General features: G+C 33.4%; 1 protein-coding gene across 2 annotated transcripts; it reads left to right on the top strand.

The window, feature by feature from the left end:
* The first annotated feature begins 16,796 nt into the window (after positions 1-16,796).
* Positions 16,797-66,341, top strand: LOC129218544 (uncharacterized). Of its 2 annotated transcripts, none has more exons than XM_054852843.1 (9): positions 16,797-17,068; positions 19,334-19,524; positions 24,824-24,936; positions 30,618-30,660; positions 33,415-33,518; positions 34,601-34,640; positions 38,785-38,921; positions 63,421-63,574; positions 66,017-66,341. In XM_054852843.1, exons 1-9 carry the CDS (start codon positions 17,016-17,018, stop codon positions 66,196-66,198), a joined length of 1,017 nt encoding a protein of 338 aa, XP_054708818.1. In that variant the 5' UTR covers positions 16,797-17,015; the 3' UTR covers positions 66,199-66,341. The 2 variants fall into 2 exon arrangements, with proteins under 2 accessions (XP_054708818.1, XP_054708819.1); XM_054852844.1 differs by having other exon boundaries at positions 16,800-17,068; positions 24,824-24,921.
* The last annotated feature ends 5,748 nt before the right edge of the window (positions 66,342-72,089 follow it).

Genomic DNA, 72,089 nt, shown 5'->3' with positions numbered 1-72,089 from the left:
AATGGGGCCCCGCGCCAGCAGGGGCCCCGCTCTAAAAAAATATTTTTTTTCCTCACAAAAGAAAATAAAGGAAATAAAAAAAAATTAATTTGAATTCTGAAATTTTGAGTTCAAATTATGTTTTTCGCAATCACGAACTGAGACAGGACCCTACTCATTGGAGTTATTGTTTCTAGAAACGGCTCCTGTCCCCCCCAATCCTGCCTCTCCTCCTGGGCGGTTACGTGTGCATAGTTGTGTGTGTGCGTAGACCTGTGTGAAATCGTGTGTGTGTGTATGTGTGTGAATGTGCGTGTGTGTAGGACATGGACGCCTCCGATCAGGAAAAGCAGATAGCTCAAAACCGGAGCTGTCGCGCCGCGCCGCCAGCAGAGGACGGTGGGCGGTGGCGCTACAGAAGCGTCTGGTCCAAGTTGAAAAAGGCACGGACACCAAAAACGGTCAAATGAGAACAATAAGCAATCGTGATTGCTCAATAAGGTTCAAATGAACTTAACTGATATTAATCATAATATGCTTAACTGATATTTAATCTGGCGGGTATAGAGTTACTTTCAGTGCAATTGAGGTAGTATAGGGGGAATTTCCTGAGGCTTTTAGCATCCCTATTAAGTCCAAAACTACTAGTCTCAAATAAATTTCCTGAAGAAAAAAATAAAACATACAGCCAGCTAAAAATTTTTAAATCCATATCTAAGGCGATACCTGCTGTATCCTATAACTTCCGATCAAGAGAAAGGAACTAGGTAGTGGGGAACCAAAGTACAAATTTTTAATGATTATTAGCAGTCCGCAATAACGTAAGGATCAAGGACCCCTATCCCAGGATCTACTCGTATTACATGGGCAATGCGGAAATTTACATGAAACTCCGAAATTTCAGGAATTTCCAGCGCTATCTTTTTAATTTCATTTATATATTTACTTTTATTATTTTTTTTACTTTCTTTATTAGTATTGATAAAAAAATCTTAAAACTTAGCAGCAATGCCAATTTTTTTACTACACAATTAACACCAACGTAAGTGCAATTCTGAAAAATAAATAAATAAATGATAAACTTCAAATACTGCGTATTTAATATGCGGAAAACATCTCCGTAACAATTCTAAAGAAAGCAAATTACCATTCTTCTTCTAACGTTTATACATATAGAATGGAATTTGGTTTTTAAATCTTCAAGGTCAAAAAATTACTTGGAGCCAACCAAACCCTGACATCTCTCTTAACGTGACTGAAGATGCGTGTTTAAGACCTTTATTTCAAAATGTTCAGGTGAAGGCTACTCAAACGCTCACCCTTACCTCAACGTTATCACAAAAAACTGACTAAAATTACATCATTCAGTTTTCAATTTTAAAGGATTTCCAAGGAAGGAAGAGATTTATAAATTTCCTTCTTCTCTTCTATCGTCTCTAAAGGTAGCCTAAAATAGTGTTTTTAAGATTCAAATTTCGAAATATTTCATGAGGAAGGTCTCTGAAACATTTTTACTATCTAATGACCCCTTTCTTTAGCATCAGCACAATAGCTTAAAATTTCCCTTTTAGAAAATACTACCACAAGAAAACACTCGAACCCTTCCTTCAAATGGATAGCATAAAATTCATTTCAGTATCGAAAAAAATTCCGGGAAAAAACTCCTCCCGTTTCCCCTATCGTTACCAAGCAGGGTATAAAACTGAGTTTTTTTTTGCGCCATAAAACCCTCTATTTTGAAAGTTTTCCGTAGGAGATCACTAAATTCCTTTCTACTCCATTTTCATCAAACATCATCTAATGGGGACAAAAATTTCTGAGAAGAGCCCCCAATTCCCTATCGTTACCAAAATTAATCTAAACTTATCTTAAATTTTAAAATAAAATTTGGTTGGCGGGGAACCTCCGCCTCTCTCCCTTTCCCTTTAGTTTACATAAAATTGTCCAAAGTGGCGATTTTAGACGTCAGCTTTGAAGACTCTTCCAGGGACCGTGGGTGTTTTATCTGACCTCTAACGTCCCTCTTCTCTCCCTCCTCCCCTCAAAACTCATCTCCGTACCAAAACTGCCTTTTTAAACTTCAATTTCGAAAAATTTCCAAGGAGAGCTCCCCCGTTCCCTGCAATTCCGTTCCACTTCTGACACCCCAAAGACGTCTGGTCTTTTGCTTGTGGTCAAAAATTACTTTTTTTAGGACCGATACATTTTGGTGCATTTTCCTTTTCTGTCCTAAGTTATAAATTGCGCTAGCCGCTTACACTGAAGTGACAAAAGTCATGGGATACGTCTTAATATCGTGTAGGTCCTCCTTTCGCCCGGCGAAGTGCAGCAACTCGACGTGGCATGAACTCAACAAGTTGTTGGAAGTCTTCTGCAGGAATATTGAGCCATGCTGTCTCTATAGACGTCCATAATTGAGAAAGTGTTGATGGAGCAGGATTTTGGGCACGAACAGACCTCTCGATGATGTCCCATAAATGCTCGATGGGATTCATGTAGGGCGATCTAGGTGGCCAGATCATTCGCTGGAATTGTCCAGAATGTTCTTCAAACCAATCGCGAACAGTTGTGGACCGGTGACATGGTGCATTGTCATCCATAAAAATCCCATCGTTGTTGGGGTACATGAAGTCCATGAATGGCTGCAAGTGATCTCCAAGTAGCTGAACATAAGCATTTCCAGTCACTGTTTGGTTCAGTCGCACCAGAGGACCAAGTCCATGCCATGTAAAAACAGCCCACACCATTATGCTGCCACCACCAGCTTGAACAGTGCCTTGTTGACAATTTGGGTCCATGGCTTCGTGGGGTCTGCGCCACACTCGAACCCTACCATCAGCTCTTAGCAACTGAAATCGTGACTCATCGGACCAGGCCACGGTTTTCCATTCATCTAGGGACCAACCGGCGATGTCGTGCTGTCAGTAAAGGCACTCGAGTCGGTCTTCTGCTGGCATAGCCCAAGGAAGACAAATGGACCTTATTCACGGTTTGCCAACGGTACCATCAGCTGTCCGTCTGCGGGTATTTTGACCAACTACGCAGTGTTAGTAGTGCTAAAAAAACTCGTTTTATTTAAGGATAACTGGACTTCATGCACATCCTGAACATGCTTAGGGCTTATACAGACTTATGACCGCATGAAAAATGCCGAGAAAAGGGAAAAGTATAACAAGAATTCGAGTTTTAACCATGTTTCTGATGAGGAACCAAAGAGGCTTAAACCCATGAAAATACGATAATAAAGAGAGTATTTCGTATTAAATGAATCGTTCATCATTCTTTTACAAAGTTTCTTAGTTAAAAACTTAAAAAAACCTCTCATTTTTAAATAGAAAGAAGAGTTTATAAGCCGTATAAATACAAGTGTTATTATACGCTGTAGTACCGGATTTTCGTCTGCTACAGTTCCCACAATGCACTGCAGTGCCAGTTTTGACACGCAGTGACGTCAGATGAATACTGTCCATTTCGCCGCACAGTCCTACCAGACACGTCCCTCGTACGTCCCACGTTGATTTCTGCGGTTATTCGACGCAGTGTTGCTTGTCTGTTAGCATTCACAACTCTACGCAGACGTCGCCGGTCTCGGTCGTTAAGTGCACTCGGTTGACCACTGCGCTGTCCATGCTGGGATGTTATGCCTGAAATTCGATACTCTCGGCACACTCTTGACACAGTGGACCTGGGAATGTTGAATTCCCTAACGATATCCGAAATGGCATGACCCATGCGTCTAGCTCCAACTAACATTCCGCGTTCAAAATCTGTTAATTTCCGTCGTGCGGTCATAATCACGTCAAAATCTCTTCACATGAACAACTTGAACACAAATGAAAGCTCTGCGAAAGCACTGCGCATTTATACCTGTTCTACGCGATGCTACTGCCATCTGTATATTTGCATATTGCTATCCCATGAATTTTGTCACTTCAGTGTAATTCCAACGGTGTAGGGGTTCTCACTTCTCCAAGTTGCACAATAATGATCGATAGAAAAATGATTTTTTACTGGGTGGGTTGATTTATTCCATGAAAATAAAAATTAAAAACTCCAACTGTATGGACTTTTACCAAGTTATTTCACAATAAGCGAACTAAGAATTGGAAGAGAGAAGTCTACGGCGACCATCCGTCCCGGTTTTGGAGACAATATTCCACATTTTTTGGAGGTTATTTAATCAGTCATGTTAAATTCCCATAATATCGTCCAATTTTACAAAAAAAAGGAAGAAAAAATCAGCATCTGAGAAGTTATTCCCTCAGTCCCACACTTCTTTTGACACACCAATTTTCTCGTGCACCAACCGCATGTGATTGGGCATAAAGATTCTTAGAGCTACTTTTCTTACGTTTTTAAAATGTACACTTATTTTTGTGGCCACTCATTCACTCGTTTCTTAAGAAATAAAAATATAAAAATCGAACGTGATATAGAAATTTGAAAGAAGACGGATAATTGCGGAATTTTCGAATCCTTGCCTGAATTTAAAAAAAAAATCGGTCAGCACTTCTCGAATTTGTACGATCAGTCTGTAAGGGGCCCCGCCAGCTTTCTCTAATTGGGCCCCGCATGTGCTAAGGCCGGCTCTGGTAATGGACATGGAAATTTGCTGGGATTTCGATATATAAAGGTTTGACTGTATTAGGGAGATTGATGAAAAATTCAGGGAAATAGCCATTTTTCAGGAAACTCTGGTTTTACGACATTAAAATTTAATAAAAACACAGGATACAAATATAAGAAATGCAAGATAAAAAAAAAAATTCTATACAGGTTTAACTTGCACCATAACAAACAATCAGAAGCTTTAATCAGTCAATTTGTGCAGTGGACTTAAATGAAACATGATAAAATTTGAACTAACTAGGAGCATTTTTATAAAAATTCCTAAATGGATTCGTATTAACAATAAAAAACTAAAAGAGAAATGCAGAAAAAGAGAGCGCTAAATAAGCTCAACTGTACAAATAATTGCTAATCACATTACTTTTAGAATAAATAATACTTAGTTTGGATCTACAATCTGTGTTATTTTCATAGAATATGCAGATCTCAGTTATAAGCGTTTGTATTATACAAAAGGAAAGGCACTAATAATAAAAACTTAGCAATCTACCTGCATGTATTACTTAAAACTACACACTTAGTATAAATTACTTAATTTTAATTATTTTAATCAGATAGACTACACATCTATGCGGAACGAAATAAAATCATTCCCTGAAAAAGTTTAAATCTGGAACAGTATTGAACGATTTATGAAGTCACATATAAAATCTTGCAAACAAATTAAATGTCAGCAAATAATTATCTTGCAAACAAATTCATTGAACATATTACTTACTAATCATGTTATCACAAATTAACAGCTAAAATCCAAAATTTTACTTACACGGCGTAAATATCTCACGGCATCCCACCTCAATGTGATGAAATTTTTCGAAGAAAACTCAAAAAACATATTAAACAACATAATTCATACAAGAAATTTAACTATTAAAAACTTAAAACTATAATCCTGTTTAATTATTCACAAAAGCAACTGCAAAATTCCACTCTTCGTGTCTTTGTCAACATCCAATCCAAATAGGCCTAACCTATCGATATAATCCACTATATCAATAACACGTGCAAACTTGGCGAAAAAGTTAACATTGGCCTCTTCCTTTTTCCGTTAGCTAAAGGTTGCTAGAGCGCTCAGATAACGAGCAGGGGGGGGGGTGTAGGAACGGGGGAAAGAACGGCAGTCCCTCAGGCATTCCTTCAATCGGCAAAAACCCAAGTGAGCATATGAGAAGGAATAATACTTATCGTGATGTATTTTGCAGTTAGTTCTTTAAGGTATTTTGCTATTTTTCAATATGTTTCCTAATCCAATTTATTTTTTATAAGTCAAGGGTTGTAAGAATGCCTCTAAAATTTATTTTTTAAAAATTTCTTATAAATAACTAGTAAAAAAATAGATACAAAAAATGTCATTTGAAAATTGTTTTTTGATTTTTTTCCAAAAGATGTGAGGTATAAGAACACCTCCTTGCACCCGTGCACATGCTCTTATTTCCTGTGGAAGTAATAGGTGTCATATCATTGTCGTATGATTTACAAAAGTAAAAGAAAAGGAAGGAAAAGAATAAGTTAAAAAAAAAATAGCTGTATTCGTGCATGAAACGCAACGAAAATCCGCTTATTTCAGAGACCGCAGAAGAAAACGTAGTTCCACCTAGAGTCCCTATTCACCAAATTCCAAGCCACGCTTACTCTTTTGAACACTAGGTGGCAGGGCTGCACGGTGTCACTCAAAACTTCCGGCGGAAGTCTTATTTGTATTGCTTCTTACGACGAATTGCTCTGTTTACGTATCTGTAATTTGATTGAATTTTTTAAATTAATCATGAATTTCAAAGGCGCAAAATTTTCGTAAAAATAGGGGATGTTGTTCTGCTTTCGGGTACAGCATGAGGACAGGAGCAAATAAGATGTCAGAAATAAAGATGTTCAAATTTCTAAAGGTCCTGATCGTCGAATCAAAGCCAATGCTTTAAAGCGAAAGGATTGAATCTTAATGAATATTATGTAGTAAACACACTTTGTGCGAGGTATTTACAAGCTGGAAACATTCAACTTAATTTCATCAGCTTTGTATTTTTACTGTAATGTGTGAAGATCTATATTGATCTATATTAAATTGATTTATTAGAAAAACTCAACCTGAACAATTTTTTATTTGCTTCCTGCAAAGCTGAAAGTTTCCAGTGTTTTGACGGGTTTCAAACAGTTTGATCTGTGTGATTAAAATAAAGAACCACTATTCATTACCTCATGAGAAAAAAACTTCCCATAGCTCGAACTATCAATAACTCGAACCATTTAGCCCGTCTCTTGGGACTTCGAGTTATTGACGGTACTTTAATATTAGGCGCTCTAAATTGTAAACAAATTTAGATATTCGACAATCGGTAAACAAACACATTAATTAAAGTTATAGTATAGTATCATAGTATAGCTATTCGTATTACATTCAAAGCAATTTTAACGCAGGAGAAGGTACTCGGAGATTAAATTTAAATTTTGTTATCTTTCAATTTTTTTTATGCCTATCAATCTTGCTACAGAAGCAAGTTGATTAAACAAAAACAAAAAAAAAAGTGATGAACAAATATGTAATAAAATATATTAAATATCAAACCTGAAAAATTAGGTAGCAACTGTAATAAGTGTGTGTGAACTGAAAAGCTACAACAGGAGAATTGATTGAATATGACACCAAAACTTCCTGTCATAGCCATTCTGTGTGAACACAGTGCAGAAAAGCTTCCATCTTTGAAAAAATAGCTTCAACTTAAGAATAGGAATTACAATTCACAACGTACTTTTGCAATCCAGTAGATTTGTGATTCTTGAAAGCAGACTTTGTATCAACTTTATTTCTGTTTAGGAGCTTATCATTGATGCTTATCATTGCTTATCATTGAAATCGCGGTAATGATCGACAAACGAAGACTCGTTTTTTTTTTTCTTATTTCTGTATTTAAAGGATCAGGAAAATCAGATCCGTTGATCGACAATTTTTGAGAATAGCAAAGCCTATTATACTCATTTCATGCATTAAAATACGCAAAAGACATGATTCTACCTAGAACTGAAAGAAAACAATATTGCCTGAACACTGTAAACATCAATCGTTAGTAATAGATTCGCCATCCATCTACTAAAGGATCGGTAAGGTCACAGCCATTGAAAGATAATTTTTAACAATAACTAAGTTTGTCTCTCTTATTTAATGCATTGAAATACGCAGAAGACATTATTCTGCTTTTTAAAGAAGCACAACAAAATCGCTTTCGCTATGAACACCTATCTCTAGCAATGGAGATTGGCGCTTAACCGGAAATAAGACTCGCTACTTCCGGTCTACGTCAGTGGTTTGTTTGTTTATTTAGGATATTTGGTGAATATGAAAACGTAGTTTTCAGAGTTGCGACAACGCGGTATCATTTTCCTATTGGTCGAAGACCGCCTGAGGCAAGGTTTCTTCTTCTCCCGTAGGATTAACATGGAGCGTATGACAGTGCTGTGGAAAAACCCAGAATCTGAAAAATTAAAGGTGAGTCCAGGATTTTAATGCTCATATTACTGTTCTACAATGTTCAAATTATATGTGTGTAGCTTTACTTGAGTGAGTCCATTCCTATTTCTTTAACTATCACGTAATTATATCAAGAACATGTGTTCCGGTGTGCTAAAATTCCATCCTGACGCTTTATTTGGGTCTTTTATAGTTATTTTTTCTGTTAAATCGATGATTCCAATCACAACGTTATTGAAAAACAACACTTTAAGACAAGGCAAAAGTTTAAATTGTGTAAATTAAATTTTTTTAGCGATAGATCTCTGTATTCGGTTTGGCGCGATCAATTTCGTGCTTGGCGACGAGTGGAAGTAAACAAAACATACACTTGTGATGTGAAGAGATCTTAACTTGTGGTTTGTATTATAAATGCTTTATGCTGCGGAAATTTTTATTTTAAATGAATGTGACTTGATATTAAAACCCATTTTAACTTATGTTTTAATGTTAAGGTTTCTATTTTTCCTGATCATTTCTTAGACAAAAATTGACTAATGTATCGTTTTTCATGTTCCTTCAAGCAATCTTCACTTTATGCAACGTAAGTATTAAGTGTCAAATTTTTGTTTTTTTGAAAGGAGACGCAGAGGAAATAAAATGCTTATAAATTATAGGACTTTCAGTGCTTGCTGGCAGTATCTTTTAATAACATTTTGATTTATGGAAACGTCTTGTTATGATATTCTGCTAAATGTTGATTAGTTAAAATTTGTTTAAAAAAAACGTCAGTTCGATTATGAAATTAATGTGACCACATGAATTTGCCAAAGCGTTTGAGGTGGATATGAAGTACAACACTTGCTTGACACACAGTACATTTTTTATCGATTTTTTAGGTTGAGCGAGCCAATTTAAAATGTATTATTTTATTAAAAATTTAAAGAATTGTAGGTAGTTTTGGTTATTTTGGTAATTTACTCTTTTTTATTCAACAAGCATGCCAGTCGCTGTGTGTTCCATCATAAACAGAAAACTGAGGTGTTCTAAGTTCGGTTCAAGTAGTGTGTTGGCACATTTTATTATGCTCTAATTAGGGTTTACTAATTTTTAGGTTTCCTTGTTATTTCCTTTACCTGCTATTTCTTTATCACCTGAAGAATCAAGTGCATGCTATTACCCCACTTCAGGTTCGTAAAAATTTCTATTTTTATTGAGAAAATGATTTTTAAATAATTATGCCATGATTGATACATAGTTAAGTTTTAACAACTTTTGAATTACCTTTGAGGTAAGGACTGTTATCATGGGTTTTTGAGATTGTAAATGTCCTCCCAGCCACAAAGCTCTTGTTTGTCAGAAATTAGGTACATTTAAAGTTTTTCGGGTTGAAATATCAATACTTTTATAATAAAATGCTGAATCAAAGATTTTTTAAGTGAAACTTTTTATGCAAGGGCTTTGAAGTTATATCCAACCTTTTTGTGTGATGAAAAGTGGTGAGGATAAGCAATGTCGGTTAGAAGGAAAATAGTGGCTTGCTTGCCTTCAGATATTGGAGGAAAGTGAGACCTTGCGCTCTTCTCGCTTTCTTTCTCATTTTGTATGGTTGCATGTACTACGTTTAGGCAGCGCGGAGATCAATATGTACATTTGTAATTACTTACTTTAGTTATCGTAAACAGATCATTTCTCTTCTTAAGAAGGAAGAAGATGATCATTATAAGTGGACACATGTATATAATTTTATGTAAGAAAATGAATAAGAAATACAATCTATTCAAAAGTGTTTGATGAACAATTAACATGTTTCGCGTCTATCGTGTGTCATTATGATACAACCCGTTTCTTGGAATCAAACTTTAAAAGAATTCTACTCTTCTAGATCAGCAGAAAAATAAAGTACATGAAGCTCTCACCCCACATCAATTTCGTAAAAATTTCGATATTTGGTGGAAAAATGATTTTTAAATAATCCTATCTTGATTAATGTGGAGTTAAATTTTAACTAGTGTGGCATTTTAAAATAAAGGCTGTCATAATGGATTTTTGAGATTATCCGTAAAGATCAGGGTTCGAAAATATCCGATATTTTGATATATATTGGATATTTTGATATTTATCCGATGTTTTCAATCAATGCAAAATAAAGTCTTTAGTAACTGCTTCCTTAAATCAGAGTTGTTTATTTCTCTTATATTATTATAATTATAATGCATCCACTTTAAAAGTAATGTTTCTTTCATTGTTTATATTCATTTATTACATGTTCGTGATTTTGCCTCACCCACTCAAAAGGTAATTCAATTGCATCTGAGTTCATTTCAACCACTCATAAAAATAAATGTATAAATAAACAAATATTCAATTTATCAGAGATTATCTTAATTTGTTAAAGGCTTTAGAAAATCAATACTTTTGTCAGGAAATAGAACATTGAAATAAAGAGGAATTCAAATGCTCTAAAACAATGGTGCCCAACATACGGCTTTCAAAACTGATTCATGTGGCCAGCTGAAATATCAGGTATAGATAATGAATTTACTGAAAAATGTGGCTTTATTTTAAAGAATCTAAATTTAAGCATCAGTTATATTGCATTCTCTATATTTTTACTTCACTTAAATTTATATGTTAAAGCCAAACAAGAACAGTTTATAAATAGTTTCTACAGTATGCACTCACATTTTTTCAATCACAAGCACAAGTAAGCTCTTTGATGAGGTTATGGCATTCAAATGGCATTCACGTAAAAGTTTAAGACAGGAGTTTAATTTTTTTTCTCCTCAATCTTGACTAAAACCAATAAAAAAATTAATTTATAGTTTTCTGAAAATTACTCAGGATTGCTGAAATAACACTTTCTGGAAAAAAATTTGTTCAATATAACTGTGCCATGTGATTTCGTGATAGGATTTGTAGGACCATAGGAGCTATTTGTTGGTCAGAAAATAAAATAAAGAATATTTATATTATTGAAATAATTGGGACTGGAACAACGTGCCCCACTGTCCAACATACCCCACCTACCCCTACAATTTTGCTGTGGATATTCCTAAGTGAAGTGCAGAAAAAACAAGCAAGTTTTCTCACGGTTCCTATAAAATTTGGAATCATGAACAATCATTACTTATTTTAGTCATCATAAACTGATGATTTCTCTTCTTAAGAGCAAAGATGATGCACACTAAAAAATATGTACATAATATTATGTACATAAATGAATGAAAAACACAATCTATGCTAGTCAAAAGAGATTGATGAATTAAAATATTCCCTGTAATATGTGTTTTACTTTTTCATGTGTTTTTAGAACACCCTGTTATTTGAAATTAAACTTTACAACACACTTAATGCAAAGTAGTTGAAATACAGCTCTATTTCAATTAAAGTGTGTTTATTTATTTTCCATTTATAATTTTATGAACTACTTTAAAAAACATTCCTGCCAATTCAAAACATCAGCCGTACTGATGATTTAGCACATTTGAAGAGTTTTACTTCAGCTTTTAAATTTATTTGCCCTTAATGTTTTTTAAGTTTCTTCCAGATATTCTGCAACTTAAAGAAAGCTCAACTACTAATTGAATTGTAGCCTTGATGCAGATGTTCTAGAAAACTCATGATAATATTGTACTGTTTGCTTAAAAAATTGTATAATAGAATGATCTCCAGTGTTAAGTTTACAAGGATGTCCAGAAATCATTTTTGAAGTTTTCTTAGCTTGACAGCTTTATCAAAACTAATTTTAATGAAGTTGTTTAAAAAATAATAATAAATTTCCATGCATAATATGCCATTCATGTTTGTTATGTTGAAAACTTCAGGAAATTTGTTACCGAAATGGTCTTTGGACTTTCAACAACGACATACAAACCAACGAAAATTTTGTGTTTAAATGCTAAATAGTGTAATTAAATGAAATTTTGATCTTCTTCATACAAACAATGCTGTATTTCTGATTTGTTACGCTTATTATCAAATTAATTGTCATTCATTTGTATAATAATATTGAAATGTAAAGAGGTTAAACAAACAATACTTTTGCAACAGAAATTTTGAAATAGTAGCTGGAATTCTGTTTTGATTCTCTAAATTTAGAGTTTTGAATTTGTTTTGTAAATCAAGTGCTTTCTTTAGATTTATGCTTGTTTGTCATGTAAAAATATTGTCTTCAATTCAGATTTATAATAAATTTTTTGGTATTTAAGACAAGGATAAAAAATTTAGGTATACATAAAATTATGAAAGATGTATTTAGGTTTGTTCAATGTTATACCTAATTTCAGCATTAAATGAACAGTTCATTTCCGCTTTTTCTGTTCCTGTAATTATCCAGAACCCCCCCCCCCCCTCTCAAAAAGAGATTTTTCTCCCCACTTAAACTACAGGACAGAATTTGAATAACTGCAAATAGCTCCAATTTTGGAAGGGATTGGTAGCAACTGTTATCTTTTAGTCCACTTCTGACTGTCAGTGCACCTGTTCTGTTTCTGACTGAGTTCTGGAAGCATTTTTCAGGATATTAGAACATACGTTGTGTTCATCCATCCATGATATGGGGTAATGAATGGAATAACAATCTATATGAAAAAATCTGAACAAAAAATTCAGTTTATTTCAATCAAGGGAGTTTTTTTCATAAAAATTCACTTCACGAATAGTATAAGAGAAAATAAATTACAAGCATCAGTAAATTTTGCCCTGTCTAATCGAAACTCCCTGATTGAGTAAATGGGAATAAAGCCTATAACAAAATTTATTTTCTTTATGTTTATAAGTGACTGAAAATTTTGATTAAACTAATGTTTTGTCCATAATTATTAATTTTAGGAAATGATACTTTGGAGTAAGGAATTTTTAAAAATTTGGTAATAATAACTACATTTTGAACATCTAAATATTTTGACGTTACGTTGCATTTCAGGAAACACAAAGATTAATCTTTGCTTATTTTGTTACTTAAGCAGTTATTGATAATGATAGTTTGTCTCAAAATCTATAAAAACTACAAATCCTGTTTCGGTACCCTGAATTTGAGTTTGATTGCCTAGTTGAGAAAAATGTCTTTGTTTCCTCTTTTTTTCCTCGTGTAAAAATATTGGAAATTCTGTGTTTGAAATAAAGTTTACAGATGTAACACCAAAACAAAATTGAACATTAGAGACTTTGGTTGTAATTTTTATGTGGTAATGGCCTGAAGACTTTAATTAATGAGTTTAATTAATGAAGGAATTAATGAGTTTTCTTCATGCTAAGTTGTATTTAAAATATCTGTCAAAATTAAATGTAAACATTGCTTTTCCACGAAAATTGAAAATAAGTACAAGTCCTCTACTGGTGCTGTGAATGATTTTTTCTTTGTAATATTGTTTTAATGTGAAAATATTGTTCAAAATTTAAGTAATAGATGTATGATGCAGAGAAATAAATAAATAACAATAGATATATTTGTTTCTTATTCATATGAGTTGAAAATAAGTAATGTTTAAAATTACACCCCCTCAACTCCTCAATTTATTTCTGAATATTTCTATCTACATCAAATTAAAGTAATAATTTTAAATTTTATTCAAATTAATATTTTAACCAAGAGTGCCTACTGAACCACTAAAATATTTAGAGGTTTTTGGTATTTTTTCTTTCTTTTTTTTGGGGGGGGGGAAGGGTTACCTCGTTTTAACCATCTACCTATTTCTAGTATTAAGGTTTCAAATTTTCCTTTGCATATTTACCTTTCAAATTTTTAGTTTAATGTTTAACTTAATCACATTTAAATCAGAAAATTGTACAGGGTAAACTTAAACATGCAATTTTTTTAATAGCAAACCATTTTTATTAGTAATATTGCTTTTTAGATGGTTACAGGAAATATTTTTAGATTTAAAACTCTTTATAACGCTTGCCTTTCCGAAACAAAAACAAGCAATTTCTAATGTCCATTATCTGTCGTTCATTTATTTATTTTCATTTTATTACCTTTTTTTTTATCACTTCATTTATTTTGAATTAATTAAATTCTAATACATAGAAGTAAGAACTCACATGCTGCGAACTCCCAAAAATAAATAAATAAATAAATAAAAATTATTACAAAAAAAAAACTGTCGGCAGATTTAAATGCATATATTTTTGCTGAAATTAAAAAATAATAAACTATTCCTTAGTTTTAACTGTAAAAGGCATGTGACAGCAAAGTTGCACTTTTAGAAGATTAGCCCATTAGTGACTGAAGTTTTTAATTAAACTAATGTTTTCTTTTTCGGATGAAAATGCTGGAAATTTTGTATTTTAAATAAAGTTTATAGATACAATAACACCAAAATATAAATTGAACAACAGAGATCTATGTTGTTTACAACAACAACAAGATTACAACAATAAGGTCATGCTATTGATCTGAAAACTTAGCATGAAATAAATGAGTTTTCCTCATGCTAAATTGTTTTTAATTTTTAGTTTTTGTTTTCTCATAAAAATTCAAAATAAGTACAAGTCCTTTTTTGGTGCTCTGAATTGTTTTAATTTTGTTTCATTAAAAAAATGTCTACTACCTAACTACCTTTCATTCTAGTATTGTTTTGGTATAAAAATGTTGTTGAAAATTTTAAATAATAGATAGTGTAATTTCAAGAAATAAATATAAAACAATGAAGACATCTGTTTCTTATGCATATATGAATTTTAAACAATATATATGTCAAAATACACGCCTGCATCTAGTTTCAAATAAAAATGACCTCTGATTAATATAATTTCGTTTTCAACTAAATACAAATTAATCTATTAACTAGGTGTACCCACTAAACCATTGAAATATTCAGAGGCTCTTAATTTTTTTTTTTTTTTTTTTTTTTGGAGTGGGGGAGAGCGAGATAGGACCCCCGCAGTGTGGGGTGTCCCAGGTCTTAAGGGGTCCAACGGCCTATGAAATTGAAGAAAAAAAATTGAAAAAAAAAAAAAAAAAAAACCTAGCACTAAGACTTATTTAATGTTACAAATATACACTGATGGTCTCTGGGGAGGGGCTATAGAGATTTTGTTGCAGGGAGGCCCAAAATATATAGATCCGGGCCTGGATAGGATACCTTGTTTTAAGCTTCTGCATATTTCTAGTATTACTCTTTCAAACTTTCCTTTGTATATACATGGGTGCCACCCCCCCCCTCCCCGTAGGTGGACATCCCAGGCATATATTTCCTATCGGAATTTTTAAGCTAATGCTAAACTTTTCCATTTAAATCAGAAAATAGTATTTTTTTTCCTTTTATAGAAAAAAAATAAATAAGTAATGCTTTTGATATCAATTTAAGAAATATTTCTATGTTCAAAAATCTTTATAAAACTTAATTAATGTAGCAAAAACAAGCAATTTTTTATGTTCGTTATTTGTTGCTTATTTATTTATTTTCATTTTCTTAATCAGTTTTTATTCCTTCATTCATTTTGAATCAATTCAAACTATAATATAATTTTCGTTGTCTCAGAATCTTTTGATTAATTTAAAATTAATCGTATTAAAGAGAATAAGGTTAAAGAAAAAAAATCTGCTTTTAATTCTGCTAACACAGGGCCATTTTTTCTTTTTCTAATGTTTGAATCAAAATCGAGCGTTTCATTTATTGACAGCATGCATTTTTGAATCCGCGTGGCTTACATCCTTCAGAACCCGTTTCAGCCACTCTTCCCGCTCCCGCTTGTGGCTATTTTTTTAATGAAACTCGAAAGCGAACAAGGAGCCAATCTTGCAGCTCGGCGGCAACCCTATCTTCCTCCTGTAACCGGTTGCGCTTTCCGAGCATAGCTGTTGTCGCAACTCTGAAAACTACGTTTTCATATAGGGACTTTAGTTCCACCCATTCTGATGACATCATAAGTCAACGTAGCTGTGACGTCAATGGTAGACCGTTGCAGATTTATCCGAACGTCAGAAAAGCGAAGATATTGCACTATTTCACCCTGACGCTTTCAGAAACTTCCGGTCTCTAACCGAACTTGAACCATGATTCGATTCGATTCAGAGTCACAACTGACTTCAACTGTATTTATGTCGAGGACTGCATACTAAGTGCCTTGCCTCCATTATTTTATCTACCGATAGATGGCAGCACCATCACCGGATCGAACAGTTAGTGAGAATTTTGAACTAGTCCAGGAGCTAATAGCTACCTAGTACTAGCACCCCCAGAGGTATCGTTTCACTTGGAGGACATTGAGACCACGAGCATATTTAACGTCGCCCAGTCCTCATTAATGACGACGGTGGGTCTTCGACCAGCGAGGATCGAACCCGAGGCCCTCCGGTCCCGAGTCCAATGCCTTACCGATCAGGCTACCACGACCCCCTGAACCAATGATGATGATTCAGAGTCACAACTGACTACAACTGTATTTATGTCGAGGATTGCATACTAAGTGCCTTGCCTCCATTATTTTATATACCGATAGATGGCAGCACTATCACCGGATCGAACAGTTAATGAGAATTTAGAACTAGTCTAGGAGCTAATAGCTACCTGGTGCTAGCACCCCCAGAGGTATCGTTTCACTTGGAGGACATTGAGACCACGAGCATATTTAACGTCGCCCAGTCCCCTTTAATGACGACGGTGGGTCTTCGACCATCGAGGTTCGAACCCAGGACCCTCCGGCCCCGAATCCGACACTCTACCGATCGGGCTACCACGGCCCCGGCCCCTGAACCATGTGCGTTTGTTTTGCGAGCCGTAGCCGAAGTGTTCTTCTTCTCGGCGTGAAAATATCCCATCGGAGCAAGGATATATCCTCCCTCCATTTCTTTTGACCGAATGAAATGAAATGCTGAAATGTTATTTTTATGATGATGATGATGATGATGCAATATTTGGATATTTGGAAGGGAAACCCTTTATTGCGTTACTTGAGTGTGGTTCTGACTTTTGAAACTGTTATTTTTACTTTTTCATAAGTAATTCCAATATTAGTTCCAATGGACAAATTCTTTTTTTCAAAACTCTTTGGAGATTTTCGGACCGAAACGGGGTTAGTAGTACATGTGATTGGTAATAGTATAAAATCAGTTATTGGATATGTTGCGTATGTCCGTATGCACACTGTCTCAGAATTACGCGTCCGCAATTACATTTTTTTAAACTAATTACTGCTGGTTCAGTCGGCCTATTTTCTCGATCGTATATTCGTCAAACAGTGACCGATTGATGGCAAAGAAATATTCGTATTGTGCAAGTTGATCCCAGTGCACAAAAACTCGGCTTAGTTTTTCTACAAGACAAGAAACTTACACAAACCCACTATATTTTGGCTTCAGTTGATATGCGTGTATTCATTAAAGCAGGAGTGCCCATCTCCCCCAATAGCAATGGCACTTAAGCAAGAGCAGTCTTTGTTGCATATCTCCAAATGATATTCTTTCATACTAGTTTTCAAGAAGGAAGACAAGTATAAAGTTGAGAGTAGTAACATCAGAGCTGTAGAGCAGCAGGGAAATAGTTGACTCGTTTAAATCAACCAAAAAACTGCTGACTAGTTTTGTTCATTTTATAAGACTGCAGATAATTCTTCAGAATATCTTAAACAAATGCTGTCAAAAGCCAAGATGGCCCCTTTTTGATTTGATCACAGGGCCCCCATAAAACTTATACTACTCCGATCCCAAACTAGGTCCCCGTAGGATTCCTAAAAGGTAACTAAACTAGATCCCTCTAGTTTCTGACGAGGCTAACATGACCTCTCATCGACCCTGCCTTGTACAGAACTTTTTGGGATAATTAACTGCAGAGCACTCGACAGACAATGAGTTCATAGTTCATAATTTCTGCCACTTAATTACCTTTCAGTGTGAGATTCATTACTGACCTCTTTGCAGCCTTCAAAAATCACTTGTGCCCTTTAAAGTTCCTTGTAACAGAACAGAAGACCTTCCTTTTCACTAAACAAGGATTATCAAAGGCTCTCGTTATCATTGGAAATGTTTGCATTTCAGATGTGTCGAGTTTCATACAAATCAAAATGTCATTCTTCTGCTCAATCAAACATGGCTTGCACTCCAGATAAACAATTTTCAAGAAAATGCCTATCCTTACTGTCTTGATGATCAGAAATCTTGCTGAAAGCAATAATTAACTGGGGAAGGGTCTTTATATGTATTTTAACCCATTGGATCAATATACGTCTCTTGTAATGAACTCACTCGCATTACTTCCTAGACCAATCATAATTGTTTTTAAGGTTTATTTTGTTAGAGATAGCCTTTTGTCATTTAATACTTCTAAAGATAAGAATCCTCTTCCAACTTTTACAGATATTATTAAACAGTACTTAAAGTATTAAACTTTGTCTTAGATTGTAGAAAACTCACGCCCTTACTGTTTAAAAAGTTTTCTTTACATTTAGGACAATATTAAAAAATTTTTTTGGAAAGGTGTTGAAAATTTTTATATTTCCTATGTAGTAGTGTTTTGGACATTATCCTAACACAATGCAGAAACCGCGTGTGATGCAAACCTGGTTTACAAATAGGAAACACTAACCAAAAGAGCTGTAAAACAAAATTAAGGTATCAAGTAAACAAAGTCCCTGGCTTCCCGATGTCAAGATAGGAGACACGGCTTTATAAGGGAAGTACAAAGGGGGGAGGTGTTCAGCGCTCATTAATTCACCACTGCAGCGAGGGAGCAGGCAGGGCTATCCACCAAATGAAGTCTATGTTGATGGGTGTAAGTAAAGACTTGAACTGTCAAATGAAATGAGGTCAGAACTCTATCCTTAGAACAGAGGGTGTTGGAACTAGACCAAAGCAAATGTATAGGGGTGTTGTTGGTTTAACACCCTGCTGTACACTTTCCTATAATTTTGGATGAATCTGGACCTGCATAACCGTTCTGGGTACAGCATTAATTTAGATATCCTTACTGTTAAACTATGTATTCTTGATTTCTTTCTTTCTATTCCTTTTTGAAATCAAAGATTGAATTTCATGCTGAGCATTTCAATTGTGAATTTTGGTTTTTATCAGAAGATTTTAAGGGAAACCAACCATCCTGTAGTCAGTCAAGCTCGAATCCACTTACTCGTAGACCTCACAGTGCGGGGGGCCCACAGCACGAAAGATAGATGTGGTAATTTTTTACCACATCAGCATACTCTGTTTTTGAAAAAAATCAAACAGCTACTTTTTTCTTTTGCTGAAAGTACGAGAGAATTTCTAATAATCAAAATTATCGAAATTTTTGACTTGTGATGATGTATATGCTATTAGTATTTATTCACAATTTTGGTTTATTACAGGCATTCAGAAAATCATCGTACTAATGCAATGAATGATAATGATGGCAGTTCTCCTGGGGAACCTGAACAAGATCCCTTTGATAGATTGTTTTCCGGTTCATTTCATAATTTTGATGCTGAAGTTTCTGACATGTTCCATGACATGGAAACAATGTTTCGCAATGTGTTCTCTTCATCATTTGAGTCTATAGGTAAAATTACTGTATTCTTTTTTTGACTTTTTCAATTTCGAGCAAGGATAAAAAATTTGAAAACATGAAGTAGTTTTTCTGGTTTTCTAAAATAATTTATTGTTGAAATAATTTATTATTATAAATATACGAATAATTAATATTTGACACTGATATTGTAATATTTTGCTTTAAGCCAAAAATTATTTTTGTATATTTCTATGATCAAGTTCTTCTTAAGAATATTTGAAATATTAATTGAGACCTACTAATATTTGGTGCGGTATTTAATTAATATTAAGCTTATTTGTCCTTTAAATGCTTTGTACCAGTGGCGCACACAAGGGAGGGGTCCAGGGGGTCCGGACCCCTCCCAAAGGTCATAGTCAGAGTCTAATAAATGAAAAAAAAATCCTCATGATAAAAGATTTTCAAAAATATTGTTCACTTTTCCTATAACGAATTGCCTATAACAAGCAGAATGGTGATTATAAATTGAATACACTAAAAAAATATGTTTTAGTTTTGTAATTACAGATTACATCAAATGAGATTCTATGAACTTCTATAATCATATGGTGCTTCTGCAACGATGAATTTGATTTCTTGAATCCATTTTTGAAATATGAGAAAAGTTAATGCATAGATTATTTGCCTTCTGGTAATTTATTTAAGTATATTTCATTCAATAATGCTAATTATTTTTTCAAAAGTTTATTTTTTACGGTATTTCGTTCTTGAGAATAAAAAAAATCGAGTCAATATGTTTGATGGCGTATTGGGGTTATGATATGAGAATGAGGCTTTCGATCTTGGACCCTCCCCTTGCAAAATTCTTGTGTGCGCCACTGCTTTGTACAGTTAGTCAAGTGCATGCGGGGCAAAATAGGATGGGACAAAATGAAATAGTTTGTTTTATATGCTTATTCAGTTTTTTATAAAATCACTTACACACTCATTTATTAATACTGTACTACCCCGCATTATCCGGCATGCCATAAAATTCAGGGGTCTCCTGTCTGGTCCTTTCCCGCATGCCAGAAAAATCGAGATTAGAAGAAAATGAAATTAATACTATAATGTTCAGCTTAAAAATGAATACAAGTTCTATACATATCTTACTGGTATAAATAAACAGTTAAATTTTGTAAAAATATTTACTAACAATGTGATTTGTAAAGAATAATTTAAGAGTGATTTAACAAGAAAAATATTGTTTAATAAGAAATAATTTTATAAAATTAGTTTAAAACTAAGTAAGCAAACATTTAAGCAGTAAGTTACCATCCCTAAACCAGTGCTAAAGAATTTACCATAGCTATTCAATAAAACTTACCTCTCTAAAAGGAACCTAATATAATTTATTTAAAAAATATATAAACAAATTGCAGTAATGATGATTACTTCTGAGTTGATTACTTTATTGGCAAAAATTAAATCCATTAATAATGCCTACCATAAATTTGCTTCTATTTCAAATCACTTAATTTGTATTTTGTTTTCAAAATGTTATTCCTCTGTCATATTATGGGTTGTATTAGGGGTACAAAACCGGTTACCTAAGGGTAGCCTGCCAAGAATGTATAGCTTTTAAAGAGAGAAAGATATAGAATTAAAAAACAAAAAAAAGACTTGTAAAAAACAAAGCGATTTCTCAATGCCCTATATATCTTGCTGTTTGCTCAAATTTCAATACTTGTGCCTCCGAATTTTCAAAATTTGTTGCTCTCACGTGTAAAAACCTAGTTTTTTTCGAAATATGCTAACATCGGACACATGAATCAATGAAAATTTTATGCCAAGTTTGACATTTCACTCTTTTTGTATTGTTTAAATACAGTCACTCTCGCTCTTCTTTCACAAGTTTTGAACCTCCTTGGTAGACGGGATGAAAAGCATCAGACTTTCCTAGAAATGCAGCTATGGCACTTTTTCATCTTTCTGCAGGACATGTTTGCTTGCCTGCTTATTTACTTTGGTTTAAAATTTGAGACTCCTATTTCGTGGAAAAACCCGAATTTTTGAAGTATCACACCTTGACTCATGCTCTGCACTTGTTTTTATCTTGCAAAATTAAGAGCTATTAGAATGCAAGAGAACTAATGGTAGCATAGCCGATCTTCAGGGCATTTGTAATATATAAATAAATAACTTTTAATCGTTTAATTAGAAAATTTATCAGCTTCACTATTTGTTTTTTAGAATACTTACTAATTACAAAAGCATAAAGATCATCAGCTGTGTCACAAAAAATGCCTGAATACCCCTTATTTTCATAATCTTGAATCCAAATTATTGTGAGATATCAATGCACTAAATAAATAAATCTTACCAGGGTTGTAGTTTTAACTGGACAAAACCTATTTTGGCCATACCACTGGCAAGAATTGGTTAAAACCGACCAAAACTGGATTAAACCACCACATAGCTGGCCAAAACTGTATTGTATAAAAACACTCTAATATTTATGCACATGCAGTTTTTATGCGTAATGCATGATTAAAATAAATAGGATGTCCATTTATCATAATTAAAATAATTATTAAAATTGATTTATTGATAAAAATGCAACTTTTCTTATTAACATTAAAAATTGTTCACAACAAAGACAAAGGACACTCGCTTATTAGGAATACGAAGCAGCCTGCAATATAAACTAATAACTATTCTTCACCAAACTTGTAAAATGTATTCAATGAATTAAAAAATAAGTAATATACTTTGATTTAATTTGAAATTCATTTTGTGTGCATATAACTATAAAAGCAAGTATATATTGTGCTATTTACACCGTTCAAAGCATATTTTTAAAGAATTATGACATTTCTCCTATGATGTGACTAACCTTCTTAAACATGCCGTCATTTATTACTTGCCTATGGTGTAAAATTAACTGTTTACTTAAATAATGAATTGAGTCTGATCATGAGATTGATGTTTCGTCTGATCATGAGATTGATGTTTCATATGTCTTTTAATTATATAGTCATTTATTTTGTTTTTAAATTTTATTATTTCCCAATGGCCAAAACTGATTTTATCCATGCCGGTTTTAACCGGTTTTATCCGCAGTTAAAACCACCACTGGCCGAAACTCTTACAACCCTGTATTCTACCATGTATTATTTGCTCACCTTTTTCACCTTTCGAATGCATGTTTCTTGCACACTTTTAATTAATTGGAAAAGTAGTGCTTCCTATTAGTCCAGAATTTTTTTTTCTGGCTCTTGGTAAACTAGCCAAACCAAACCCAGTGGCGCAACAGCCCATCAGGGCCAAGGCCTACTTTGGCCGTCGCAGTTTTCTCAAGCACGAGGCAAATGCTCCAGTTAGGTGGTCAGCCAAATGTGGAACTTGCCAGGGTTTAGTTCCCAAGCATGCTTGGTGCTCATTTAATCAACTCACTAAAGGGATGAAAAGCTGAGTTGACCATGCCCTTGGTACCAGAAATTGCGAGAGGTGAGGCGTGAGTTGCAGATTTTTCAGCGGCCTGCAGATAATTTTTCAAAAGAACAAAAAGAAAGAAAGAAAAAATAAATTGAAAAAAAATGAAAACAACTTGGCAAAGATCATTTTTTGACCGGCAAGGCGATGCTTCAGCATTTCAGCTAGAAACATAGTCGCCATATTTGGTCATTCACAAGATCGAAGTAGACAAGATGCTCAAGTGCCTAAGTTTTCAAAAATAGAGCAGAATTCGGTGTTTTATTAACTGCAAACTAATGAAAATAATGTAAAATGCACTGCAAATCATTTTTTTTTCTTTGGATTTTTTTTTTAAATAATTTTCTTGAGAAATGATAAATTTCATATTTAAAATTGCACCTTATCCTCACTGCATTTGCCTCATTGGATGCAAAAGTGCTAAAACTTTTCAACTAAAGTGTAGTCTCATGAGGATTTTTATTTTTAATTATTTTTTTGCAGCAAATTCAGAAATTTATACCTTAATTTTTGGCGTAGTCGCCATATTTGGTCATTCCCAAGATGTTAGTTCGCAAGATTCTTCAAGTGCCTACGTTTTCATGAACAGAATCAGATCTTTATTGCAATGCAAACTATAGAAAGTTATGCAAAATGTACCATTTTTTCAGATATGCAAAATTTTATCTTTAGAATTTTATCTTATCTTCATTGCTTTAGAGGCTAAAATGTGCTATCAACGGACTATTTCAACTAAATTGATTTTTTTTTAAGGATTTTGAATTTATTACTACTTTAATGTAACATATTCAAAAATATTTTTATAATCTTGAATTTCTTGTGAAGACGCCATGTTTGGTCATTAGCAAGATGGAAATAGACGAGACTATTGCCTAAGTTTCCAAAAACAGAACTGGATGTTTACCTCAATGTAAATTATTGAAAATAAACAAAATGTTCAGTAAATCATGTTTTTTAAAAAATTATTTTCATGAAAAATGTGAATTATTATCTGCACAATTGTATTTGATCCTCATTCCTGTGGAGACTTTGCTATAAACTAAAACTTTCATTTGAAATGCAGTTTCCAGCCAACTTCTCATTTACTAATTTATTTATTTATTTTTTGAAAAAAAAAAAAATCAAAAACCTATTTTAACTTAAGTTTTCCATATTCAAATAAATCTGTATTGAATAATTATTTTTCATATTGTGCAGAGTTTTATTTATTTTTATGAAGGTAGTGAAAACTACCCCCCCCCCCCATTTTCCCCCCCACTTTAATACTTTAAAACTTGGTGACAGTGTTTGCCACTAAGTGTTTCAGGTCTAATGTCCACTGGCCAGTTGGAAAAATTCTGAGTTTTGACCTTTACAAAGGACTTGTGTATTATATGAAAACTTAAAATAAAACTAATAATAATGCTGCAGATTATTTTCAACAAACAAGTTTCTGCTACTGGGACCATGCCCACCCCTGGAATTGAACCTGGATCTGCAGTGCGAAGTGCAAAGTGCTACCGCTGGGTGTTCTATTGATAAACTACTGATACAAAAGTGTCAAATGCAAAGAATCTTATGCATTTTATATTTCTAATGATAATTTCAGAGTGTAAAAATATAATATGTATTGCTCATGACAATGACTAATTTTTTATTTACTTTTAAACCTAAATATGAGTATATCTTGATTTATGCAGAATTAATCTTGAATGTTACTATTTTTCAAAAATTATGTATTTAAAATTACACATCCCGAAAAAAAGGTTATGGCATTTAGTTTTTATAAACATGCCTTTAAGAAAAAAAAAACTGGCGCACTTGCTAGTATGTTTATGCATAGCTATATAGAATGGAAATGATTGAGTTGTTCATTTGCTTTCTTTAATTCATGCAGGTTTCCACAACTGGAATGAAAGATTTCATCCTGATGATGATCCTAGGAATTATATGTTTAAGAGCACTGAAGAAAATTCAACGAAAATCATGCCTCCGGTACTTTTAAAAATAGTTAAGCTAATTGGGTGTTATAACATTAATAAATCTATCTTATAGTAGTCAAAAAATTTTTAAACTATGTTTCATTTTCAGTAAATCTTTGAATTTGATTAATCACATTGTTGTCTCAGAGCAACTGTAGGATATCTTACTGTTGTTTCTGGGATTAAATGTCTTACAGTTGCTCTGATATGTCACCATTTTATACAATGAAATATATATGTATATACAGTAAACGACACACATTGCGTTTCACAAAAATGATTAGGTTCCACTGATAAAAAAAAAAACTTCATTCTAGTGATAGATAATTATATAAGAAGTTTAGTGTGTACTTATTTGGATATTAGGGTTTGACCAATGACATTTTTTGGTCGATGGGCTGATTGTTCAAAAATGGCTGATGGCCGATTGTTTTCCTCCAAATGGCCGATCGCCATTGGCCAATGGCAAAAAAAAAAGTTGAAAATTTTTTTGAATTCTCATATTTTTAATTCAAATTATGTTTTTTGCAATCACGAGTTGCGACAGGACCCTACTCATTGGAGTTAGTTTCTAAAAACTACTCCTGTCCTCAAAACCTGCCCCTTCTCCTGGGCGATTACATGTGTATGTGTAGGCGCGCATGCATGTGTAGGCTTGTGTGTGCGTAGACCTGTGCATACACACAGGTGTGTGTGTAGGCGCTTGTGCGTGTGTAGGCTTGTGTGTGCATAGACTTGTGTATGCACATAGGCGTGTGTATGAGCGTGTGTGGGACATAGACGCCACCGACCAGGAGAAGCGAATTTCGAGGGACATTGCTCAGGACCGGAGGAGCTGCGCCTGCAGAGGACGGTGGGCAAAAGTGCTGCAGAGGGAGGTGTGTGGGGGGGGGGGAAATAAAATCAGCGTAGCATCAAGGACAGTCAAATGAGAACAATTAGCAATCGTGATTGCTCAAAAAAATCTTACAGAAATGAATTAATAAGAGTCAGGGATTTAAAGGATCATTGATTCAATTCACTTTACTTCCTTTCTACGAATAAGGAATTTTAATCACAAAAAAAAAAGAGATTTCGACCTAAATTTCTATTTCACGATCACCCAATTTAAACTTCACAAGTTTTTTCGGCACATCTGCACATGCTTATGTACCTAAGAACGTATAGATGACTGAAATATCCATTTTGAATGCCTCCTTAGTTAATTATCACAAATTCTCTTGTGATGTCTTCGTGCACGTAAACTTGAGTCACTTAAAAACGTTATGAAATAGTAAGTTGGAAACTCATACGTACGTAGTATGATTTAAAAGTTGGAGAACAAGTTGTATAAAACCTTACCCTGAATAGTTCACATTACCGAAGTACATCTATCTACAAAATAGTCACCTTGAACGACTATGCACTTCTGCCAACGTTCGAAAAGCTTTTAGAAAGACTCCTGGCAGCCATTTTTCGCAACCACCTGTATGGCCTCTTGCGCTACTGCTTTAACTTCATCGTGGGGAAGAAAGCAACTTTCATGTTGAGGATGCACGGTTCGATTGGTCAATACTCTGATATGACAAATAACACAACATTTCGTCGGACTTAGCTCCGTGTGACTTTTACCTGTTCCCAGTAAGAAAACATTTGTATGGACTCCGCTTTCTTCCGTCAGGAGAAGATAAAGCTGCATCACAGAAGGTAGCGAAAAATGGCTCCCAGGAGTGTTTCCAAAAGTTATATGAACACTGGCAGAAGTACATAGTCCCTCAAAGTGACTTTTTGAAGGTGGATGTGCTTCGGTAATGTGAACTATTCTGGGTAAGGTTTTATGCAGCTTGTCCCCCGAACTTTTGGATCGTGCTACGTACAATCTGTATAGGGTGTAGTTATGCTTCTCCTTTTTTGACTGCTGTGTGATGGAAAACAAAAAACAAGAGCCAAAAAAAAAAAAAAAGGAAGAAAAACAAAGAGACTGTTTAATAACCAATTGATTTGTTTTGTTTTTTTTTACTTGAACATATAACTAAGATTTTAGTAATATTGTAATAATGTATGGATTTAGGTACACTAAACATAGTTAAAAAACATTAAATTATGTTGTTTTAATCATTCAAAAAAAATTAAGAATAAAACTATGAAACCATCAACAAATTACGAAATTAAAGTGGAAAGATTGCACGTAACATTTTTTAGTCAACAAATTAAACAAAAAAGGTAACATAAATTGCAATATTAAATCATAATAGGAATATTTTTATACTTATTTAAAATTTATGAATAGAAAAGTTTGCATTTTTCATGAAAGCTGTAACAGTGGCATAAATTCTGGGGAAAAAAGAAATAGCCATGAAAAGAGCGAGGTTCTTAAAACGCAGCTACATTAAATAAACTCAATATTTACAATAAGTTAATAACTAAATACACATACTACTTGATCTGATGTTTGCACGCGTAATATTGAACGATTTGATTGTTTAACCTTTTATGAAGCACTACAAACAAGTTCAAATTAAATTTTCCAATTTAACAATATTTTTCTGAAATTTAAATTGCATAATAGATAATCCTTGAAACTTTTCTATAACATATTATTAAAAATATGATGAAAATGAAAATAACTTATACATTGATTTCATATAAATACATAAAAATAGTTACTTAAAACAGAAAAAAAAAATCAAACGCTATTAATGATGCAAAAATGATGGTGCATTACGAAATGTAGGTGAAACAAGTATAAGAAATACGCAAAATGACATTCCTTGACCAAAATAAATAATCGCTAAATATTTAAGAAATGCTTGAAACGATGAGGGTGGGTTCGGGGGTCACCCTCTGATTTTGGAGTAACTCACAACATTAAACTTTGGCCCCAACTTCGGCCTCGTTTTTTTTTAGTACAGAACCGCTACCACCAACGCCTTGAAAGAGTTTCTGAATCTACTTCAGCACTTACGAAGAAAAAAATTCAAAAGTCCCTTTGATTTCCGAATTATGTCACCATTTAAATCGTCTTTAATCAATTTCTTTCATTAATGCTCTAAATTCTTCCTAAACAATAGATAAAGCTTGAAAAAAAATCTCTAATTTTATGAATGGTGTTAGTTTTAAACAACTAAGGAGGGGCACGCAAGTGTTCTCTGAAATACAAAAAATAGTCTAATATTTAAAATATCGCAAATGTTGCAATTGCGGGAGAGGCCCGCATGACCATAGGTGCACCATAGGAGTTACAATAATGCTTATGATAAATGTTTTACAACTTACGTGATAGAGAAATAGGGCCCCAAAATGTATTTCGACGGGCCCCAAACTTGTAACTCCGCCGAAGCAATACAGAAAAGACTGCATTACTATAATTCATATTACAAATATCGAAAAATTAAAAATTGCCGTCGGTTCAACGGGAATCTAACAAAATGAAACAAAACCGGTTTTGCCATCTCATATTTGTTTCCATGGTCTCCAACTCGGCAATATATCACCAAATGATCATCAGTCTGAGACGCTATATTAGTTTTCCATTGAAATAAGTAATTAATAGACACAAAAAATGAGTAAATAGTCTTTTTAGAACACCCGATCGAAAACAAAAAAGAGAAGTGGACAACTGGAACGTATGCACACCCCACATGGAGTTATGACTTATGAGAGATACATACCTACATCCAGCCGCAAGAAAGAATGCAATAATTAACTTGTTTAGTATCTGAAGGCAGTATTAAAAACTCTTTCAAGGGTGACTAAAATAGAAATTCATACTGAAATTTAAGTTAATAATTTTATATGAAAACAATAATTTCCTTTATTTTGCATTAAAAAGTAAAACAACAAAGGTCCTTTCTTTTTTCAAAAACATCGGCCAATTCCATCGGCTTTTCGATGTTTTTTAAGGCTGATGGGCCGATGTTTCCTGCTAGTTAGCATCTGCCGCCGATGGCTAAATTGTTGAACCATCAGCGGCCGATGGACCGATGTTTCCTGCTAGTTAGCATCGGCCGCCGATGGCTAAATTGTTGAACCATCGGCGCTGATGCATCGGCCATGTCCTATTGGATATATACACGCAATGTATATAAAGAAAACTTGAAATAACTAACTATATACAGGAAAAAACTGTGGTTGATAGTTTTTCGGAAGTCATTAGTTTTCTCTATAATTCTTTGTAGGGTAGTATCACATACATGTTCGTTCATCTTACTTCCATGATGACAGTAACTTCCTTCACTAACAAATCAGAAAGATCATTTGCCATTGTCAATGATAGACTCAAATTTTCGATTTGAAAACTTTAATTGTATGTCATCGATGTCAGTATCTTTGTTGCTTTTGTCCTCTATAGTCACTTCTAAAAGTTTTTCTTTTAGTGAGCTCTGAATTTTGTGAGTTTAATAACTTTACTTCTAGAAAAAACTTTGGAACCAATTGCAAAAATGTCTCGAGTGGCCCAAGATCGTTTATTAGCAAACCAAAATGCATTTTTTTATATGGTATCTGCAATCTATTATTAATAATTTTACTGTAGAGTTTATAAGTATTCTTAAGTATACTGTGTAGTTTCCGCAACAGCTGTGGTCTCCTCAGTTAAAGATAGAAATAATATTTGCTGGTTTCCAACTGTATTTCACAGCTTTTCCTGCACATGTTAAATAGTTTGAGTACTATTTCCTGTTGCAAAGTTCATCCATACTTTAGAAGCTTGGCACGTAAGCTTTCTGTACCTACTGCCTTTCTGTTTTTAACACTTCTTGTTGCCCAATTTTGTCGATATTGACAAAAGTGACCCCCCCTCCCTTGATGTAAATATTATTTCTAGCTGTATCATTATAAAATATACTCTTTTATAAATGAAACAAGGTTAAAGTTTTTCAGAAGATTGTTACTGGATGAATTAATGATTAAGTGTAATAACAATCATAAATTAACAATATGTGCTCTTCAAAAACTTTTACTACAAGAATGGAAGGTTAAGAGAACTCCCCAGTTGTATGTTGGAACGGGTCCCCTAATGTGTTAGTTCGCCCCTGCGAAATATCACTATCAAACGCGTCTTTGCCATGTATTCCTGTTCTGTTTGTACACTCTCACTCGTCCTACATATTTCAAAATGAAGTGTTCCATTTCTAGGCTTCCAGTCCATATACCTTCTCTCCGTGGTCAAACTTTAATGCTCAGTCCATTCCTTTCTTTGTATGACATTAATGTTTGCATCATCTTTTTCTTCTTTATTTTTCTAAGAAGTTTTTAGGTCAAAGTTTTCTGTTCAAAAGTATTTTTTCAGTCAGTTTTTCATTGGTAATTACTGTAATAGCCATTCTCTGAAATTAAATTATTTTGCTAATAAAAATATATTTTAGTTTTAAAGCATTTTATAGCAGTTGTTGATTATTCTTCAGATTTTTATTTATTTATTTTGTTTTTTAGTTTTCATTGTCGAGTAACATTAATAGTTTTGTTATCAATGCATTTCAATGTACCACCAATAGTTAAGTTAATAATGCTTTTCAAAGTATCACTAATAGTTAAGTTAACAAAGCATCAACCAATAGTTAACAAACAAGCTATGATTTCAAATTAGAACATGTTGATTTTTTTCAGCACATTTAGTGTATGATTATGTTTTAATATTATTTTCATGCTTCTCTTGTGGAATTTATTTGAGTTTTTAATTTATACATTTACATTAAAACTTTGAAACTGAAGCTATAATTTTATTTATAGATTTTTGGTGCTCCTTTTAATGATGATAGCTGTAAAGATTCAGGTAATTTTGGTGCACTTTTACACTGCTCCATTATTGTTCTCTATTATTGCTTTTATTACTAAAAGTGTTATGCAGTTATTTATGGGAAAGCTGTGACTTTATCCATATCAGGCTTGAAGTAGTTCTTTATAGAAATTTTATTCTATATTATAGAGATAAAAATTGCTGCTACTTTAAAAATTTAAATTTAACTAAATATCTTTGTGTTATTAAAAATTTTCAACACTTAACAAACTTGAGCATCCATTCTCTTTTTGAAAAATGCTATCAATTGGTTCATCTATGAGAATTAATTAATATTTTGAAATTAAAGCACCCATTACTAAGTGAACCTATGCAGATCATGAGCACTCAAAGGTCTGCTGTTTGAAAATATATATCATCTAAACATATTTTAAGAAAATACATAATGTTTACAAATTTAAGCACATAGGTACAATTTGCAACATATATAAGTGGCTAATCTAGCCATCTTGGTACTTAGTATATACTTAAAACTTCATGTGCATAAGATTGATGCTCTGAAACTTTTTTAAAAAGAATATAAACATGTTGTAAAAAATGTACATCATCATGATCAATAAAAAGTTATTTTCAATAAATGTATTCATATTGTAAAAATATACATTTGTATGTATTATGAACTTAAAGTTACTTTTAAACCTCTTGGAATTCTTGAGTATACTCTGGCTGTAGTAAAGGGTTTAACATTCAGTAAAAATGGTCCTGCTCCAGAGAAGGTAAAAAATTGCTAAAACTTTCCAGTAAACAAAATTGTATAGTTGTGTTGTATACTACACAACTATAGGCAGCTATTCAAAGTCTGGAAAAAATTTCATTCCTGTTTCAATAATGTAACTTCTCAAATTATTGTGTCTTTTACCATTGCAAAGAACTTTTGAAGGTGTTTAATTTTCAAGTAATATTATAGTTTATTTTTAAGATTGATAATTATGAGAATTTTAACTTATGGGGTGGCGTTCCCATTGTTGTTAACTACTTTAAATAAAACATCCTCCTAAACCGAGAGCTAGATTTGTCGTTGGATTTAACGAGAAGCATTAAACTTTGCCAACATTGCCAACCAAATGAGAAAGTCATTTTTGATACCATATTTACCAAGATATCGCCAATTGCTCACCAAATTTGACGATATATCGCAAAATAGTTACCACCAAATCTAGCACTAAACCTAGTAGTTTCTAAACCATTTTTGGCAGGAAAGAATTTGAAGAAATTTTCAGTATGTGAGACTCCATATCCTTTGCTGACGGATATGGAGATCTATAGAAACTTTGCCAAATATATATCACAAAATGGATTACATTAGAATCTCATTTGTTACCCCAAATTTGTTAAGATACAGTAAAATCTGGGAAGTTGACCACCCTTGTAAGTTGACCACCTTTCTAAGTTGACCGCTTTTTTTCAGGCACAGAATTAGCCCTTATCATATAAATCAACCTCTGTAAGTTGACCACTAAAGTTGTGCACCGCAAGTGGTCAACTTACACAGGTTTCACTGTATTGTTAAATAAAAACCAAATGTTCCGATTTGTCATCAGATGGTCATTAAGTGTAGTAGTTTCTAGGCCAATTTTGATAGAAAAATATTTCCTGGAGATTTTCGAAGGGAAATGTTACCGTAGGTTTTAAAAAGGTTCTGTGAAAACTTCTTAAAATGTTGCCATTAGAATTGAGCTGAAACAGGATTTAGAATCTCATTTTTTGTGCTGAATTCGGCAAGTCATCATCAAATGGATGCCATATCCATCCACAAGTCTAATAGATTCTAAACTGCTTTCTGCAGCAAGACTTTTATGGAAACTTTCCATAAGAAATGACACCTATGGCTGGAAAGCAGTTTCTGTCTTTATTTTCTCAACCGTTAGCCATAGATACATACTTGCAACCCCAAAAATGGTTAAAATAAAGTGCAGAATTAATGTATTTAAAGTTTGAAAGAAAAACAATATTTAGTGAAAAAATACAAAATGTAACTTTTCATATGGTCCCTATGTCTTCCCATTCATATTTAGAGTAATCTTAAGCACGAAAAAATAGAATTTAAACCCCGAAAAATTGACGTAAATAAGACCAATATTCACCAAGATAATGAAACTTAATATTTTTTGGCTCATGCCACTTTACACTCGCGGTTTTCAGAGGCCATATAGGGACTTAATAAACCTGTTTTTTTTCTGAACCTGTAGAAACTTTTGTAGTGTGTTTTTATGTATCATAGTATAACATTTCATTTGTTTTTTCAATAGCAATGAAAAGGGCAAATATATGCTGTTTTTTTTTTTTTTTGGCTTCAGTAATTACCATAATCAGTGCTCTTCTGGTAGGTCATATCTTCCATTCTCATTTTCAGCTCAGACCCTTCAAACTTGAAACCCTACTTCAAACTTGAAAAATTTGTTGAATTTTAGTAAGAAAGGCTTTGATTTTTTGTTCCAATTGTTTTTTATGCTTGTGATTTCCTTAAATTCGAATAGAGAGATATAGAGTAGATATAAAATGTTAGGTTTCGTATTTTCTTCATTTCAAACTCTTCCTATCATAACTCTGCACTTTATTTTAACCATTTTTTCAATTGGAAGTGTATATCTAGGAGAAATGGTTTCAAAAAGTATAGTCTTGCGGGTGAAACAGGGACATGCTGTGTATAGTTGTAGATATATTATGTATGTGTGCATAATATATAAATTATAATTGATTTTTCTTCTTCTTTCTCTTTAATTCACTCAGGTTTGGAGTATTGGAGTGAAAGATTTCCAACTGAAGAAAACCCTATAAATTACATGCTTAAGAATCCTGAGGAAAGTCAGCATCCAACAAAAATAATGCCTAAGGTACTTTTGAAACTTATTTAGCTGCTGTGGGGTTTTTTTTTTCCCTTTAATGATTGCATTTTACTTACTGAGAGTTCTAAGATCATTTAATGGGTAAATGTTGTTTCTTTTTTTTTATTATTTCACACTATGTTTCCAAAACAGCTCTCTCAAAAACATTTTGAATTCTTGACCAAAAAAAAAAAAATATTGTCATTGTGTTTGCATAGAACTTAATCATACAGAACATGCAGATTGCTTTAAATCATGACAACTATAATTTTCGATTTAAAAATCTGGATTTTCTTTTTTTTATGTATGAGGGGGGGATTGAGTCTTTTTCTGTTAACCATCACCCTGAGCTATTTCTAGATTTCCCTTGCAATGTCGGATATTATTACAGAATTATTTCTTGATTTTACTCTACTTTTCATAACAAAGTTTTTGCATCACAGTCAATGTAGTGCACGTTCTCTTTCATTTTTGACTGAAATGTGCTGCAAAATTACCAGCTTGGTAAATCCAGTAAATGGTGTATGATTTTCTGGCTGTGTTTTTGTAACAGATTTGGTGCATTTAGTGCTTGTCATTTTTTGTAATGGCTGCATGCTTGCAGCCGCGTGCACAGAAATTTTGGAGCCCATCACAAATTACTTTTCTGGGTCCCCCTCCATATTGTTTACCCCTATATTTCACGCCTAGTTTGAAAAATATGGGCCCTCTTCAAACTCGAGCCTGGGCCAACAGGTGTCCCTTCTCCCCCTGTGCATGCCCCTGCATGCTTGTACAGGTTTTTAAAATTAGAAGGTCATGGTTTTGATCCCAGCTGGAATATGATGCACTCATTTTCAATTTATATCTGTAGTCAAAGTCTGGAAACAATCCTTATATTGTATTAGTTATTCATTTCTCAATGCATTGTAATTAAAACAATGGGGTTTACAAGGTATAATGTTGAAAAGCTGGTTAATTTCCATTATTACATTTATGTACATTAACTTCATTCTAATTGTTTTCTTCGTTTTTGTTTGAAATCTATTTGTGCTTTTACTCAGTCTTTCATTGAAAATTGCTCATGATTGAATACATAATTTTGCTTCCAGGTGTTTGATGGACCACTTGATGATAGTTATAAAGATACAGGTAATATTAGTAAACTAATTCAAAATTTAAAAAATAAAACCCTAGATAAGGAAGGTGCAGAAGCTTTAGAAGTGGTCTCACAGACCGCTTCTAAAGAATGCAATGAAATTTAAACCAGATGAACTTGCCAAATGTACTGATAAGCAAGGGAGGTGTTCAAGGTCACAAAACTAAAAGCTATTGGGGGGAAAAACCATTCAATCGGACTAAAAATGAAATAGATATGGTGGGATGAACTTTTGAGTGGTCTGTGAGACCGTACCTCCCCTGTTATGGGTTAAAAATGCTCTCTGAATTTTAACTATACAAACTGAACTTTCATATATGGGTCATTCTTCAAAAAGTAACCTTTCAGTCACACGCCTTTTACAATAAAAACTTTAAGGAACAATTCCTTTAACAATGCTTCTTAATTTCATTATAAATATATCTATTTAAACCTGCCAACAATTTTTTAAAAATTTTTTTATTTTAGTATATTTTTGGTTCACAACATGTGAATTCTCACCTCAATGGCATGTCACACACACACACACCTTGTGTGACTGTTTATGTTGCTTAATAACTTGTTTAATTAAAAGTATATACTTATTTATTTATTTATTTCACAAGTGTCTCAAATACTAATTGTTTAAGCATATTTGATTTTTTAATATTGTGCTTTAGTTTGTTTTAGTAGGATGAGGAGTCATGTCACACAATAATTCTCACCTCCATTACCTAAACACATACTGCCATTCTTCATTAACACGTGGCAGTAATGACACCAAATTTAATTTTCCATGATACAAGGGAGCCACCTTGTTTATTTTCAGCCGTAAAGAAGTTGTGAAATTTTTGTCGAAAAACAAGAAGGTGGATTTTGTTTTAAATACTAAGTGTAGAATAGTCCCAACCTATTCCGTGCGTGTCGTAAAAGGCGACAAAAATGGATACCCAATCTAAGGTGGGAGGCACCGTGCTGATGGATGGATGGCATTTGTGTTGTATGATGTCTAAACGGTCCCCTCAAGGAACTATACAAAACCTCATTGTAATTAGCCTTGCACTCGTACAGGGTTGTTGTGCAGGTGTTGACCTTTTAACCACCTCCCAGTTCCCAGCTCCTATGGAGCTGGTTACTGGTTTGAAGGAGAGAGCCACCAACCTTGCTGCTGGACGAGGTGAGGGTGCAGGTTTGCAACTTACGGGCTAAGCGGGTGAGGGTGTATGTCTGCAACCCACCAACTCTGCAGTAGGGAGGCAGGGGGTACTCATTTGTGTACAAAAATGAAATAGGCACTAGCGCAGGCAGGAGAGGAAGAGGCTGGTATAGGAGGCGAAAGACACTGGGCCAACCATTCCTGAGAAGGTAGGAGAAACCAAACGTCTTTAGTCAGAGGTTTCAACTCCTTCCTCAGCACAAACTACTGTATTTTAACGAGTAAGGACAAGTAAGCCACAGTCCTATCTAAGCTCAAGCAGTGAGTATGTTTAAGATGGCTGTTGTGAGAGAAACCATCCCGTTGGAGAGGGTATCTCGCGATGACATTGAACGTATTTAGCTTGTCATTCTAAGAAGGACAGACCAGATTCTCTCTGGGGATCACATGCCAAAAATACAAATGGCTTCTTAATAAAAATAGTACTAGGAAGTCTTTTGTTCTTCTTACTGGTGTTTACACCTTAATGTAGCACCGTGCTATCATGGGTATCGGTAATGATCCAATTTGCAGAGGTTATCTCTTTAATGAGGAAACTATTACTCAATTCCTGTGTAATTGCGAAGTGTTTTCTGCCTGTAGGTTTGAACACCTTGGTCATCATTTGCTTAAACCATGAGAGATTCATGTTATTCCAATTGGGTGTTTGCAGAATTTGACTTCAGCTGCTGGTCTGTTTTAAGACTTCTGTTTGGAGACTAGTACAATAGTCCACTGGTTGCAGTGCTTGGTTCGGTTGAACCCCCATTTCTTTCATTTCATTTCAAATACTAAGTGTGGTTACTGTGACTTCTCACCTCCGTGAACTTGAATTTCAGGGATGTAAATAAATGTAAAAATGAAGTGAACATGTTTTCATATGCTTAACATGTGAAGATTGTAAAAAAAAAAGATGAAAAAAAAAATCCCTGAAAAATGTATCGATTAGGCTAGTATTAATGGAAAATTCCTCACATCCGTGACAGACCTTATCAATGTCATTATTCATGAGGTGAAAATAAATGATGGAGGGGAAATACATCAATCTTAGGCTCTACCAAAATTATAAATTGCCAGTATATTCTTAAATTTACTAAATACTATTTTTTTACGCACATTTGAACTAAAAGGATAACTACTAATTAAGCGATACTTTAACTAAGAGAGCTTAATATTAGATTCCCACCAATCATTAAAATAGCTCACTGTTTGCATAATTAACAAAATTACTTCTTTGAGTTTAAATTGGCCTCAATTTTTAAACATTAAAAGTTTTTTTATTTTTTTTTTTTATTTCCGTGAACAAGGCTTTTTCCTATTTTTTTATTTATGAGTAAAATATTTGGAACTTAGCTGAGCTATTGTTTATGGTTACTTCTAGTAGGTAACACTTTCATGGAAGAATTTTTAAAAAAAGGTATCGAAATTGAAAAATATTTGCATTCAAAAGTTACATTTTGTGGAGAATGTCCCATATAAAACTAAGAGAATGAAAGAAGACTTATCAATGCTCATGGCAAACCCCAGTAGTATGCTGGCTCTAATTTGAAGGAAGAGCATTTTTTTTGGGGCACTTACTGGCCCATACAAAGGTTGAAGCAACTATTTGCCATGTACAACTAGTTTAACATATTAAATGCAGTTCATATTTCATCTGAATTAATACAACCAATGGTAAGTGACATTGTCAGTTGGCAATAAGATAAAATTTACTTTGGTTTGTTATGATTATGTGTATATAAGGATTATAATGTGACCATTAGCTTTAAACGAAATTCATTTGTACTTTTTTATATTTTTAAAATTGTATTATGTACAAAATGACAAATTCTAAAAGTAGCAATAATGTGTAAAATAATGTTGTTTTTTTTACCACGAAAGATTGTTACTTCTTCTTGACAGAAAAAGTAATTATTATTCCATACACCTCAAAAATTAAAATTAGTAAGTCTTTAATTTTGAGCTGGAATATCAATAAAATCAAGTCTCAGTTTAGGAAAGCAGCAAAAAGAAAGGGTTTTCTTGTTTTGGAACAGAGCAAGATGGGGTAGTTACTGAACTTATTTATGCTTTAACTATCAGCAATGTTTTGCAAACTTTTTTAGCATTCCATAATTTTTTTTTAAATTTAAATTTCAAGTTTATTTCTATAAAATAACATATAACTTTTTGTACAGCTATAAGAAAACTCCTACCTTAAATGTTTGTGTTATTAATAGCAAAAATAAGTGAAATTTAATAGTGACCAAAAAAATGTAGTATTTATGATTTCTGTCATCAGTCTGTTTGTAAAAAATGTGTATTTCTTATTTTGGTATTGTTAAAAGTAAAACAATTTGAAATATATGATCAGCTAGACCTGCAGTAGCAATATGGGCGAAATTCCAACAAGCAACGATCTTTGCATTGAAATAAATAACACGTAAATAGATTAAGACTCTTATATATCATAGTTCAAGGAATTTATTGTGTCTGTTACCTGAAATGTTTTTATATCTCAGTTGATAAATGGTATCTGCAAATGCTGAATGCTCTATTCAGATACTCGTTATATAATTGCAAACTTCTATTTAAAGACAGAGAAGAGAAAATATTTTTAGAAATAGCTATTACAAGTACATTATATAACAAATTTTAAAATGGTTGGTATTAGGTGCTTTTCCTTTCATTCCTCAGTGCTGTTCTTTTAGACTTTGGTTTGAGGCAATAATAAGAAATGTTAGACGCTTTAAATCTGAGTATTGTGCTGAAAAATTTACTTTATGTTATGATATTTGTTCTTGGTGATCCAATAAAAGTAATAAAACATTTAATTATTTACCATCCACAATTAAGTTCAATTAGTATAAATATAGTTTAGAGCATAAATGCTACAGATTTCAATGTCGTCATTATTTAAGAATGATGTTGTATCTACTCAAATTTGATTTATTTATTTGACAATTAAGTATTTTGTTTTTTAGATATTGATGATAGAGTTGCTGCAAATGGATTATTTTCAAAAAGAAATCTTCCTCCTTTGAAGTGGGAACAACCAGCATCTTCTGCATATAAATTTAAAAAAATTGTTTCAATCAAAACTGTTCAAACGCCAAATGGGGTATGTGAAACAATGAAAATATAATATTGTGGATTCAGTCATAGGATTTAGATTGTTGCAATCATGATCTAGTCATGGGGAAAAAAACAAAGCATCTTTAGTTCTTTAGCTATTGCACATATCAAGAAAGCTATCAATTGATTTGGGTTCAAGTTTTCTTTAAAACTGTTGTGATGAAATTTTGATAAGGGACCACGTACAAAGTAAAATGAGCACAAAAACTAAATTCTTGATTTGAAACATTTATTTTTAGAACAAAAATAAGGTTTGTGAGCTTAAAGCAGCCACAATTTAAAAAAACTCAGGAACTGTATATAACACTACTACAGGTCAACGTTTTGCATGCAGCTAGAAATAATCTAATGAAACATTGAGCATGAGAAGAAACTAATGCTACTCATCATAATATGATAAGCAATTGTTTAAAAATGCTGTTGCTTTGTTAAAGTTGTTAATTTTCAGAAATTAGGGGAACAAAATCATACTGTTAGTTGAGAGACATACAAAAAAAAAAAAAAAAAAAAAAGGAAACTAATAAATATATTTCAGTTTTACATTTTTTCATGTATTATTTGTTCTAGGGATTAGTATGGAATAGTTTAAACTTGCAATTACATATTGTTCTTCTTTATAGAGAGCAAACAAAGTCATACATATAAAAGGTCATGGAAATAACTTATTTGGCACTGCAATATGGTAATTTGTAATTGTTCTATGTTAACAACAAGAATATTGCCTTGTTTTGTATGAACAATTTTCCTCTTAATGCAAAAAACAATTTTCTTCATTTCAGTTTTGTGAAGCTATATGGACCCTTAAACAGCAGTAAAATGAGTTTTTCAGCATAAGCATAATATGTTTTGAGCTGAAATTTTAGATAACTAATTTTTTGTAGATTATATTTTTATTTAAAATCTAATGTTTTCAGATTTTTTTTTTTTTTTTTTCAAAAAATAGTTTTATGGTTCATAAAAAATTGAAAATTTTGTCTTGGAGATGCTACATGATGTTTTCATTGTTGGTTGGTTCGGACCGCACATCCTGTTCTAACTTTGTAAAAAATGTTTTAAACTTATTGCATAAAGGTTTTTACCTTTCATTTGTAAGCATTTTATGTTGTTTTCAAAAGTCTCTTGTTTGTGGCTTCATAAAGTTTTTTTTTTCTTATGGAGGCTATAAATCAAGATTACTGTAGTGGTTTGACTTAATAATTTGGTTAAGAAAGGAAAGCGTTTTGAAGTACTTGAGAATTGTAAATGTGGAATCCATTGAAAATATTTCACTTCATGCTGGTTTTCATACAATACAGTATTTCATTTTAAAAGAAACGCTATTCAATGCCTATTGTTACCTTATTGGACTATTATATTTTTTACCAAAGGATTTCTTAGAAAATGAGTTTTAGGGACTTTAGAATCCTATTACAAATCATAAGTTTGATTTTAAAAAGAAAGGAAGAAAGGAAGTTTTTTTTTTTAAATGAACAGTAGTTGTATTTTCAAAACCATACTTTTCTCCACAAGCAATGAAAACGTATGTATAATAAATATATTTTAAATGTTCCCTAAAAAACTAGTCATTTTAACATTTATGGTTAGAGATTCTGAACTTATCCTCTTAAATTATTGTACTGTTTTATATTTTAGCTCATTGTGTTAATAATTATTCACATAAAACGTTAAATATCAAAAATCTAGCTTCAAGATCAGCAAAACGTACATCTGTATGCTGAATTTTATGTAGCTAGGCCATACTCCTTTCCTGGAAGGTGGGACACACAAACATCTTATTTTTTCATCTATAGATTTTTTATCATTTTAATTCACTTCTTTTGCTAAAATTCCCCATAGATTCTCTATTGTATAATCAGGGCTGCTTACAGGTCAACTCAAAATTTTCACACAGTTAGTGAGTAACCATAACGATCCTACTCAAGACACATGATGCCAACTTGTGTTGTCTTGTTGAAACAAATAATAAGCATCTGTACTTGGTCACATTAGCGTTGAAAGTTCTAATTGGCATTTGTAAAAAAAGTTGTTTCACTTCGCAAACTACCAATAGTGATAAAAATCATGTGGTCCCTCCAATTAAAAAAAAAAAAAAATCAGAAAATATGACATTCTTCTATCAAGACCCAAAGCAAATGTGCTAATGAATTCCAAAATAAATTTTTTATGAAGCTCTTTGTTAGGATTGAAAATTGCCAGTTTAGCATACTTTATATCATGATTTTTTTTACACACTGTTCTGCTAGTCCGAGATGAATTCCTTTGTGTTTTAATTTGAGTAGATTTTGTGTCTAAGAAAGCTAGCCTTACAGTTGAACATTTCTGTCCTATAGTAAGAGTCGGAGACCAACCAGCATGCTTTTCTTGCCATTTTTTTTCAGCTTCTTCAAAGGAAAGTAAATTACTGTTTTATATATGTTTAGCAAATTCATGTCACTACGTCTTCTTCTTTGCTAGTGCAGGCCAAGATCGTCTCTTGAAGTCTTTCCCACCTAACCCTATCCCCTGCAATGACCCTCCATTGGTTCACTCCTACTATAAGTCCTTTTCTACCCCATCCAGCCATCTGGCAGGGGGTCTCCCTCTTAGGCATTTTCCTTCAATGTTAGAGAAGGTGACTCTTTTTGTGGGAAATGCATCTGCATATCAAAATATGTGGCCCAGCCACCTAATGCGAGATGCCTTTATAACCTTTAAGATGTTAGGTTCACCATACTTTTTGTAAATTTCATGGTTATAAGCTCTTCTCCAACAGTTATCTTGTTTTATTGGTCCAAAAAGTCTTTCTTAAATTTTTCTCTCAAAAATCAATAAAAGCTCTTCTGCCCTGTTGAGAGCCCAACATTCACTCCCATACAGGACAACAGGATATATCAATGTTTTAAATAGAATTATTTTAGTTTTAATGCTAATGTAATTTGAATTTAATTGGTTTTTAAAGCCATAAAAGCACCTATTAGCCATGGATAGCCTGTTTTTAATCTCAATATATAGGTCATTGCAGCTTGAGATCATTGTGTCCAGGTATTTAAACTGCTTGACATTCTCAAATGTAGTTGTTTACTTTCAAAGGGGCTGTATCTACATTTCTGTTTGATGCAATCATAAGTTTAGTTTTATTTTCATTGATGGTTAGACCCATCTTGCTGCATTCTCAAGCAAGATAAAAGCTTCAACAACAGCTTGCTTAGTTCGCCTAATAATATTAATGTCATCCGCAAAAGCAAGCAGTTGGACTGTTCTTTGTAGGATGGTTCCGCTAGGATTTAATTCAGTCTTGAACTGCTTTTTCTAGAGCCAAGTTGAACAGAAGGCACATGAGAGCATCACCTTGTCGTAAACCCCTTACAGTATAGAAAGGTTTGGAGAGATGCGACATAATTTTAATTCTACGTTTTTTACTCTTTTAGGAGTCATTCTAGTAAGGTTTATTAGTTTTATTGGTATATTAAATTCTCCCATGGGCTTTGAGTAGTTTGTCTATCAAAATGCTGTCATATGCAGCTTTAAAATCGATGAAGAGATGATAGGTATTGATATTATACTCTTTTGTTTTTTCAAGAATTTGTTTAATCGAATGTATTTGGTCTGTTGTTGTTTTTCCTTTCTGGAAACCACATTGGTAATTGCCTATAACTTAGAAGGTGTAAGGAAGTAATCGGTGATAAAGAATGGTGGAGAAGATTTTATATGCTGTATTCAGTAGGGAGATGCCCCTGTAATTACAACATTCCATTTTGTCTCCTTTTTTAAAAATAGGACAGACAGATCCTTCTTCCCACTCAGTGGGCATTCGTTCCTCTGTCCAGATGCAACAAATAAGTTTATGGAATTCTTTATTTAGCTTACTGTCATTGATGTTTATGAGTTCAGCTTTTAAACCATCAGGTCCAGAAGATTTATTACTGTTTAGATTTTTGACTGTGGTCTCAACCTCATGGAGCGTTGGTGGCTCATGCTCTATATCTTCGTCACAAAAGATGGACTGTACACTATTTGTACTTATTTCTTCATATCTTTGCCCTTTAGCTGAGTCTTAAAATGTTCATGCCATCTAATCAAAACCTCTTCCGTATCCCTTGTAATTTCTCCATCTTCTCTTCTGCCAGCTATAGTTCTAGGATTGAAGTCTGCTCTTATATTATTAACTAGTTAATAAAACTTTCTAGCTTCCTTTTGTGTCTTAAGACTTTCAATATTTTGATATAACTCATCTAGGTATAATCGTTTTTCTTCCTGTGTACTAATTTTCCCTCCCTTCTTAGGTCTTTATACCTTAGCTCTGCATCTCTTGTATACTGTTCCTGTATCATCAGTTTATATGCTTCATTCTTCTATCAGTTATAATTCAACATTCTTCATTAAACCAATGGTTTTTTTCCCTTTAATTGGCACTCTGGTAAAGTTTTCTCTGAAGCTTCAATGATAGCTTGTTTTAAATTATGCCAAGTACTTTCTATAGGCAGCGTTTCATTGCTATTTAAGATCCTATCATGTATTTTCTTTTTATACATGATATGCTGTATTTCCTATATATATATATATATATATATATATATATATATATATATATATATATATATATATATATATATATATATATATATTAGGACTCGACCGATGCATCGGCGCCGATGGTTCAAGAATTTAGCCATCGGCATCAGCATCGGCGGCCGATGCTAACTTGCAGGAAACATCGGCCCATCGGCCTTAAAAACATTGAAAAGCCGATGGAATTGGCCGATGTTTTCGAAAAAAACCCTTTGCTGTTTTACTTTTTAATGCAAAGTAAAGGGAGTTATTTTTTTCATATAAAATTGCTTACTTAAACTTGAGTAAGTTTTTAATACTGCATTTAGGTATCAAACAAGTTAATTATTGCGTTGTTTCTTGCGGCTGGATGTACGTATGTATCTCTCATAAGTCATAATTAAAAAATGGTAAGCCTGTAGAAGGTTAAAATTTCGCATGTGGGGTGTGTGTACGTTCCAGTTGTGCACTTCCCTTTTTGTTTTCGATCGGGTGTTCTAAAAAGTCTATTTACTCATTTTTTTGTGGCTATTAATTACTTATTTCAATACAAAACTAATATAGCGTTTAATACTGACGATCATTTCGTGATACACTCTATAACAAAAAAAATCGACGCACCAGGAAGGAGTGATCCGATTGAGATGAAAATTGGTGGATAGGAAGACAATGCACATACTAGCAAATGATTAAATTCTTAGAACAATTGAATAATTAATGTCAGAGTTACAGTAACAAGTTCAGTAAGGTATTGACCCGCCTCTAGCCTAGATACAAGCTGAAGCACGACGTGGGAAACACCGATAAAGCTCCCGGGGGTTGTCCTGCGGTATTTCTAGCCAAATTCGCTTCAATTGTTGGACGAGGTTATCAACATTCCGTGCCATATGCAATCTCCATCCCATCATATCCCAGACATGCTTGATGGGAGACAGATCTGACGATCTGGCAGGCCACGGAAGAGTTTAACAAGCTTGCAGACAGTTCATAGCAACACATGCCGCATGCCGCTGGCATAGTCCTGCTGAAAACCAGCCGAGGGTACTGCAAAAGGAACGGCAACAAAACAGGTCTTAGGATGTCATCGACGTACCACTGTGCAGTAAGTGTACCTCTAATTACGACCAAAGGGGTCCAGTTATCAAAGGAAATGGCACCCCAGACCATAATGCCTTGTTGAGGCCCAGTGTGGAGTGCAAAAGTGAAACCAGGATCCCTCCTCTGCCCAGGGTGTCTCCGACACGTCTTCGATGATCATCATGACACAGTTGGAAGCGGGTTTCGTCACTAAAGACTATACATCCCCAGTCGGCACCATTCCAACCTGATCGAGCCATGCACCACTGCAATCTGACTCGGCAGTGTGTAGGCGTCAGTGGCAGATGGCGTAACGGTGGCGCGAGCGTAGATTTCGTTGTCCCAACCGTCTCTAAATGGTCATAATGGACACTGGTGTTTGGGTTGAATGTCTGAGGGTTCATAGAGATGAAGAAAGCGCTGTGACAGCTGGTCGGACAATCACTCTGTCATCACGATCTGTTGTAACCCTAGGTCGACCGCTATACTGCCGCTGAACTCTGCCATTTTCCACCCATTCTTGCCAGCATCTTCGAATCGCCGCATAGCTTCGACTCAAATGACGAGCGATTCTCCGATTTGACCAACCAGCCTCTTTCAGTCCAATGATATGACCTCGTTTAAACTCTGACAGTTGCTCGTAATGAGCACAAACGATGCGGCGAGACATTTTTAAGTTGTTGAAAGGTGATAGACATCGGTAAACGATAAGATAAATAAATACCTTTGTGCTGAATAGAAAAGTCAGACCAAACAACGTAAGTATTTATCCGCGTTCTCATTCCTAATGTAATGTAATATAAAATTTACTTTATTCAAATTAGATTAACTTGTCAACTCTTTCGGCACGTGTAAAGTTTCAGTTTTAGGTTGGCATCCTTTGATGCCCAATCATATGCAAATGAGGCAAGTATAAATAGTGAACGATTCCAATCGTTCTCTCTCTCTCTCTTTTTGTGTTCGTCAGCCTCTTGTGAGTTAGGTCCGATAGGTGTTGGGGAGTTGCGAACTCCGCCTCCACTTATGGCCAGGGTTTATTCTTATGAACTTATTTTTGTTAGTTTATTCATTTTAGTTACTATGGACCAATAAATTTTTGGTAAGATTCTAACAAGTTTCCAATGTTCATTTCTTCACATTAACATTTGATTCTGCACCTTCTACTGTGTGATATTATCTCTGCTTGTATAAGCATGTAACATTGTTGACTGACTTACGAAATTTAGCCCTTCGGCTTTTCGTTTAAACATCGTAAGTTATCATAAGGGTTATGGGCCCAGCCCTACCCAATTGTATCATAATAATTACGTGTTCAGTATCATGAGTAATATAAATGTATTAAGATGTTTTCGAATTGTCAGCAGAGTAGAGTATTAGACTTCGTGTTTTTGTGATGAAATGGAATGTTGTAACTGACTTGTCTTTTTGCTGAATCGGTAGATGACAAGTGTTTGGAAATCTTTTCAAATTGTTTTCCCCGCATCGGCGTTGAATGAAAACTGTGAAAATAGAAGCTTTTCTTTTACTTTTTGGAAATTTGTATCGAATCTTTAAGCCATGTGTAGTGTAAACTTTTCTCTGACGTTTCGTTTGCATTTTATGGGGGGATATAGTTGGTTTGGTGTTAGGCAGAATAGTGGCTGCTAAATTCAGCGGAAGACCTGGACTTGTTCCAGGGGGGAAGCTGTAACAGTTGCACTATTTAGGTTTTTTTTTTCGGGGATATTTTGAGATTTTGTTGGTTGTTTTTTTTTTTTTTTTTGAAATTAGGTTTTTTATTTTTTGGCGTTTTTCGTGTTCTTATCAATCATGGCATCCCAGAGTGTTCCTATCGAAAAATTAAGGTCTGACAACTATGTGAGTTGGTCATCGGATATCAAATTTGTCCTAATGGAACGAGGTCTGTGGAAGATTGTAAATGGCATTGAAAAAGAACCTTTTTCTAATGATGAAAAAAAGGCTACTGAGCAAGAGATTCGTAATTTTCAAAATCGACAAGATGTGGCCCTATCCATAATTTATTTAAATTTGGAGAAAAATTTCAAAAAGATAATCGAAAATCAGGTCAACGCGGCTGATGCCTGGAAGGCTTTGAAAGATCACTTCTTTCCTGACAATCGTTGTCAGCATATGACATTGTTTTCAGAGTTATCCCAATGTCGTATAAAAGAGGAAGAGTCGATAAATCTTTTCGCTGCCCGTACTCGGCAAATTTTCGAAAGAATTAAGGCTATATACGCGAATTTCTCTGAAAATTATTTGATTTTTCAAATTTTGCGTCATTTGCCCTCAGAATTTGACAATATTTGTCAAGTTATTCTTAGAACTACTGCACAGGAATTCACATTTAATAAAGTAGTCAGCGAACTTATTGCCGAGGAATCGCGAATTCGACTAAAAGATGAGGATGATAAAATTATCGGCAGGGCTAACTTTGTAAAGAAACCGGGTAATTTTGACAAGAAAGGAGTAAAAGGGAAACTAATTTGTTTTAACTGTAATAAACCCGGCCATAAGAGGAATGTGTCAAAATAAAAGGGTTGACAAGGACCTCGAACAACGAAACAGAAAGTCAAGATCACCAATCCGGAATAAGAGGAAGGCGAACAAGAAAACTGCAAGGTGCAGTTCCCCATCAGTGGAAAAGGAAGCATGTAAGTACCAGAACTTTTTCATTTCCGAAGTACATCTAAATGAAGTATCAGAAGACCCAGATGAATTTATTTTCGACACTGGTTGCATCCATCATTTCGTCAATATTCGTAGTGCTTTTGAGGACTTTAAACCATTGCGAAACAAAGAAATGGCTGTAGCCGTTAGAAATGAAACTTTCCCCATTTTGGGGATGGGACTGTGAAATTAAAGTTTGATGATACTATCATTGTTTTAAAAGATGTAATGTACTCTCCTAATCTGCGTCAAAATTTGTTATCGGGTACTAAATTCGATAAGGGGGGTGCTAAGTTTGAAGGGGGAAACGGCTCCGTGGCGATATCTGGTCGAAATGGGTTTATATTTAGAGCAATTTTAAGAAATGGCATTTATTTTGTAAAACCTCAAATTTTGTATAATAAATCGTATCAAGAAAGTATAAAACCAAATAAAAGTAATGATCATTTCGAAAATGAGAAAATTGAATGCTCTAATGTAGAAAAATTAGAATTGGGGCATAGAAGGCTGGCACATATTAACACCGATAGTATCAGAAAGAGCGGTGAATTTGAGTGTGTCCATGGCCTGCCTAAATTCAAAAACGTAAAAATAGATTGTGAAAATTGTAAAATTGGTAAATTTAAACGTGTTTCATTTAAACCAATAGGTAAAATACGGTCCAAGTGTCCCCTTGAATTACTTCATGCTGATGTGTGGGGTCCATGTAATATTAAGGGAAATAAGGGGGAACGTTTTTATTTATCAATCATTGATGATTTTTCACGTAAATCTGCTTTGTATCCAATTAGTGAAAAGAGCAAAGTACCAGAAACTTTCATAAGGCACATAAAGCGTGCTGAAAGATTTTTAAATCTTAAAGTAAAAGCTGTTAGAACTGACAACGGGGGAGAATTCGTAAATAAAGTTTTTGACAATTATTGTTTGGATAACGGTATAAAACATGAGTTAACCAATATTTTCAGTCCAGAGATGAACGGTTTGGCCGAAGTGTACAATCGCTCAGCCGCTAATGCTGCAACAGTATTATTGGAAGAAAGCGGGCTAAGTAAAAGATTTTGGCCGGATGCTATGCTTTATTTCAATTGTACTTGGAATAGGATTTGTCACTCAGGACAAACTAAAACACCTTTTGAGTTATATGGTGGACGTAAGCCAAGTGCTAGGCACGTCAAACCTTTCCGTGTTTTGTGTTATCTTGGAACACCCCGTCAGCAAAGACATAAATTTGATGTTAAAGCCAAAAAAGGTATATTTTTGGGCTATGCATTTAACATTAAGGGTTTTCGTATCTGGATTCCCGAAAGCGGAAAAAATTTTGAAAGTATAAATGTAAATTTTAATGAAAATGTTTATTACAAAGTAGCTTTTAAAAATATATCAGAGAGTGACTCTAGTGGAGCTGTGCTGGGTCCCTGTCTCAAATGGTCAAATATTCAATCAGATTCTGAAAATTCAGAAAATGAATCGAATTCCGAATCGGATAACGGAAGTGAAAGCCCGAGTACGCCGTCTAAATTCTTATCTTCTGATGAGAGTGAAAGCGAGACGAGCGGGGGATGAATCAGATTCGAATTCTGACTTGAGTGAAAATGGGGAAAACCCACCACGCGCCCAGCTGCGTGAAACAGAATGGGTGAGGAAAGCAATCCCAAGGTCAGATAAATCTCGTACTGATATTTATTTTTATGAGAAACATTCTTCTAAACGATTACGTTCTTTAAATGATGTTGAAAAATATTGTTCTAAAAATGCTATTTTGTTTAAGCCACATTTATTTGATTTTAATGGTAAAAATTTATATCAAGGTGAAATTTCTGATCAAACTGTTCATTTAATTTATGTAACTTATGACTAGATGATGAAATTGTAATTCCTAAGAATTACAAACAGGTTCTTAAATCTAAGCAAAAGGACCAGTGGTTAGATTCAATGAGGGATGAATTAGAGGTTATGCATTCTAGAAAAGTGTGGGATTTAACACCTTTACCTGCAAATGAAAAACCAATCGGATCAAGATGGGTTTTTAATGTTAAAAGAGATGAATCGTGAAAAATTGTTAGGTATCGTGGGAGACTTGTTGCTCAGGGATATGCACAATCCCCTGAATCGTACGATCAGACTTTTATTCCGACGATTCATTTTTCATTGGTTCGATTTTTCTTTTCCTTGAAAATATCAGAAGGTTGGTTCGATTTGCAGTGCGATGTAAAAAATGCTTATTTATATGCACCTCTAAAAAAATGCATCTTTATGAGACAACCACCGGGTTTTTCAATAGAAGGGAAAGAAAATCTAGTTTGTAAGCTTAAGGCTCTTCTAAACCTCTCCGTAAAATCAGATTCGACGAAAACACGAAATCTGTGGCAACACAGGGGGTGTATCTGGGAGGGGCTAACTCGATTTTTTTGCACTGCTAATTGGTCAGATTTCATGATGGACAACGTCAATCATTGAGTTGTTGAAAGGACAGTCGTAAATCTAAGCTGTCCCCATCGGTACTCCTTTACGGTCGGACGAGGGCAGAGAGCGAGCTAAGAAGGATTCTGTTCCAAAACATGTCCCCCACCCCTCCGGCCTGTTTCCCACCACGACAACAGATCGGGTAGAAGGGTGTAGTATGAGGGTGAAGAAAAAAGAATCCAATTCTCCTATTCTATTCTACCACCCTTCTCACTTGAAAACTTTGGAACCGCGGGACAATTCTACACATTTACTCTTCGAATCGAATTCTGTATTTGTTTTGCAATTCATGGGCGGCATAATCTTCGTTTTTTTTATTTGTTTTATATTTATTCGTTCAGTTCATTCATTTATGTATTTTTCAATATATAATTGAGGGGGAGAGGGCGAGCGGAACACTGATGATCTTTATAACTTTATCGATAAAAGATTGCTTTGCTTTTTACAGAAATTTCTGAAACTATTCTTGAAAAGAAAAGCAAATTAATCATAGAAAAATGTCGAAGAATTTCTGCGGATGTCGGTGTGAGCATAAAATAAAAACATTTGGTAGTTGTGTAGTTAGGTTTGCTGATAGCTAGTTTGATGAATGTAACAATTAATAAAAAGGCATAAATAGTAAATCTTTCGAAAACAATCGCGCTCTGTACAAGGATTTTCTGTGCAGTTTTTAATTAGAAAATTATGCTTTTGTTTTGTCTATGAATTTTCTGCGCATCAAAAGAGGAAATAAAGAAACTGAAGAATCTGCATGTTGGCACGATAGAAAACAGGAAAAGAAAAAAAATGCTGTTGTCTTGTTAGTGTTCAGAAGGATACCATATTACCAGTGGCGCACATGAATTTTTTAAAGGGAGGGTCCAAGGTCGAAAGTCTCATTCCATTATTACGCCGTCAAACATATTGACTTGATTTTATCGATTCCCGAGAACAAAAAACAGTAAAAAATAAGCTAATGAATAAATAATTAGCATTAAGTAAAGAAATAACCAGAAATTAAATAATTTACGCTTTTATTTTTCTCATAATAAAAAAATGAATTCAAGTTCAAAGGATCTCATTTCAATTTGTAATCACAAAACTAAAAACATACTTATTACTGTGTATTCATTTATAATCCCCATTCTTCTTCTCATAGGCTAAGTGCACAATATTTTAAAAAATCTCTTAACATGCGGGTTTTATTTTTTCACTTATTAAAACAGAAGTTATTGTAACCTTTGTTTGAAATTATTTCACGCACAAAATATAGAATCGTAATCGATCGGGGAAAAAAGCAAGACCTATGGGAGGGGTCCTGACCCCCTGGACCCTAGTGTGCGCCACTGATAAATACCCACTAAGGTTTTCATTATTTATACACGTGTACTAAATAATTAGAATGAAATGACACCTCTCAGTAATGCTAAAAGCAAATTATTGCAGAGCTTAGTATTTTTGACAGTTGCATGCAGAATCAACGCTTGATTTAAATCTGAGAAAAGCCATGTTACTGCGTACAAAAGCCCTTTATCACGCTCTGAATGCAAATTGGGAATTTTACTGTTGTTTTTCTTGGATAAAAGCCTACTTCAATTCAAACTTTCGTCGATGTGCCTATTCATCAACATTTTAAGATAATTTCAATTCATTGAGCGTATTGTTAAAAGAATAAAAATTATATGTTCACAAATTTTACCAATGCATATAATAAAACGTAAGTAATTGAACTCTAATGGTTTAAATATACTTCGAAAGAATGAATGAAGTGTAAGAAAGCGTACAGTGGTTCAAAATAGTCAGCAAGTGGTATTTAGGAATTTCCGTATCATAAAAATTTGATTTCTTGATCTTGAGGCAAAGAATGTTTTTTTCTTTCAGTTTGACACTCTCTGTTATTTAAACATTTTGTTCACATAGTAGGAAATAAATAAAATTCCTTATGAAAATAGAGTGGCGTTAAACAATATGAGTAGCACAGTATACAAATGAAAAACGTTATCTATCATGAAAGCGTCTCGAAAAATATTTACGTGTACCAACAACTACGCTGTTGTAAAAAGATTGCCATCAATCATGAAACGAGAAAAAAAAAATCCTAAAAAAAGGAAAGAACATGGTTTTGTTAATATTTTCGAAAAATATTTTCGTTTAGAGTTGAAAACTGTCATATGACAAAAAGAAAAAAAAAATGCATCGATTCAATGAATCAAATGTATGATCATGTTCAATATCGAGAATTATAGGAAAAAATAGATTGCAAAAGACACAAAATTAAATAAGCATTATTCGAAAGGAGAGACAGTGAGGCACTCAATTTATGTGCCGAATTAATTATCACTATGAGGAACTTTCTTGTTCCCAGTCTAATTCGCTGTACGCAAAAGAGAAGACTTGTTTATCCAAAGTGGGGAAACAAAGTGCAAAAGGTGAGAAAAAATTATACATGAAATCAAATGAATTGATATCGTTCCATCTTCAGTATTGGAGGCAAACAAAATAATATGAAAATTCAAAAAAAAAAAAAAAAAAATGAGCAAGGAAAAATAGTACTGTGGCCCTAAACTACTGTGACAGTATCACCATACTAAACTTTCTTGTTCGCAGCCTCATTTCTTTTCATGCAGTCACGATGATTGACAAATTCGGATTGCAAAAATAAACTTTATGTAACATGAAAAGATTTCGGAAAATGCATTGTAAATTGTGAATAGAGTTCTTTGATTGTGAGCATGCGCAAATGATCAAGACGAAAGTTCAACTAATGATAATTCTTGAAATATGGAGAATGTTTTTGATACGAAGTGCTGCTGGCGTCATTGCTTTCTGGATTCTTTGAAAAAAATACTTTCAATTAGTGTTTAAAACACTAATTGAAAGTTTTTTTTAAGAGCCATTTGGGCGGAAAAAAGCATCACTTTATACATGAAATTGAATGAAGCAAATATGATCTTGTTCCATCTTGAGTATTGGAGGCAAACAAAATAATATGAAAATTCAAAAAAAAAAAAAAAAAAAAAAGAGCGAGGAAAGAGTACTGTAGCCCTAAATTACTGTGATAGTATCACCACACTGACCTTTCTTGTTCGTAGTTTCATTTCTTTTTCATGCAGTCACGATAATTGACAAATTCGCCCTGCAAAATTCGTATTGCTTTCTTGATTCTTAGAAAAAATATACTTTCAACTGGGGTTTTAAAGAGTCATTTGGGCGGAAAAAAAGCACCAATTTATTCATAAAATTGAAGGAACCGAATATGATCCTGTTCCATGTTGAGTGTTGGAGGCAAACAAAATAATATGAAAATTAAAAAAAAAAAAATGATCGGAGAAAAAAGGTTGTGAGGTACAAGGGCGGATTCAGGGGAGGGTCAAAGGGTCAGCCGACCCCCTGTGAGAAGAATGTCATTATGATTATTATTAAACTTCAATTCTTTACATCCGAAAAAATAGTACATGGAATCAATGTCAACATTTTTTTTTTTTTTTTTTGCTCGGTTCTGTAAGGTAGTTCTTTTTAGCGCGTCATAATTCAAAGAATTGACTGGATTTGTTTACTGAGGCATTGCTATTTTGATTTCTTTGTTCATTTTCAAAAGCGCAAATTTCTCTAATGAGCTTAACTTTTTCCCCAGTTCTCCTCTCCCTCAAACCACATGTTGTGCGTGTTATGGGTGCTTTTTATTACTATTTATAGATGTTATCTCATATAACCAAAGCTTACGGTGACATGACCAGCATATCTGCCGAAAGAAATGTGACTTTTGATGAAAGTTTGAGGGAATATGATTCATGGCTCAGGCTGTGGCATTGAAAATTTAGGGGGAGGGGAGGTAATTTGAATGGGTTTTGACTTGGGGGGGAGGGGAGTGCTTCGAAGCATATGAGGCGGTACGCTCTCCTGCATGGAATGATGGGCAACCCTGATTAACTGCTACTTTTTTACGTAGGAATAATAACGATATCCATTGAAACTTGACCCCCCTTACAAAAATTTCTGGATCCGCCCCTGTTGATGTACTAAATCATACTTGCTGATGACAGTATCACCGTACTGAGCTTTCATGTTCGCAGTCTCATTTCTTTTTCATGCAGTCACGATGATTGACAAATTCGCATTGCAAAAATAAACTTTATGTAACCTGAAAAGAGTTTGGAAAATGCATTGTAAATTGTGAATAGAGTTCTTTGATTGTGAGCATGCGCAAATGATCAAGACGAAAGTTCAACTGATGATACTTCTTGTACTAGCGAGAATTATTTTTATATGAAGTGCTGCAGGCGTCATTGCTTTGTTGATTCTTTGAAAAAATACTTCCACTTGAGGTTTTAAATAGCTATCTGGCCGAAAAGCATCATTTTATACATGAAATTGATTGAATCAAATATGATCCTGTTCCACCTTGAGTATTGGAGATTGGAGGAAAACAAAATAATATGAAAATTTCAAAAACATTGATCGTAGAAAAAAGGTTGTGAGGTACTAAATTACTTGCTGATGGCTGTATCACCACACTCAACTTTCCTTGTTCGCAGTCTCATTTCTTTTTCACGCAGTTGCGAAGATAGACAAATTCGCTTTGCAAAAATCGACTTTATGTAACATCAAAAGAGTTCGGAAAATGCGTTGTAAATTGTGAATAGAGTTCTTTGATTGTGAGCCTGCGCAAATGATCAAGACGAAAATAAAAGTAATGATAATTATTGAAATATGTACAATCTTTAAAGGAGAAGCATTTTGATACGAGGTGCTGACTTTGCTGATTCTTCGAAAAAATACTTTCACCTGTGGCTCTAAAGTCACAGGGGAGGAAAAAATGCATGAAATTGTGTATGTATATATATATATATATATATATATATATATATATATATATATATATATATATATATTGGATTAATCAAATGTGATCCCTTTCCATTTTGAGTACAGGAGGAACACAAAATAATATGAAAATTTAAAAAAACAATTATCTGGGAAAAAGATAGATACTGGCTGATGAGAGTATTACCATAGTGAACTTTCTTGTTCGCAGTCTCCTTCTTTCCTTTTTTTTCACACAATTATAATGACTGATAAATTGATATTGTAAATAAAAAAAATAATAAAAAGAAAAACCTTTATCTAAAATGAAACATTAAAGAGTTCGAAAAAACCATTGTGAATTAAGAGAGTAGATCCATGGTCGCGCCGTCCTTATGTGCGAGGTCGTGAGGCGCACTACGGCGCCAGAGTCAAAACGGCGCCTTTCACTACCAATCAAAAATGTTCCAAATGGGGGGAATCTCTCCAACCAAAGAAGGAAAAAAAAGAACTTTTCATTATATCCAGTATCCAACAGGGCCCGCTCAGCCCAAAGTGATGCCCAGGCCCTGGCAAAATTTGGTGCCCCCTCTCACAGGAATATCTGCAATTTTTTTGTGTGGAAGTTTTCAAAAACGGGAAGAAATAAAGAAATTTACCCCCATTTTGGTGCTCCTAAAATTGTGGTGCCCAGGTCCATGGACCTACCAGACCGTGAGTTCTTCAGGCCCTGATTATATATCCTATGGTGGCGGAGAAATTACACTGCTCACTGAAACAAGCAATCCTCTCGCTGCCTATGTAAAATGAAAAATTATTGCCATGTTGTGTGTCTAAACATGCTTTTCAAGAGTGCAATCTTTTACACTGAAATCACGTGATGCTAGTTAATGCATACATCAGCATTTTTCTTCTTCGTGTGGAGGCGTGTATGCTGTTTAGGGTTAATAGTACACGAAGCTGAATATATGAGGCGCGAGAAATTTTCTATTCTTCATTTTGGATCTTGAGGAGAATATGTTGTACTATAATTTGTGCAATATGTCTCTTTGTGATTTTAAATTATTGCTCGCGGAAATTCGACTATTTCATTTTATCATACATAAAAATTATGGTAAGTGTATTTGCATATATTTTACTTGTGCGTAATATTTGTATATTGTAGACTACAATTTTGGCTAACTTTTTAGTTCCAAAAAGTAACGACTTGACCATAATTACTCGATTCCTCTCCCCCTCCTTTTTTTTTTAACTATTTGTGTGTCAGAAAAAGAGCTTTGGACAATGTATTTGTTTTAGATATCATATTCAATGCCTTCCGTATTTTAGAATTGTTAATATTTAAAATATTTTCTTTTTCCTAAACGCATTAGCATATCAGAGGAGCTACTGAACTCGAAATAAGTTCGAGATATGAAGTGAAACTGTAATCACACACGTGCACTGTAATCCAAAATTAAATACACATTTTTTTCAAAATCAATTAAATGACAAACGTATTTTTTTCTACGTCATATTGGTCTACAAAACGTCAATCCAGCTGTTAACTATATTTTCGCCGAACGCCACTGCATAAAGGCGCTCAAAAGACATTTGCACAACGGCGTTGATCAGGCTTGGCGCGGACCTGAGTAGAGCTCTTTGATCTTGGTTATGCGCAAATGATTAAGACAAAAGTTCAAGCAATGACAATTCTTGAAATATGTATATGAATCTTCAAACGAGAGGACTCACATTTTTTCCCATTATAAGATGCAGTAATTTACACAGATTCTTTAAACAAAATAACTTCTACACGCAAACGGTGTACTTATATTAAAACAGCATTGAAAAATATATCACCTAAATAATTTCAAAAACTTATCGAGGAACTCGAAAAAAGAAAAAAAAAATGCGTTTTCTTTTTAGAACGGATGTCACCGTCGAGTCACATAGATACAAGACCAACACAAAAAACGACAAAGAATGAATGGTCATTAGTAGGGATCCAGTTTATTGCCTGGCGAGGCCTGTGGCGAGGCAGAGGGGAAAAGCGGAGAAGCAGCCAAAGACCCTGGGGGAGAAGAGAAAGTGGTCCCTCAAAGTGGGGGGAAATGGGTGTGGTCTGGTGGAAGGCGTGTTTTTCGCAGTTTTTCTCAATTTTTCGAAAATAAGGCTTTACTCCGTGGAGAATATCAATAGAACAAATTGTCTCAGAAACAAACTCAAAATATGTTTTTAAAGAGAAATGTTCAATCTCTTGCGCTCCTTTTTCCGTTTTTCCATATCATTTTTCAAACGTGTGAAAATAGTCGTTTAAAGTTTTAAAATGTTATTAAAAAAATTTCAAAATAACTACAGAAAAAATAAAAAAGAGCATCTCTAGTTCTAAGTCATAGCCATCGTTTAAAACAAACCGCATGAAAATATTCCAGTAATTTCTCGTGTTATGCTTTGTATAGGTAGCAGATTTTCCCGTAGAGAAAGCATTAGCGTCGAAAACCAAGATGGACGGTATAGAAGAGCCTTAATAAAGCAATTTACGGTTTGCACCAGAGTGGCCGTATGTGGTTTTTTGAGATAAACAGTGTTTTATTGAAAATTCGTTTTCAGAAATTTGAAAAATGTAATTGTGTTTATATTTATAATTCATGTGTCATTTTATTGTTGTATGTTGACGATATTGTTTTGCTCGCACGGAGAGAAAAGAATTTAAATCATGTTTTAAATTTACCTAGGAAAAATTTTGACTTAAAAGTTCTCGGGAAAACGAAAAAACTGTTAGGTGTTGAATTTGAAAGAACTGAGAATGGGTTGAATTTGTTTCAAACTAAATATATCATTGAAGTTTTTGAAAAGTTCAAACATTTTAATTTTCCGGTTTCATCATTGCCGATTTGTAAAGGTACTGTTTTTTCGAAATCGAATTGTCCTAATACAGAAAATGAAAAATTTGAAATGTCAAAGATTCCTTATCGTAATTTGTTGGGTTGTCTTTCTTTCATTGCGAGCAGAACGAGACCGGACATTTGTTATGCGGTCAATATCTTCAGTCAATTTCAAAGCAACCCTGGTGTCATTCATTGGAACGGTCTTTTAAAACTTCTTTGTTATGTTTTTCAAACAAAAGATTTAAAACTTAAATTAAATTGTAATAGAACCCAATTAATAGCTTTTTCTGACGCCGATTATGCAGCTAATCGAGATGATCGAACTTAACTCGGGGGCAGTTAATTTTGTTGGATAATGCGCCGATTGAATGGCGAACCTTCAAGGAACGTTGTATTAGCCTTTCCACTATGGAAAGTGAGTTTGTGGCCCTTTGTGAAGTGTCTAAAGAGCTTATGTGGTTTGACCGTGTATTAAACGAATGTTTACGCTGGGGAATTGTTAGAAAAAGTAAAATTAAATCTGTAATGTACGTTGATAATCAATCGGCCATTGACTTTGTTAAATCTCCGATTGAAAATCACCGTACAAAACATATTGATGTAAAATTATTTTTTGTTCGTGATTTGATTCAACGGGACATTTTTACCGTAAAACATGTAGGTAGTAAATCCAATAGGGCCGATATTTTTACGAAGCCGCAGACCCGTTTTGAACTGAATCGTTTTTGTGAACAAATATTTTGTTAATTTTTAATGGTATAAAATTGTTTAGTATAATAAATATAATGGGATATTAAAGTATAAATATTTTTGTAACAACTGAAATTCTTTTTCAAATTTCTCGTTGGTTTAATCTTTGAGATGGAGGAATTTGATTCAATGATAAGAGTTTATCTTTAGAAACTAAGCGTTTTAAACAACTTTGTCATTGTGAAAAAAAAAAAAAAAATTTCAAATCATTGTGCTCATCTTTTCAAAGATACTGTTTCGAGTATTTTTGTCAATTACAGTTTGACAAGATAGTTTGCAGTGGAAATGTTAATCTTGGACTTACTACTAGTTCCTTGGACTGTGGATCATCAATAGGCAAGAAGGACTTTTTTGAGAAAGGACTTCAATCAAATGAGCGGTGATGCATTGAGCTGCATCTGCTGATGGATGATGTATTATGATGGATATATATCCATATTTGTTTATTGTTGAATTGTTAAATTTTTGTAAAAGATTAAGCCTGGCCCTTTGTGGATTTTTTTGGGTTATTTTTGAATCTATTAAAATTGTATAAAAATTTAAAGTTTAATAACATTACTGAATGAGAAGGGGGGATATGATAGACATCGGTAAACGATATTTATCCGCGTTATCATTCCTAATGTAATGTAATATAAAATTTACTTTATTCAAATTAGATTAACTTGTCAACTCTTTCGGCACGTGTAAAGTTTCAGTTTTAGGTTGGCATCCTTTGATGCCCAATCATATACAAATGAGGCAAGTATAAATAGTGAACGATTCCAATCGTTCTCTCTCTCTCTTTTTTTGTGTTCGTCAGCCTCTTGTGAGTTAGGTCCGATAGGTGTTGGGGAGTTGCGAACTCCGCCTCCACTTATGGCCAGGGTTTATTCTTATGAACTTATTTTTGTTAGTTTATTCATTTTAGTTACTATGGACCAATAAATTTTTGGTAAGATTTTAACAAGTTTCCAATGTTCATTTCTTCACATTAACATTTGATTCTGCACCTTCCACTGTGTGATATTATCTCTGCTTGTATAAGCATGTAACATTGTTGACTGACTTACGAAATTTAGCCCTTCGGCTTTTCGTTTAAACATCGTAAGTTATCAAGTAGTTATCATCGTAAGTAATCTGAATCGCAATCAAACCGAAAGTTTTAACAACTGTTGAAGAACTGCTCTTTATATACATCTGCTGGATGCGCAGTTTCGATGTGCTGGAGATCAAATTATTCATTCATTGGACACCAAATTTTTATCATTTGCACATCTGGTCAAAACAAGCATGCATACAAAATTTCAAAGTCATCGGATGATTGCTTTTAATGCGTAGATTTTTTTTTTGTTATGGAGTGTATATTGCCGAATTGGAGACCATGGAAACAAATATGAGATGGCGAAACCGGTTTTGGTGTCATTTTGTAAGATTCTCGTTGAACCGACGGTAATTTTTAGAACACTTGCGTGCCCCCATCCCCCTCCCTGTATTTCTGAAATTAAACTCTAGTTGCACTTCCGAGTTGTTTAAAACTAACACTATTAATAAAATAAGAGATTTTTTTTTTTCAAACTTAATCTATTCTTTAGGAAGAATTTAGAGCATTAACGTAAGAAATTGATTAAAGACCTTTTGAATAGTGACATAATTCGGAAATCAAAGGGACTTTTGAATTTTTTCTTCAGAAGTGCTGAAGTCGACACAGGAACTCTTCCGAGGCGTTGGTGGTAGCGGTTTTGTACTAAACGAACGAGGCCGAAGTTGGGAACGAAGTTTAATGTGAGTTACTCCAAAATCAGCGGTGATCTCCCCCCCCCTCTTCCGCCCCTCCTTCGTCGTTTCAAGCATTTCTTAAATGTTTAGTGATTATTTATTTTGCTCAAGAGATGTCATTTTGCGTATCTCTCATTCTTGTTTCATCTTTATTTCGTAATGCGCCATCTTTTTTGCATCATTTACAGCGATCGATTTTTTTCTATTGTAAGTCATTATTTTCATGTATTTTTATAAAATCAATGAACGAGTTATTTTCGTTTTTATCATATTTTTAATAATATGTTGTAGAAAAGTTTCAAGAATTTTCTATTAAGCAATTTTTTAAATGTCAGCAAGTTATTGTTAAGTTGAAAAAATTAATTTGAACTTGTTTGTAGTGCTTCATAAAAGATTTTAAACAATCAAATTGTTCAATATTATGTGTGCAAACATCAGATCAAGTAGTATATGTATTCAATTATTACTAACTTGGAGTAAATATCGAGTTTGTTTATTGTAGCTGCGTTTTAAGAACCTCACTCTTTTCACGGCTATTTCTTTTTTCAGAAACATTTATGTCACCGTTATAGCTTTTATGAAAAATTCAAATTTTTCTATTCATAAATTTTAAATAAGTATAAAAATATTCCTATTATGATTTAATATTGTAAATTATCTGTTACTTTTTTTTTGCTTAATTTCATGACTAAAAAATGTCTACGAGCAATCTTTCCACTTCAATTGCGTAATTTGTTGACGATTTCATATTTTTATTCTTAATTTTTTTTTTTTTTGAATGATCAAACAACATAATTTTAAATTTTTTTAACTATGTATAGTGTACATAATCTATACATTATTACAATATTGCTAAAATCTTAGTTATCTGTTCAATTAAAAAAAAAATCAGTTGGTTATTAATCAGTGTCTTTGTTTTCTTTCCTTTTTTTTTCTTGGCTGTTGTTCTTTCTCTATCATCATACAACAGTCAAAAAAGAGAAGCATAACTACATCCTTTATAGATTGTACGATCCAAGATTTCGGGAACAAGCTGTGTAAAACTTTACCCAGAATAGTTCGCATTACTGAAGCATATCCACCTTCAAAAGGTCACCTTGAGGGACTGTACTTCTGCCAGTGTTCATATAACTTTTGGAAACACTCCTGGAAGCCTTTTTCGCAACCTACTATGATGCAGTTTTATCTTCTCCTGACGGAAAAAAGCGGCGTCCATGCAAATGTTTTTTTTTTTTTGCTGGGAACAAGTAAGAGTCACACGGAGCTAAGTCCGACGAAAAGTTATATTATTTGTTTGTAATATCAGAGCATTGATCAATCAAACCATGCATCCTCAACATGAAAGTTGCTTTCTTCCCCACGATGAAGTTAAAGCAGTAGCGCAAGAGGCCATACAGGTGGTTGCGAAAAATGGCTGCCAGGAGTGCTTCTAAAAGCTATACGAACGTTGGCAGAAGTGCATAGTCGTTCAAGGTGATTTTTTTTATAGATTGATGTGCTTCGGTAATGTGAACTATTCAGGGTAAGGTTTTATACCGCTTGTCCTCGAACTTTTAGATCATACTACGTAAGTATGAGTTTTCAACTTACTATTTCATAACGTTTCTGAGTGACGCAAGTTTACGCGTACAAAGACATCACAAAAGAACTTGCGATAACTAACTGAATTAGGGGGGTTCAAAATGGATATTTTGGTCATCTATATGTTCTTAGGTACATATGCGTGTACAGATGTGCTGAAAAAACTTGTGAAGTTTAAATTGGGTGATCGTAAAATAGAAATTAGGTCGAAATTTGATTTTTTTTGATTACAAGTCCTTATTTGTAGAAAGGAAGAAAAGTGAAATGAATAAATGATTCTTTAAATCCCTGACAATCTTATCAATTTATTTCCGTTAGTTTTTTTTTTTTTTTTTTGCCATCGGCCAACGGCATCGGCCACCGGCAATCGGCCATTTGGAGGAAAACAATCGGCCAAAAAATGCCATCGGTCGAGCCCTAATATATATATATATATATATATATATATCGGTTCTTTTCAGATATTCAATATCAAGCCTTTTCGTTATTTATTCTCTTTTTATAGAAAGATTTATTAATTTTATGACGAAGTTTGGAAATAATCGCGAAATGGTCGGAGTCCACATATGCTCCTCGAAATGTGCGGACATCTAGAAGACTACTTTTATGTCGTATATCTATTAATATGTGGTTTATCTGGTTAAAAGTTCTTCCATCAGGAGATCTCTATGTAACTTTATGAATGTCCTTATGTTTAAAAATTGTACTTCCTATCATCATATTACTTGAAATAGCAAAATCCACAAGTCTTAAACCATTATCATTAAAATCATCATGTAGACTGGATTCCCATGAACATATTCAGGTTTTCATCCTTGCCGATCCTTACATTGAAATCCCCCATCACTAGCCTTATGTCACTTGGGCGACATCCAGTGTAGGTCTTGTCAAGACAATCATAGAATTCGTCTTTCTCCTCACCACTTTTTTCCTCGGTGGGGGTATGAGTACATATGACTGTAATGGTTTTGGGTTTTTCCCTTAATGCGTAGTTTGCAAATTCTTTCATTTACTGATTAAAATTCAATAACCTTGTCCTTAATTCTCTTGCTGACAACAAAACCACAACCTAACTGGTGTATCTTGTTATGGCAGCTATAATAAACACTATAGTCTCATTTATCCATCATTCCTTCACCATTCCATCTCATTTCTTACACTGCCAAAATATCCATTTTATACTCCAAAAAAAAAAACCGTCAGTGAACTTGTTTAGTGCTTCACTCCTGTAAAGCGTACGTAAGTTCTGTGTTCCAAATTTCAGGTCCAATTTCAAGCCATGTTGTCGGGAATGAGTCAGTCCGGAAAATTCTTTCTGAGATTTTTGAATCTGAGAGTTTTTTTGAGGCAGAGTGATTGGCCCAGTGCTCAACCCCACACCTGGAGGACCGATCCCCTGATAAAATTCCCAGGGGCAGGGGGCTATCCTCCCAGGCACCGAGCACCTATTTTAGTCCCCTCCTACGACACGCATAGGCTACGTTGGGACTATTCTTACCCCCCCCCCCCGGAGCATTCATGTCACTCACTCCATGTTTTATTTAAGCAATAATTAAATTCTCCAGTTTTTAAATTCAGATAGTTGCGTCCACATGACAAAGAGCAAGATCAAGTAAACAATTTTACTGAGTAATAATTTTAGGTTATTTTTAACAATTATATCCTATGACTTAATTTGTAAATTTTTGTTACAATTTCAAAAGAAATATTTTTTCTAGGTAACTGATAAATTTCTACAAATGCATATTTGTATTTTTCTAAGCATGAAGAATAAAATTTTTGCTTCATAATACATTTTGTTGTATTGATTGTATAATATTGTAGAAAATGTGTACAACTTGATTTTTTTTTTTTTTTTTTTTTTTTTTGTAATCTAGTAACTTTTAACTTTTCTCAACTAAATCTAAAGAAATGGAAGTAAATTTTGCATTTATCATTCACTTAACTTAGTTGAATTAAAGTTCATTGTGGACATTTTTATCTGAGTTATGTATTTTATTTTTACAGGTGATAAAAGAACAACAAACATTTTCAGACTCAAACGGTAAAAAAGTGACAAAAATTACTCGTTCCATTGGAGACCAGACTCATGAAATTATAAACCACAGTGATAAAAATGGCTTAAAAGAAAAAGAGGAAAATTTCTTCAATTTGGATGAAAGTAAAATCGTACTTTTGAATTAAGTTATTTTCCCTTGCACCCTTGTTTCCTGAAAACTTATTTATAGAAGGAAATATTAAACTTTGTTGCTATAACATAACATACCTTTGTATTAACGAGTATTTAGTAAAAATTTCGAGGAATAAAACAGCATTTTAGAAATAGGTATTTATAGATGGGAATATTAAACTTTGTTGCTGTAACATAACGTACCTTTAAAGTAAGAAATAACAACGCCAAAAGTACAAATTGCAAATTTGCAATTTGTGCTTTCTGACGTTATTTCTTACTTTACTTTTCAGCACAAAGGTATTTATCTTATAACAAACCTTTGTATTAACAAGTAATTACCAAAAGCTTTTTTTTTGAACTTTCTTTTAAGAGTTCAATATTTAGTATTAAACAGTAATTTCATATTTGTCCTTCATTGTAAAAGAAGTGTATCTCCTTGTAAATGATTTTAATGTGCCTTATTATATAAAGCCCTTTGCAAATTTTGATGTAGGAAAAAAAATACGAGTGCTCAGCTACTGTTAGTCATTAGATATTTATCCTTCAAAAAGTGCCTTGCTTCGCCTAAGTACCAAAAGATGTAACCAAATGTAGCAAACATTTAGCAAACAAATATGCATTTTGAAAAGATGGAGAAAAACCACTTTTACAATGAACGACACATATGCAACAAACAGTGGATCGCCTTAGAAAAATTATGTTTGTTTTTGCAAAAAAAAAAAAAAAAAAAAAAAAGCTTGCAAATTAAGTTTTATCAGCAGTTAATTTTTTTTTCAAAGAATAAAAAAGGAAAGAAAGATAGTTAGTTAGAATTTTTCATTTTTATTTAACTGGTAATATAATTATTCTGTATTCTGTAAATTGTTTTAATTTGGAGTTGCCGTGCTTATTGTAAAATCTGATTGACCATAAGCATTATTATTTTTAGAAGATAGTTTTTAATAATATCTAGTACAAAAAATTTTATCATTTAAAGTTTAAAATTTAATGCATATTTTTTTTTTCACAGTCTAGGCTTAAAAAATCATTTGCATAGGAAACAAGGATAATTTTCTTATAATGAATGAAGGATAAAAACAATAATTTAAAATATATATATTTTAAACTTGTATAATCGTGTTGGGTCAACTATGTTCTGAAAGTTAGAATTGGTAAAAGCTTAGATGAAAAGAAAAGTCACAAGAAGGCTGCAGTTTGCGAAGTGATGCAAGCTTATGAACGTAGTTAAGTTGGAAACTAATTTATTATACGTTATAGGAAGTTGTCGAAAGTACATTGGTTGGTGAGGGAAGTCTGCACAGTAACTAAAGAATATAAGCATCATATGCACTAACATTCCACAACTAGTGCCAAGTATGATTGAAATATGTTGAATTCTATAACTGTATCTGATAGACTGTATTCAATGACATGGGGGTGCAGCAATTATGGAATTTGAATCAAAGCCAGCACTCAACACTAGAAATGCCATGAGTCTTGCGGTAACGGCACCAGTAACTGACTAGGGTCCAGTAACAGACAGTCGCAAGTTTCGATTTAAATGATGGGAATTTTAGATGGGTAAAACTGATGTTGCTGCGACCCAAGAATATGACGCAACCATCTAGTGCTCTCAGAGTGAATTTTATGAGCCAGTTAATAAAGGCAGTGGTGGGAAGTTATGAACAGTCACCACCGGGTCTGCCGGTGTTTCATGTTCATTTGAATTTAATAAGGTTTTAGATCTAAAAATAAAGAACTTTTGCACATTTTCAAGAGAAAAGGGTAATTATGTCCATTGCTCATCATTTCCTCGTCCTATCTGTTGCTAGCTATCATCAGAATTTTTGGTGTCTGTTACTGGGGTCAGACCTTTTTTCAAAATGGGGCAGATAAAAACAGAATTAACTAATTCAGAGGATCCAGAAGCAGCCAAACGTTGGATGAGATGTAGTTGCATGAGAGAAAAATTGTTTCAAAAGTCTAAATACATTAAAACTCTCAGAAAATTGAGTTATCCTGAGAGCAATGTCTTAAGCATGTCTGTTACTGGTGCTGTTACCCTATAGTGTATTGGTAAGAAAGTGACCACAGGACACGTTATTATTATACATTGGATTTGTTTATCACAAAATTCAGTTGTACAGTGAAGCACCATTTATATGTTTCTGAAGGGACTGTATGAAAAAAGCATATAAATGAAAAAAAAGAAAAACATATAATAGATATGCATTAATATGTATTAAACTCTGCTGGGACTAAATTAAAAAACATATAATTGGTAAAAATGAATAAATGAGAAACTTATAAATGGTGTTTCACTGTAGTTTAAACTGCTGAATATATTCAACACTCCTCCTCCTCCCCCCCTTTTTTTGGCTTTTAAATAAATTAATCCTTGATATGAATTTAGTACCAACAATGTATTTATTAAGACAACTTCTTTTACAGATACTCTATCAGACTTTGAAAAGAGATGGCAAAATTTGAAAATTGAGAGTCAAAAACTACCATTTACTAATTCTGAAAGAGAAAAGGATGAATTGCAAAGTGTTACTGAGAAACCTTTAGCACCAACCGGTGATTCAAAATATTTATCCTTGTTTAAAAAATATTTTGGACGTTCCATTTAAGGAAATAAAGCAAAACTTATTCTAGAATATTAAGCCAATGTATTATGTACATTTTTAGTTGTGGATTTTATTTGTTTTGAGTGTGTGAATAATTTATGTCAACTCTAGTTTCCTTCAATAAAAAATCTGCTCACCAAAGTAAAGTCTCTGATATTTCATCTAGTGTATGTATTTAATAAAACCTATTTCTGTTATTTTTTCTACATTTATGTTTAAACAGTCAAAACAAATAAATGTGGTAGGCACACCACTTAGTGTGTTAATGAATTTCTGAAAACTGAAATCCACCTTCTCATAAGTTGTGTAACAGAAGAATTTTTGACATTGCATTTTATTTATTCATGCATACTTTTATTGAGAAATTTGATTTCCTTAAAAGTTTACGTTATTTGTCTATAATCATATCATTAGAACCATGAAACATTTTTAAAATAATAATAAATTAAAAGATTCTTCATAATCATAAAGTTTTAAAGATGATAATAAATTTAAAATGCTTCATAGTATTTTTTTTAGTGTAAGACTACATCCTGGTGCAATTTTTTTCATCTATTATAGAGCATCTATGGAGGCCCAGTCACCCAAAAATAGTAGCAACGGATCAAAATAAGTGAAAACTGTAATGGACTTTTCAAAACGCAACATTTCAGATCAGTTTTGATGGTTCAAAAAAGAATTAATCAGTGTAATTCAAAGTATCTAGTAGAATTTAATATTTAAAATTTTATGTTGAAATTGCTGAACTTGAACAAAATATAAAAGCTCTGGTAGCATTTGCATTTTTTTTTTTTTTTTTTTTTTTGCAAGTTATGTGATAATGTATTTTTTCCTCATTATAGCAATCTGTCAATAAGAACATTTAAAATTAAAAACAAACCTTTTATAAAAATGGAAGGACATGCAATATTTGTTTTTCATTAATACTAGCATAAACTTACTTGAAGATTTGAACCAAAAGGAATCATGCAGAATGCATAAAAGTAAAGACTTCGAATACATTTTCCAGAATTTTAGGCTCAGCTCAATAATTTGGTTTGTCAATAATTGATATAGAAGCATAAAAGCCAAGTTATCATTTTCCAGCATTTTTGCTCAGTTTTCAGTAATGTAGTAAGTTGATTGATATGGGAGCATAAAAGCCAAGTTATCATTTTCCAGCATTTTTGGCTCAGTTCAATAAAGTAGTAGGTTGATTGATATGCGAGCATAAAAGTCTTAAGTGAAGTAGTAAATAGGTACAAGTTTTAATTTCTGCCAGTTTGTCCTCTTTAGGGCTAGTGGAAATTCTATATCATCAAGAAGGTAAACTGTGATTTGACTACTGGAGATAAGGAAATTGTGTGTGATTTCTGGTAATGAAACATCTGGGAAGAAATGCCTTGTAATTTATTTTATGGTACATTGGGCAACTGATGAGCCAAACTAAAGTTTGAGATGTACTAAATTTTAATCCCCACCTACAACTCACAGAAAATCCAGGTTTATTCTTCATCTAGGATAGTAAGTGTTTTGTCCGAAAGCCGTATAAATATGGTATAAAATTTCATAAAATAAAATTATTGAGCATTATCTTGAGCGGATGTTGCATGATATTATTTCTGGTTCTATCTCAACATCGTCTTTTATGCATTAAAATTAGAGTTTGGCTATATCTCCTGGATCCAATGTTATTTGAAGAAGTGTTTCTTCATTAGCAAATGTTCAAGCAAATCTGAACAGTAAAAACAAATGCTGACAAATCAGAAGTTAAGATCGGACATGGACAGTCATTATTAAGTAAAAGACAATCTGACCCAAAGACAAGATATCAAAAACTATTCTTATTTAAACAGCCCACTTATTTTTAAAAATTATTGCTATTTTTGGAAGCCAATGGCAAAACTGAAATTTTTATGATAACGGTTTCATTTTAACATTATTTGAATAAAAATAAGTCATCAAAAAAGTTTCTTCAATATTTAGTTTTGAAGGTGATAAGAGAGGGCAATGGTATGAAATACTTTGTTATAAATATAAAAATATGTTTTAAAACTCAGATCATGAGTAAAAAAGAAATTTATGTAAGAAAATTCACAAAATATCAAAAAAAAAAAATCTTATAAAAACTCACAAGCATTTTAAAATTCTTAACTCTTACTAAAAGTAATATAAAAAATTTATGCAACACATTAATGCCACTAAACATCTTTAATATCTAAAAAGAAAAGACAAAACAACTAAACATAAAAACATTACTGGAGAAAAAAAGTTGCTCAATTTTGAAACAAGAAAACAAAAATACACCTAGAAATTTGTTCAGAGACAAGATGAGAAATTAGATGCAAACATTGTACACATAAAACGTTTTTCATATGAATGAAAAACTACAATTACAAAATAAACAGACAGAATTAGCGCGCGGTACCCACACGGCTTTGCCAGTAGTAGAAAATTAAAAGGCTATTTGGTTAGCCTGTATATTTACAAATAATGGATGATGAATTTCTTGCCAATTTGCTCGCCTATGTTACGATAGTTTGCTCGTCCACATAATGGTAATTTGCTCGTCCACATTATGGTTATTTGCTCTTCCAGGTAATAATTTGCTCTGTAAAATTTTCTTAAAATTGGAATCGAAAAAGAACAAAATGGAATTTTTGAAAAATCGCATTGAGGTGCACACCCCCATGCTGCAAACTAATTCTGTGCCAAATTTCATAACAATAGGCTGAAGGGTCTAGGCACAATGTGTGTCACAGACATCCAGCTTTATTATTAGTAAAGATATGTCCATTTTTTTTTTATTTTGCAAAAGTGACTTGAAATTTTGAAAATAGTGGGGGAAGGTGGGGTACCTCGGAACTATTTTCACTTTTTAATTTCATAATTATTTGCCAAATATGAATACAAATACCTTTAGTTAAAACTTAATGATTTTTTACACAATATATAATTATCTTAAAAATTTATTTAAATTATTTCAATTACATTTTATAAACATGGATTAAATATTTATGAATGGTGGATTTCTTTTTTCAATACTGCTTCAATCAGATGAGTTTTCAACAAAACAAAAAGGGATGCACTGAGACCTCTAGTGGTAAATAACTTTAACTGCACATGTTATTATTCAACTATGTTAATAAGCAGAGCTATAATCAGCCTAGGTCCAAGGTACACATATGTCCCACAAGGACGGACTGGGAAGAAAATTCGGCCCTGGAATATTTCAAATAAGCCGGCCCTCGGGTAAATACTACAATGAATCTGCAAAACATAGACGCCTATTAGATTCGTAGTACCCCCCCCCCTCCCCCCGGAAGCGTCCACTACTTTAAACAGAGTAAAGTACTCTACTACTTTAAACAGAGAACCAAAATTGGCACAGAGGTTCTTTGATGTTTAGGAATTGTTATAGGTGACTTTCGCCTCCCTATGGGGGGAGTTCCTCATGCAAATCCAATTTACGTCGAATTTGGCACAGAAGTCTTTTAATGCTCAGAAGTTCACCTAGGTTTCCTTTTTGCCCCAATGGGGAGTGGTGCGACCCCCCCCCCCCAACATTGGGGGGAGGGGGGTTGACAGAAAATCCATGAAACGCAATGTATACACGCTTATTAATTGCTATGACCGGAGTTTTGGAATTGTAAGAAAATAATTTTTCTAATTCAATTTTTGAGTCGTAAAATTACTCTTTTTTACACGTTGACGAGAAATTTTACCTTTTTTTTTCAATTTTTCTCAAGTTTGATTAAACATGCGTCATTTGACACTACTTTTATTTTGGAGGTAGATTATGCTACGCCGGGCGACGCAGCCAAAAAAAAAGAAAAGTTTAAGGTCCGGGTCTACATCAGTTTTTTGTAATTCGTTCTAAACTCTTACGCTCAAAACCGAGGCGCGCAGGTTGCGCTACACATATACAAACTAAATTAATTTTTTTACATTCTTCTAAATTTTTCCGCTTCAAAATAGTTTTGTGATTGCATTTTCAAATTTTCATAAAAGTACGATTTTTTAAATTTTATTTTCTAATTTATAACTGGAAATCCATCCGCGTTCACTGGTCAAGAGCCATTATTTTGAAGTTCAGACAAGGTGTGGCAGTGACTATTTTTGATTTTTCTAATTTTTTTATATGTCAAAATAGGTCATGAGAAGTGAACATTCTGAAATTTTTAGCCTTCCAAAAAAATTTTTTCGCTCGTTAAAAATTCCCAAAGTTTTAGGTTTCGCAGCGCTTTTTTAGAAAAATTCTAAAAGTCGCATTTCTCTTCTTGTTTTCCAGAAAATAATTTTTTTGTAGCTCATTTTATGCGTTTTCTCGAACGTAAAACGTGTGTCCAGTATGCAGATTAGATCTGCTAAAACTTAAAGGATGTCCAAAAATTATTCTTTCTTATTTATGTTTATAGCAATGGAAGAAATTTCATGAACAATATCTGCTTCACTTTCCTTTAAATGTCTATTTTCTATGCCATCTTCAAATACCTGTTCAAAGTTCTGTTTCTTATGGTCTTGGTCAGACATCTACCAGTCAGCAAGGAGAACAAAGAATCAGTGGCGGCTCGTGCCTTGAAAAAGTGAGGGGGTCAGATCATGGGTGCACTAGCCTCCGCCCCTTCCCCCTTAGTTTAAAAAAAAATCAATTTTTTTTTAATATTTAAACTTTTTTATTATTTTTTCTTTTTTGTTAAATTAATAAAATTAAATTTATTTTCGCAACTAAATTAAAAATGTGAAGAAGGTAACTCTTAAGGTATATTCAAAACTTATATGAAAATAATCTAAAAAATAATGATTGCTTCTCTAAATTGTCGTTATAGTAAGCTAATAACTTGAAGACGAAGAGCCAAGAAAGGAGCAAACGGTCTAATCTTGTGCAAATGTAGGCTTCTTCCTTTACTGTTGTTTATTTTACATAGCCTGAATCGCTTCAGAACATTCAAGTTATGAAAAATAAACAGCATACAGGTAGGGTAACGGTCTCTGCGAATCCTGCTGTAAATATTGAAGTGCAATGCATTGTTGTTGAGGGGAAAAAACACACACACACGTTTAGATAACCCGCGACAACGTATGATCCGCACCTCATTAATTTTACACTTTTTTAACAGATAATCTGCGGATTATATGCAAGATAATACGGTACAAGGTACAATTCTTTTTTTTTTTTTGAAATTTCAAGCACGTACGTACAAAAAAAAAGGAAAATAAATAAAAAGTTTTAAATTACTGTCTTCTGAAAAAAGTGAGGGGGCCCGGGCCCCCTCGGCCCCTCCCAAGGGCCGCCACTGCAAAGAAGAAAACATTTCGCAAATCTCATGTGAGGGATGGGCTCTCCCAACTCGTAAAAGTACACGATTTTCATTGAAACAAAAAAGAGTTTCTTTATGAAAAGTTCCTTTATGGTGAGAAAACCGGGAGAAAACAGACGCCCGACCAAGTAGAACATGCAATGAGAACAGAGATGATTGAAGACATAAAAAGATTCCTACCCAACGAATATCTGACAAAAAGTCAGATTTAAGCTGCTTTTAGCCTATATACAAAGCAAAAAAAAAAAAAAAAAAAAAGCGAATAATACTGATTTATCAAGAACCGACAGCCTCTTAGAGGTATTTGAAGAATACACAGAAAATAGACATTTAGAGGAAAGTGAAACAGATATTATTCATGGAATTTCTTCCATTGCTATGGACATAAATAAGAAAGAATTATTTTGGGATATATATATATATCAATATCATATATATATATATATATATATATATATATATGATATTGATTTTTCGTTTTCTGATTTACCTGCAATTAAAATACCATCAATTTGTAAAAATCAGAAAAATAAAGTATTGCTAGTCTTTTTCTCTTTCTCTTATACACACATATATACATTCTTACTACATCCT

This window comes from Uloborus diversus, chromosome 3, assembly GCF_026930045.1.
Source record: "Uloborus diversus isolate 005 chromosome 3, Udiv.v.3.1, whole genome shotgun sequence".
NCBI classification, from domain to species: domain Eukaryota; kingdom Metazoa; phylum Arthropoda; class Arachnida; order Araneae; family Uloboridae; genus Uloborus; species Uloborus diversus.
The sequence above is the reverse complement of the archived record's forward strand: the minus strand, read 5'-3'. Positions and strand labels throughout refer to the sequence as shown.

Coding starts and splice junctions, on each gene's coding strand:
- LOC129218544 (XM_054852843.1), top strand. CDS start 17,016: ATGGACAAATTCTTTTTTTCAAAACTCTTTGGAGATTTTCGGACCGAA. Junction 17,069..19,333: donor GATTTTCGGACCGAAACGGG/GTTAGTAGTACA, acceptor GGTTTATTACAG/GCATTCAGAAAATCATCGTA. Junction 33,519..34,600: donor CAACAAAAATAATGCCTAAG/GTACTTTTGAAA, acceptor TTTTGCTTCCAG/GTGTTTGATGGACCACTTGA.